Genomic DNA, 72,089 nt, shown 5'->3' on the forward strand with positions numbered 1-72,089 from the left:
TTAAAGATTTGGAATAGTGACGTTGTGTTGATTAAACGCCAAGGCACATAGCCTGAACGCAGATTTTGTAACGTCCAGCCAAGCTGTACAATAGAACGCAATTGTGACTGACCATGTTGTAATAACAGTAAGTCTTGCGATAATATATCGATTGCTGAAGACACAATGCTGTCCAATGAAAAAATTCTGGAGGACAGAGTCATTAACCCATTGTCCACTACAGAAAGTGATTTTTCCAAATTAATACGGTCAATTTCCCGTATTCTTTCTGCTGTTTCAATTTGAGTAACCTTCCAGGCCTCATTGTATGCTGCATATACAGAGGCTGCTATGAAACGCTTTTGACGCTGTTTGCGTGGTCCCATTATGAAATCACGCAAGTCAGCACCATCAGTAAGTAAAGTTAGGTGTTGCTTAATTTCAGGCAGTGTGGAAGTTTGTAGCCATTGAAGGCATAATTTGCCCACACTGTAGGTTGTTATTATCCCTGGGTGATGTCTTTGGGGATATCTAGGGTCTGGCCTGGTCATTTTGAAACCCTGTGTTTTATTCAGGAATCTATCTTGACAGTTATTTGTATCTGTGGGCCAGATCAACCATTGTTTCCAATCAGGATGTGTTCTGTTTTGGTTAAGTATATGGTTTATGTCTATTTCTTCATCTGTTTCAGAGTTATTGCTAAACATTGTTGGCTTTGGAATAGACAGGTTATTTAAATCTTTGATTTTGGCTAAGCCAAGACAGGTGGTTTGTTGAACGGTGTCATTTAAAAATATCATTTGTTCTGGGATCATGCAGGCTCTAAACAAAGCTTCTAAACCCTGTACTTGCCATTCTTTTGTGCCCCAAACACTTTTCAAATCAACATGTTTGTCCCAATAATCAAATCCAAAAGTATTCATTTTTTCAAAGAAAGAATCTGAATATATCAATTTTGTGTTGGTTATCATGGTTTTCATCCCTGTCTTGTTTGACAATTTGTAATAAAATGTTTCAGCATTAGTTATGTTAAAACCTGAAAAATATGAATATTTGCCATACACGGTTCTAGAGCTCCCTTTTGGAGGTGTAGCACAATGTTCCCATTGATTAAAATTTAAAACATTTCTAGGTTGTGCAGATTTATGCAAGAAATGGTTACCATAATGGTTATAGCAGTACATGCTGTCATAATTTGTAGAACCCTGCAAATAATCATGTTTTGTAAATTTAGCAGACATTACTAAGTCAGACATCATATTGTTTATACTTTCAAAGTCCCAATCATCAGCAAATGAGTTTGGTTTTGCAAAGTCACTCAAGGAGATCTTGATTTGGTGTGGATATTTCAGGATCTCGACCGGACCATAAATTTCATAGTCAGTGTTGTCCCAGGCTACCCCACCAGATATTGGAATTGCTGTGAAGTTGGCTGAAGAAAGTTCTGAAGAAAGTTCTCTTTTCTCGACGTGTGAAGATGTGTGTGGTTTGAGGACCAAGTTGATGTTCTGACTTGCTGTGTCCATTTTAGCATATTTTCCCTCAATGAAGCGTCCCAAGGTAAATACCATGATGAGCCAAAGTATGAGGATAAATGCACCAAAACCCACCCAAAATTCAATCCATGGAGAAACTAGATATGTTTCTTTCAGTTGTTTCAAAAGTTCCTTAGCTTTGTCTTTAAAGGATTTTGATGATGGCTGTGTCTTTTGTTCGCTGAAGCCGTCAGAGGAATCATCGAAGTTGATGAAGTAACCGGATGCAGTTCTGTCAATTGTTCCAATTGGCTCAGGATTTTTGTTTCTCGCATTTTCACTTGGTACTTCTGTATAGATTGGTGTGTCTCTGCTAAATGTCTTTATTTGGGTTTTCAGAGGTCTAAGTTCTATTGCATTGTTGCATAGTCCTTGTTGTTCTTCCGTAGGCGTTTCGAATGTGATGAGCCTCTTTGATAGGACCTCTGTACTGGTAGCAAACCTTGGTGTTCTGCTACTTATTGGGAGTCCACTTGGCCTACTGTTTGTTATCGGCCACATGTTGTGGTTTTACCAGGTCGATGGATACAACTCGGTTCTCCTTTTTTCCAGCAAGTGGCGGTAGTACAACTGATCTTGTCCCGTTGACAGACAATACAGGAACTGCTTTTCTGTAAGAAGGCCCAAATTCCTTCTTTACCGCGATCTTCTCCCTGACTAGATCCCCGACTTTTGGAATCCAGACAGGTCTTGCTGGGACAGGTGGTGATTCTTCAGTGGTCGTTGGCTGTTCTTTCAACTGTATGTTGCTCAGGTCTTTTCTTGTTTTGTTTAAGTCCTGCAAAATAGCCAAACGGTCTTTGACATCAAAGCTTTTTTCTGTTACCACTGAAGTCTGACTATCAAGGTCAGAGATCAACATCCTAGTTCCGAATAATAATTCGTACGGACTGAATCCCTTCAGAGAATTTCTTGGCAAGTTATTAAGACTACGTTGGACACTTATTAGATGTTTGACCCACCCAGCTCCCGAACCTAATATCCTTTCTATTATAGATTGCTTTCTGTCTTGGTTTTTTCTTTACACCATCCCATACCCTCAGGAAGGAAGTGAGAAGATTCCCGCTGGGCTGTGCTCATTTGGCCATTCTTTCCCCCCCCAGGCTGGATTGCCTGAGAAAAGGAAAAAAAATTGGTCGAACGTAGCATGCTCTTAGCGTATATGCCATTTAGACTCGCAAATCTTTTATAACAGTCCGGACGTCAGCCGAGTGTTGTGGATCTACATTATAAGTGGGAACTAGCCTGTATATGTTAATCGCAAGCCATTCTTTTTAGTGGTGATGTTATCTGCCTTGATACGACGAGGTATTAAACTGCTTCTCTCCCCACTGCGATCTCTGTTGCAGTTTGGGCAGTTTTTTACAAACATGGTGTAGTGCAGGCTCATGCCTGGCCACCAGTACCGTGATTGTAATTCTTCCAGAGAATCCTTTAATTTAAGGTGTCTGAGACCCTCGCCCATGTGTGCGTCTGCGATTAACAAGTTTCTCCTGTCCATGTTTGGAATCACTCTATCCCCCACTCCAGGGATTCGAGCAAAAGGAATGGAGTTTGCATCTATGATGTATGTGTAATTGAGTGGATAGTTGATCGGTAACGCCGAGCAGTCGCCTTTTGATGACGTTTTTACTGCCAGCAATGTTTCGCCGTCAATGTATTTTAATGTACGCTTTTTTCGATCTACGGGAGCCGGTTTACTGGCTGCCGCTGCGGCTGTTTCAGCCAATGAATTCCCTACAACGTGAACGCCATCACGCTGGTGACTCAGTGAGTGTGTCACGTGAGTCTTTGGTAGTTCTTTTTTCAAAAGAGCTACCTGTTCCCAGAGCAGTCTCTGCTTTATTGGTGCATCCGTGTCATCTTTGTAATCGTTCTGAATCCAGGTCTGCAAATCCTTGTTATATGCTTTGACGCAGAAATATGAATCTGACACTATAAGCGTCGGGAATTCGCGATCCGCATTATCTAGCGCCATTTTCAAAGCTAATATTTCAGTTTGTAGTTCTGAATTAGTTTCTACTGAGTGTGATTTTGTTAATAGAGGTCTTAGTTTACCTCCGTGCCACACTTCTTTTGTAATCTCACATGTGGGATTGTATGCATGTTCTCCCCAAACGGAGGGTTGAGCATGTCCGTCTGTATAGATTACACAGGCGTAATGTCGTAGAGGCAGAATGTCGATTGGCAGAGGATACGTTTTTTCATATTTTAGATTTTTTAATTCTTCTAGTTCTGGATCAAAGAAGTAATATACTTTGTCCGTTGTGATTGAATTTACCCATTGTAACCATTCTGGATCCAATGTTGTTGTTGGTAAATTACACGGTGTTGTTAATGCCTCAAAAGCTGATTCTGCTGTTCTGACTGTGATATGTCTACCGTCAGCTATGTCTTTTTCTCTAGCTATTGCGGTTTGAACTGCTTGAACAATTTTTCCTTTGTTGTTGAATCTCTGTTCAGCTTTTGTGTACAAATGTGATTTGAATGCAATTGGTACCTTATCTCCCTCATTAGAGGTTAGGTATGTGAATCCGTATCTCCCTGGGATGACTCGGATCACAAGGTTGCGTGTATTATCACGGGTTTCTAATTTTGTTTTAATTAGCATGTCTGTTTGTAAGGATCTCAAAATTTCTGTGTGTGCTTGAGTCCAACTGGATCTTTTAAAGTCTGGTTTAATTAGATCATAAAGGGGTTTGACCCTTTCTGCGTAATTTGCAATATATGTTCTTCCGAAATTTAGGAAGCCTAGAATTGACTGTAGGTTTTTTAGTGTTTTAGGAGCTTGGATTACGGCACATTTCTCTAGGAAATTGTCTGCCAGGCTTTTGCCTTCACTTGATAACTCATATCCTAAGAATAGGACCGTCAGATGGGCAATTCTGGACTTTTTGAAGTTGAATTTGTAACCCTCTGCAGCGAAACCAAGTATTATGGTGTTCACTCTTTTCAAGTGAGTTTCCAAGTCATCATCTGTTAAGTAAATGTCATCGACATAAGATAATGCTTCATCATCATATAGTTGTAGTAATTCTGTTACTCTCGCTGAGAATACCCCCGGGCTGTTCTTGTACCCCTGGGCTAACCGACAGAATTGTTTTTGAGTGCCATTTACTGAGAATGCAGTTAAATATCTGCTCTCTGGTGCTATGTTTTGACAAAAGAATCCGTTGGAGATGTCCAAGGTTGTTTTGTATTTTTTGCGCACTATGTTATTCATTAGTGCAGCACTGTGTGAGTTTTGCACTGCAAAAGTTTTGCAACATGTGTTAAGGTGTCGGTAATCCAAAACTAGACGGTACGAATTGTCTGGTTTGGAGACCGGAAATAAAGGATTGTTCATTTGTGAGGTGCAAGTTTCAATCACCCCTTGGTATTCTAGCTGATCTAGTATTTCATTTACTTGTTTTTTAGCTTCTTGCTTAATTGGGTACTGCCTTTGTGCAGTAGGTTGTGATTTTAACTGGACTTTGTGAGGAGGAGAATCCTCATCCCATCCTACATGATTTTTATATAAAGCAGGTGCTAAGGCCACTGCCCACTTTCTAGCAAGTGTATATTTTTTATGAATCGGTATTTGATTCGAGAAGGCAGGCATAATTACTTCTTCGCCATGAGGGCACTCCCTGACAAACTCTGGTGGCCAGTCTTTTTCAGCTAGAAGGATGTCATAGCCCTTGGATAGGTTATCCCAAAATAGTCCCCTTATTTTCCTAGTCTTATCTCCCTCTATACGTAATGTTATCTCGTATATTTTGTGGGGCTTGCTAACTCTGGTATCTGCAGTTTCCACTTGAAGGTATTCATTCGTGTCCACTGTCTCCAGATGATTCATAAGGACTTTGCGAGCTATGCTCACCTCTGCTGCGCTGTCTAGCATTGTCTGAGCCCATTCTCCGTTTTGCAGTTGTGTCCTCAGTATTCTTGGCATTGTTAACTACCTTGATACTGGCTACCTTCTTTTTTGGAAATTGTGATTTCTTTTTCAGTTGAGCAGGTTCCTTGTCTTTGGACTTGGCGTGCTCTTCTGATCGTCCTCTTCTTTCCGATTTCTGCGAGGAATTCTGAAAAGATTGAGAGGGACGTGTATCAATGTCTTGATATCTATCAGGTTTTTTAATATTATCCCTATTTCTAAGGTTATATCTATTCCCAGAGGGTTCACTCTGAGGTGACCTTTGTCTCGGGTTCGGAGATTTCTCTCTTCGCCTAGGAGACCTTCCTCTGGACTGGAATTTCTTTTCTTTAGGATTGGATTGTTTATTTCCATCCCAGTTCTTTTTTGGTGAATTATTATTAAAAAATATTTTTTCTGGACTTGTAGTCAGTTGCGGTTTTACTGGTATTCCACCTAGACTATCTCTGCCTAGTTCTTCATAGGATTTTTCTATGATTCTGGCAATTTCAGCTGGTTGGTCTGCTATATCTGTCTCTTTTAACCTCTGGCGGATCGCCACGTTTGCTGCTTCACCTTTTATGTTGGCTAGTAATATAGCCGAGACCTGCTTGAAGTCTTTCAGTAATTTCATACCAAGAGTTAAAGCAGGTTCTGGACCGTATTCATCTTGAATTTGTTTTAGCACATCTGGTATCACCGAAATGGATGGAACACCGTGCGTTTTTGTATAGATGGAAGCAAAGACTGTACCCCAAGTGTCACAGTCCTCAATGTGTGGTGCGATTCCCATTGGGAGACATATAGTCAGAATCCTGTGTTTTTCTAATGGGGTGGTGTCAGGAAACACCGCCTCTATTTGGGTAATTTTCTGTGCCAACCAGAATGGTATTTGTTCCCGTTTAGCTGGAACTTTACCTAGGCAGGATTGGATGTTCTGTGGTGTGATTTTATTTGTGTTCCCCTGGTGAGGGGTCAGCTGTGGAATTTTAATTGCTGGCTGAATTGTTGAAGTCCGCATTACATACTGAACTAATTGTCTATGAATTTTTAGTAGTTGTTTTAGCTGTATTAATAGCTCTGCTGCAGGCATTCTTTCGATGTCTGGATGTGGTGTGTATCCGGCTAGGACCGGCCACGTTGCTCCTGGTCTTCCTAAAGGACCGAGCCTTGTAATGTGATTGTTATGTATTAGGGCGCCATCAAATAAGAGCAAATGCTCTTGGAATTTGAGTGGTACTTCCACCTCCTCGAAAGGAGTGTACGTTTCAGGAGGTTCCTCTACTTTGTAATAGTGGAAGTACTTTGTTACAGCATTTGCTGCTGGAAAATGTATCCATGTATAGTATACCTCTGTCTGCCGATATTCGTGTGCCTCAATTACGAATATGACTGTGCCACCTCTAGGTGTCAGTCCATTTTCTATAAGTTTTAAGGTTATAGATCTCCTTTTAATGACCGGAATAAGTATTATATCCGCGTCTGCTGCTTGCATGGTAGCATCAGCATCTGCTATTTCAGTAGCTAATCTAATTGCCTCTCTTTCTCCATCGCTGTCTCCCATTTTACTGACAGGATGGTATTATTTTTGTTTGCAGATCAGGTTTCTTTATGGAAACAGAGATTAGATGCACAATATTTTGGAACTGTTTTATCCTTCAACGTTGACTAGACCAAGAACCATACATAGGAGTTCCCTCCTGCGAGGTTTTGGAGGATATAATAACCTTTCACCCACTCCAGACGTCTTTGGAGTATTTGGGAAAAGGGGTCTGAGTGAGAAAGCACGACTGAGTTACTCTAAATGTCTTACGTTAGTTTTATCGCCCTTTCCAAACGCGTTGGGCGCCATGTAGTGTAGCTCCTATTTTCCCAATAGGCTCTGCGCATTGGAATAGTGCCTACAGCAGTAAAGGCCTAGGCCAGACGTTAACTAGGTCTACTACTGTCGATACTAGACTTAATTTTTGGGTTTGCCAGCTAAGCTCAGAGTTCGCTAGAAACTTTCTCGAATGTTCAAGGAAGGATTAACTCCCCTGATTAGACAAGAAGGGATTTAGTTTCTGACAACCATAGAACATGACAACTTTGCTCTCCCCTAATCAAGAGTCAATCTCGAGAGTCGTGTGAGCACAAGGCAATTATTTTACTCAGTCAGTACGTGCATTCTTAGTCTCATCAGAATGTAGAGAAAAGGAAGAGACGGGCGTGTTCAATAAAAGATGTTATTTATTGATCAGTCTCTTTTCTCGTACAAGAGAAATGGATCGATATTATTGCAATACTTATAGTTAAGTAAAGTGCATACATTAGAAGCAATAGTATAAAATAATACTGTAAAAACATTGATATGGTTTCTGAGCCATATGATGTTTAAAATGATTAAAATATATTTACATACACATATACATTTGACTAAACGTACTCAACTGGTGTTTCTAAATACGCCTACCCCGTGTACCTGACCTAAGTCTAATGCGTGGGCGGGAATAGAAAGTTACAGTTTAGTTTAAGTTTGTTTTTGCCAAGTGAATAACTAAAGAATTCTCTAGGAGGGGTTATTCAGTTCTGTACCTGGAATTTAGGATGAATGAGGAATGGTATCTCTTTCTCTGCTCTCGATATTCCAGGCTGCCTGCGAGGGCTGCCCAGAAGCGCCGGTGCTGGGTCTCTCGGCTTGAGATAGCAGCGCGTCTCTCAGCGCGTCAGGAAGGCGGGGCTGCTGCCTGCGGGGTCTGCTTCTGCTCTCGGCTTCGGCAAGTATGGCTGCTCCGTCTTGTCACCACGCGTGTGTTTGCATAGGGCAAGGTCGGCAATATTTATACCTTACAGGTGCCGAGATTGACGTAAGGATGGACATAGGTACGTCAATAAAGATGTCATACGACTTGCTCGTTAGCACATTCTTTACTAAAGTTCTCTGTGAAATCAAAACAATGGCCGCACGGATTATCCAGGTTGTCATAGGTTTGATTTGTTATGAGAACGTCGTATGCCTTATCAGGGGCTGGAGGAATGTCGCTTGTCTAATTAGATCTCAAGCGTTATGACCTAATCAGATAACACGTTCCTGTGCCGTAGTGTGACTGCGTCAGATAACGGTATCTGCATCATGGGGGATTTCTTGCCTCATGGGCTGACTGTTAGTTAACTAGCTAGTAAGTTTAACCAGAATAGGGTCAGGAATAGGGGGATCGAATCAGAACCTATAGAAATACACGACAAACTCTCTCCTTAAACGGATTTACCCGCGGCTGATAACTCTCTCATTCAACAACATTACACGCGCCTGCTAACATCAACCAGGGCTGTAGCCGGGCTCAGGCGGTGGATCACTACACCAATTACACGCGCCTGCTAACATCAACCAGGGCTGCAGCTGGCCCTTCTCCGTCCCTATTCTAATGAAATAAAAAATGTTGTCTACCGCCAGATTTTAAAATAAATTTCCCTTCCCAAATACACACATTACACACATTCTATTTCATACCCGTACAACGTCGGGACGGGCTGCTAGTACATTGATACAATGCTCAAAGAAATCTATTTGAAATGGACCAGCAATGGATTTATCAACTGGGTACCTATAGAAATGGAATGAAGGGCAATCCCATAGAATCAAGTCACTAGATGATCATCCTGGGGTTGCAACAGAAGTCAAAACATCACGGATCTACGTAACCTTAGGTTCTGGCTCCAGACTAGCACACATATTATGGGGCAAATCACTAACTATTATCAAATAGGAAATGAGAAATCACAGGAGAATTAACTACCATTGGGATAAGCCATGTTGAACAGCTTATATAAATAGAGAGAGCCTGGAATGTCACCAGTAATCCTCCAGGCTAGTGGATATACCCATAAAAAAAAATTCATGTACAGTGAGATAATTAAAGGTTGGGACAAGCCCTCACATAAGATGTCCCTCATTGGACCACCCTCTTTTCGTAAAGTGTCGCACAGACCCAAGCATAAAGCATCTTCAAATCTGCCTTCACTCACTTAGACCCCCTGAAACGTGTCGCACCGACCGTAAAGTGTCACACATTCCCAAGCGTAAAGCATCCAAAAATCTGACTTCACTCAATCAGACCCCCTGAAGCGGTCGCACCCGACCGTAAAGTTTCGCAAATTGCCAAGCGTAAAGGATCTTTAAATCTGCCTCCACTCGCTCAGCCCCCTGAAATGTGTCCCATCCACCCGTAAAGTGTTGCAAACTATCAAAAATGGGTAGCATTTGAACAAAACGCAATGCAAAGTTAAAACCGTTATGCTTTGTAAGACAAATGCATGTTAACGCATGATGCAAAACCCAACTTACAGGAAACACACACAAAACAGAGAAAGGTCACACATTCGGATGTGAATTGAACTGCAAACGAGTCAAATTCACGACGCATCGCCTGAAAAGTGACGCAAAACGTGTTGCATCTAAGCGGGCAATGATGCAATAATTCTAGAATGTCCTAAACCAGGAAGTACACAGTTACTTTCACTTTCTCTTATTATCTCTAGGTGTTTGCTTGGTGGAGGAAGCTGGTGGAGATTGTGTAGCTTGAGAGTTTGTTGTGCCCCAAAAACAGGATACTACCACAGGACACAGCAGGTAAGTCTTTAATATTTATTCGCGGGAATCCCGAGCCACCTCTCCTCTCACGACAGATGAGAGGCACCAACTGACATTGTGAGAAACCCCACACACACAAGTACTATGGCAACACATAAAGGTTCTATAAAGAACAATGAACAAGCATATCTAAGTACAACATATTACTTCCTTTTGTTTATAAAAAACAAAACATAAAAGCGATCATATGAACAACTCCCCAGATGAGGAGCAACAGCCCAAAAAAACAAAGAAATAAAATTAAACTAACAAGTGTCAATAAAATAAACATAAGAATACAAGTATGGTATCTAAGGTAATACAAATCATGCATATAGAATATTAAAGAAAACTAGAGTAAATTATCGTAGCTTCCAAGGGACATGTCTAACACCACTAGACCTCCTTGGTGCTTCACTTGGCACAAAAGATTCAGAAGTAGGATCAGAAGGCACATCAATTGGGCCAGAAGGCACACCAACATTTTTCCTCGTACAGTTTGAGTTATTGACTGCTATATGAACTTTCACAACTTTCCCAGCATTCCACCAATGCCCACCACGTACCATAATAACACTACCACATACTTTCTCAACACAGACAGGATCACCAAAGAACATACCCACCTTTTTAAAAGAATTGGTGTTTCTGATACGAACCATATCACCAGGATGCAATTCAACAGGCTTAGCCGACATCTTTTCATTGTACCTGTTGGACATCTTCCTCTCTGCAGGTTCAACCCTGGTTTCCAAGGCAACTTAATCCAGCCAGCATGACACTTTGTCACAAACACTTCTTAAAAGCCAAACCAAGTATAAATCAGAAGTGGGTACTCTACCTCTGAGAAACACAAAAGGTGCTACCTTGGTGAGAGAATGTGGCATTGTACGGTAAAATCACAACATGGATCTGACTGCACCTTCTACATCGTATCCATTGTGTTTTGCTCATTTAATACAGTCCACAACGGGGGAGGAGCCAAGCTCGCGTCCGAGATGGCCGCGTTTTAGCTCGGCTCCGTTCACTCTCCTGTCTGCAACAACTATCCTGTACTTTATCCTGCCCCGGGAAGTATTCTATGATGTGCAGTGGAACGACGATAACTCACAGACACTTACCGTTTGCTCCGGTGGTTCCTGGGTGTCACGGATCCTGAGTTACGCCCCTGTCTGCTTCGGGGCCTCCGGAGCGGCCGGGCCTGGCACTCCTTGGCGGCGCCCGGGCTGGACGGGGCGCGGTGGCCGGCCCTTGGTGGTGGTGTGGAGTCGGTCGGAGGGGCCGATGTGCTAATAGACCGATTGCGGCCTCCCGGCCCTGGTCCGGCGGTCCTGCGGCCTGGTGTTGGGGCGCTGCCTTCCATGGACGGGGTTAACCGTACATCTGGCTCGTCTCCCCTTTGTTCTCCGGCCCGGCCATTTTGAGTTCCTCCGCCCGGACTCGGAGAACGGTGCCGGCGGCGTATGGGGAGCCGGCGCATCGCCTTCTTCTGGTGGCCCCCCTTCCTGCCCTGGTGGCACCTCCGCTGGTGGTTGCCGGTATCCTGTTTTGCCCCGCTGGTATCCGGGCGGGGGTCAGTGTTCGCAGCGGCCCCGCCGGGCTTCTAAGATGGCGGCCGGCCCCATGACTCTCGGCCTTGCTGGGACTGGCGATGCGGGTCCGCCGCACGGCACGTTTGCTGAATACCGTAAAGGTGAGCCTACGCTTGGCGACATCCTCGCCGCCCTGCGCTCCTGGGGGGCGCCCATGACCGCACCTATCGCTATCCTGGAGAGAGGTCCCTTGGCTGGGCCTGCCGAACCCCCCCCCGGTTTGTGCGGCTTCATCTCTGTTGTGTGCTGCTGGAACTTTCCTGGGGGTCGTGGACCTGGAGGCTGCTGTTGGTGTGGATATACGGAAGTCCGCTGCCCTTTTTTATCCTGTGCCTCCTTCTGCTCGGGAGGTCCGCCAGCCGGATCCCGTCTGGACCGACCTCGATGGGTCTCCTTTTCCTCTTTTGCCTCACATGGCCGAACGAAGATCCTGTGACTGCGCCGCTGGACCGGCTTTCTCCGTATTCTCATCGGAACTGTGCCTGCTTTGCCTGATGTGGTTACTGTACTTTCTGGATCATCAGGGTCGCGATCGCTATGACTTGAGTGTATTTTTGATTCGACTCCCTGTTATTCACCTCCGGTTCCATGTGCTCTGGTTCCTGGTGCGTTGGACGACTACAGTTTGCGAAAAACGAGGACAGGGTTGAGCTGATCTTGCCTCTGTGGACTGTTATTTTGTGGTATGGTTGGGTGATCCGTTTATAATTGTATGATTATGTTTGATACTTCTTTACGTTCCTGGAACTTATCCGTGTGTTTACTATCTTCCCGTGGGCTCTGAGTATTTTCGGGCGGGGGGGGTGGGAGCTGAAGGGGTTTTGATTATGTGGCTCCTCTCCCGCTGTTTTTCCCTGTTTTCCTTTCTCCCCCCTTTTTTATCTAAGTGATTCTTTCTTTCTTATATTTCTTCTATATTTCGGGTTCTAATTAGGGCGACAGGCACGCTGCTGGGGGGTAGGCCATAGCCTTCTGCAGGGGTGCAGGGTGGGCTGTGCGGGGTGGAGGGGGGGTCTGTTTTATGGTATCTTCCCATGTTCCTCTTTTTGGTTCTATGGCTCTTATGTATCCCCTAATTTCGTGGCGCGGTGTCGACACGTCGCCCCCCGGGGTGTCTGTGCTGACATGGCCCTTTTGGTATGTCTGCTGTCACGGTTTACTACGCATTCATTTCTCCTGTTGCCACTAGTTCCATGTGCCGAATTAGTATTGGGTGCTTTGTTAGCCGTGGGGGACGTGCACTGACGCTGCGCCCTCACTTTCCCCCTCCTTTTTTCCGATGTCCTCTTCCTCCCTTATTTTCCCTTTCCCCCCCCCATTTTTTCTTTTCCACCCCTGGGTTGTTGTAACGGAGGGCTTTTAGTTTTGACAGCTTACTTTTCGCTGTTGTATTATTATGTGCCCTGGTAGTGGTGGGAGGGCGTTGAGCAGCGATTGTGATTGTTATTGATGTGGGACTCACGTTCTGCCTTTGCCAAAATGTGACTGTTCTTTTGGTCTTTTCCTGTATTCGAGACTTCTGCTTGCTCACGGCTCACCACGGCCCTCTGGACTTTACAGATTGTCATTATCCTGCGACACCCTTTTTTCTATTATAAAATTAACCTACTCTTATCCTGTCCGTGATGGCGGCTCGAAGACTTGTTACCTTTGCCTTTCATATGAGCTATTTAGAAATCCTGTTGTCTCTCCTGTATTGCCTCGTATGTCTCTTTATTGTGGTGGCCGGCCCGGTGGGTTGTAGGCCCGTATCTGTGAGCGCCTTCTGTATAATAAAGGTTTAAAAAATAAATAAAAATACAGTCCACAACGACCCTATTTATTCACTCTACCAAACCATTGGTTTCAAGATGTCCAAATGAGCTTCTTAAATGTTTAACACCAGATTCGCTCAAAAATTCAGTCATTTCCTGATTCACAAACTGCACACCATTATCAGAAAAAAGTGCTTCTGGGAAACCGTCCCTCATAAAAATCTCTTTAACCCCTTCCATGCTCATGACGAGCTCAGCTCGTCATGAGGCACACTGGAGCTGTGCTAATGACGAGCTGACCTTGTCATGAACAATGTAAATCTGAAGCCTTCAGCACAGGAGGGAAAAAGTCATAGCAGCCAAGGTGTTAAGGAAAAGAATCGCACTGCTTGCCGTGGGAGAAGCACAATGCCCAACTTCAGGCCACTTGCAATGAAAGTCCATCAACACAAACGCAAAACATAAACGGTGAGGAAGAAAATTGAAAGGACTCATCAAATCAATTCCCATCTTAAGCTAACGCTTTTCTGGGAGAGGAATGGGCTGTAAAGGGGGAGTAACGACGTTAAAACCCTTCTCAGCACCGCAACGGACAGCACATTCTTTGACTCTCAACTGAATGTCGATGTCTTTGTTGACAGAGAGCCACTAGCAGTCTGACTCGCCTTTTTGTCATGGTTGCCCCTAAATGTCCATCGTGTGCACAGTCAACCAGCTTGGAACGTACATTGAGAGGAGGAATGCACCTACTATCCCTCATGATGACCCCATCTTCAATGGATAGTTTGTCAGCGACTTTCCTTTAAGGATGAATTTCAGGAGACACATCTCTCTCTAGGCCACCCTTTCACAATGTATTCTTTAGCTCTAACAAGAGTAGAGTCTTAACACAATGTCCCATATTATTCCATTTTGATCGGATGTATGACGTTACAACGCATACTTTTACATCGCATACCTTTACAATGCGGTATTTACAACGAATACCTTTACAACGCATAGTGCTTTTGGGCGCCGGATAGTGAATAGTTTAATTTACTATTCCAACTCCAATCCCCGTGGACACTAGGGAAGGTGTTGGACAGTAAATTAAACCTATTCCCTATCCTAGAGCGCCCCCCAGCGCAATGCGTTGTGATGGTTTGCGTTGTAAAAGTTGCGTCGTAAAGGCACTGCGTGGTAAAAGTTGCATTGTAAAGGATGTTTCCCATTTTGATCATGGTATAGATTCATGTGAGATCGGTTGGCCATGTGAACCATTCTGTGACAGTAGTGACATTCCATTGGGCTGGTTTGGGCCCAGTCTTCTTGGCCTTGGCCACTAGGACTGAGCAGATTCCCTGTGGGGCCATGAGCAGAGTTCCCCTTGAGATGGGTGCTTGCGGCAAGCACAGCCCTCTCAAGGACGGTTGTTTTCAACTTATGTTGGACCAATTTGGTAGTGTCTCTCTGTTCCTGCTCCAGAGTTTCCCTTCCTTTTCCCTTCTCTTCCACTAATAGTGTGGTATGTGGGCTTGTATTTACTGCCAAGGTTTGCTGTCTAGCCCTACTACGCTATTTAACTTGGTCTGGATCTCACTGGGTAGTCCTCTCTAGAGGTTGTAGAAGAATGCAACCAAAGGACCTGTGTCAGTCCAGGGCTATCCTGCCTCCTGACCCATTGTTCGCTCATTCTGTCTAGGAATTCAGTCATGTTCTCCTCAGGCTTAATTCTTTCTGCCATCAGCTCCCTTACGGCCATCCAGATCTGGTTTCTGAATTAATTAAATACAACCCTGTTATGCTCAGTGTTGGTGAGTGTGACTGCGGGGATGCAGATTTGGGAGATCACTTTGTTTGTCTGCTCCCAAATGAGGCTGCTGAGAAGACTTTTTACGTCGCCTAAGGCTAAATTTGTACCTGTCAGTGTTCTTTTCAAAACATGAGATCCATTTTTCTGCCCTGCCTATCAATGAGGGCAGTTTATTCCTGAGACCTTCTTTGTACATCTGTGCCCACGGCACATAGATAGTTCCTGTACCTTTCTGGAGCAGCAGACAAATCATGGTTCCTGGCAGCTCTGTTGGCTTGTGCTCGACGTAGTGCTCCCAGCAACTCAGACACTCCTGCATATAGGGGTAATTCCATTTCAGATCTCACCCTCTATGCCAGATGCAGTCTTCCTCAATAACCATATCCTCGGGTTCGAAGGATCCCTTCTCTGGCCAAGGATGGTCATACTGGTGCCCCTTCCTTTCTGTCCAGTAGGCCAGTAGATGACAGAAAGACCGTGCAAAGGCCAGCCCATTTCTCTGGATATTATCTCTCAAGAGGTTGGCCTGTCTGACCAGCGCACTCAGGGGGAGCGGCGGACGTCCTCGCTCTCCTCATGCACGCATAAAGGGGTCATGCTGCTCTTTCTACATCTCAACTGTGTTTTGGTCAGGCTTTTCTGGTCACTTGTTTCTTGGTCAGCCCCTCTTCTAAGTTGAACGTCCAGTGAGGTATGGGCCGCCGTTAAGGGCCTTCCTCCGAACTCATCCCTGGTCTTGTCTCTATATGGGGCCTAAAGCCGAGCTCCTGTTCCCTCTGGGAGAGGGGAAGTTGTCACTTCTCAGTGGTAGGCTTCCCAGGCAAGAGCTCTCTCTCTTCCCATCCTTAATTCTTACTTTTCCTCTACCTCCCACTTGGGTTGCCTCCCTCTCTTGGTGCTTCACTGCGGTTTTTCTGGGCAATCTTTTGGCCTCAACCTATCTCCCTGATGTTTCCTTCATGGCAAAGTCCTGCCTGGGTGAAGTGCAGCCAGCGTCTTGTCTCCCTCTTTGTAGTCAGATCCTATGGCCTGGCACTCCTTTCTTCCACTCCACTAATGGAATCACCTTCTAGGAGGGCCACAAAAGTCCCTCTGACCCTATGGTGACTGGTGGGGCACTCAGGAGCATGCGTTCCTTGTTCGGTCTGGACTGCCTGGGTCACAGCCGATGAGTGAGGGTGCATGGGCTGATGGGACCTGGGAACCTCTTCCCTGCCCAGTGGCTTGCTGGCCGGGTGGGTCCAGCAGCATCCTCAACCGGTGAATTTGTGTAACCCAGTGCAGAAGCAACTGAGATTGCCAGCATTAGTGGGAGCACATCTCTGCCGGCGTATGGTGGGTGAGGTGCAGATGCCTTAGTCACGGGTTCCAGGATCATTTTGTAGGCTGGGGCCACCTCAAAGATGGCCCATAATTATAGCAGGGCTTCCCATTCAGCCTTCTTATGTCCAGTGTATCTGGTTTGTATGTGAATGATCTTGTGTCCTATGGTGTTGGTGTCGAAAGTGCCCTCCTCAGGACAGGTAAAAGCGGGTGTTTTGGTGTGTATCTGCCACACACTGCAGGGTTTCTCTCATTGCCTAGCTTGTGTGTGGAACCTTGCTTTCATGTAGTCTCCATGAAGGATTGGTAAATTGGTCTATGTTGAAGGTTTCTTACTTTTGGTTATCTCAAGATTTGCTTTGAAATTAATTACCAATTCTACTCTTGTTTGGGGGAACTGTGTACATGGGGTGGTACTGAAAAACTGAACCTACTGGTTATGAGCTTAAAAAACAACCTTATGCATCAACAAAAATTAGTTAACATAGAACCACAGAAATAATGTAATGTAGCAATAACAACCTTTAACAAAAGTGCTCTTGTTAGTTCAGGGCAATGTGGATAGTTTTGCTGCCGAAAACTAGCAATCATGAACTTGTGAATTGAAAAAAGTTATTATTTCTTAAAAGCATAGACTTCATAATGAGACATAACATTAAAACATGCAGCCTGATTTGTAAATTGTCAACAGCACCACAACATCAATAAATGTATAGAAATGGGAAACATGCAATGGAGAATAAAAAGGTTGATGGAAAAAATAGTTATCTTGTCCAAAAACTGGGCCCACTCCTAGTGCTTATAGCCCAAGTAGAGGGGATGCTCTGTGCAGTACATGGAGCTTGGTGAGCCTGATTATCTGTCACCACATGCTCGGCAGATAAAAATTAGCAACAATTTAAAGGGGGAAACAGAAATAACCTGATAATTGTCAGCTCTTTGCGGCCAGACACAAGCTATCCCTGATTCACTCAGATCCAAAATATGTCCCTAACTGCCGAATTACACCACATATTACATCCAGGGGTTATGCGTATCACTGCCTAACGCCCAGTGATCCAAGCATAAAGAAAAAAGGGAACACCTCTCACTTCTTTCAGATGCTATCAGTGTTGGAATCAATAGCCCTAAGTGCTTTTATAACTAAAAAATCAAGTTTGAGATGTTGGCTCTATATCACACTCAGAGCCTTTTAGTACCAACTTGCATCCACGCCCAGCGGTCCAAGTTATCCCCTTCTGACACCCTGGAACTAAGTGTATCCTGTGAACCATGCCCACAGGTAGAAGCAATCCCTTACTAACACCCAGGGACGAGCAGTACCCTACACCCAGGGTAAAATATAAAAAATGTTAGCTACCTTTGCCTTCATATAGTGTGCTGACTAGGAGAAAAAACTAAAGTGAACTACACTCTTGTCCTAGTTTGCTACATGCCACTACTGGGACTAAGGATCGGATGTAGCACTCTTACCATAGGTTGGACCTCCGCACCATAGATTCAGCAGAACTTCTAATCAAATATGGCTTCTACTCACCGATCTTTTTGTGCAGATGAATCTGTTCAAGCCGGAGTCCTCCCTTCGACAGCCATCAGGCTGGATGAACCAATATCTCCTATCTGGCTCACTAGAACGTTGCTCGGATATGAATTTACCTTAAATAAAGGAAAAGACACGAGGTGTTTGGCAAAACAAAAACAAATTAGTTTAATTAAACGCTGCGACAAGAAGAGGCTGGACAGAATGTGTCTGCTGAAACTTTCGCTATGTAAAAAGTTTTGACCGTACATTTATACAGTTTATGGTGTACAAAAAAACACTTTTCTACATTCTTAAAAAGCATCTCAGTTGTAAATCAACAAACACAGGCATCGGATGGCTTTTGATCTTGGAGAGAGCTAATGTGGTCCAGTATGTATGTTTCCAGATGTCTATCTTGAAGAGCGAGTGATCACTATGTGTGGTGTGCCTGTTGTGTCCTGATTGGTTGAGTGTGCCTATCTACATGTGGTTTCTGGCTCTGTGAAATTTCTGGGAAATGCAAGTCTTTGGCCAAATAGGTTTCATTGGGGCCAATTATCTTGGACTTGTTTGTGGTGCAACTATCTATCTGTGGGATCGATCAGCATTTTTCCTGAGTGAGTGTTTGTCTTTGGTTTATGGGGGACCCCACCTGTGACCTGTTACTCGATAGGTGTGTACTAGGGTCGCAGGACCTGCCTGACCACATGTCTCTGACTCGGGGTTGATGGAGAGGTCACCTTTGGAACTCCTAAAAGTAATATGTCAGACACTGATATAGTTTTTATCAACGTTATCATCGTTGTGCATACAATTATAATTTTTACCTTGATATTGTTTATCCTGGTATTAGCAAGGTTATGTGTGCTCTGGTCTGAATGTTCATTGACATTGCTCTTATTCACAACAATAATATTGTATGAGCATGGATCACAGAATACATTGGTATAATTATTACTGATGTCGGCGTTGCTGTACAGGTACAAGTTACAGTGTAAATTAACACTGCATTGACTGGAATTGTGCGGGTACAATCGGTGGCATACGTTCCTATTGCATTTACTAATATTGCTTCTGTCGGGCCTGCACATATCGTGGCATTCATTGACATTGTATTCACCCATTCTGACAAGGTGCTGGAGTAGGCTGACCTATTGCCCCATGCTATATGTTGTAGAGGGCAGAAGCAAAATATGAATGATACACCAACAGGATAATGCATGAAGAGAGATGGCTGACATCCCCTTTAAGAAAGTATATTACACATATAAGCTCAGTAAAATCATATTGTCTTGACAAACTCCAGACCTTGAATTTCTCTATTGAGGTCAGCCAAATTAGTGACATTTTTATTCCTCTTCATAGGTACCCGCCCCTTCTTTTGAGTGTGTCCCTGCAACTAAAGTGGACCAGACTTTGCCAAAAGCATCTACTTATGTGTTTGGCTCTTCCATTCCAATCTGATGAGAATGAAAGTTGTCAGGTGTCACTGTTTTGCTATTTTCTTTTTTTGCAATACTGTAATTTGTCTATTTGCATAATGCAATTTTAGGGTTCAATTATATTTTGTTTGTAACCAACGTTACCAGGCAAATATCCTGGTATTATAACATTACAAATGAAAATACAAACGATTGCGGCTCTCCAAGCTTCCATAAACATTATAAATGATGAAAATCCTAGGCAAGACCTTTGGAAACACATGGTTCGACACTTTTGTGAAATCAGATCTGCATTAACTGTATGTCGAAGTAGTTGTACTTTTGTGGCTGCCTCACACAATGGTAGAAAATAACACCCACCACAGCTCACATGACCTTGGATAAAAAGTCCTATAATGTCTTAAAATATTCCTATTTATAAGAGGAATGAAAATGAGGCAAAGCAATTTTGCGGAAATGTTTTTATGTAATTGTTTTCTGATTATGTTGCACTCGACGGCAATTCAAACACTTGGACGCTGTAATATGCTTCTAACACTATATCTGTCAAGTCCTGATTACAGGGCAGTGCTGAGATCCGAATCAGCGTCTGATGGCAGGTCTGTTATCAGATCGAGACTGCAGCTTGATTACAGGTTTACAGGCTCGAATCCGCGCACTGTGACCCGACAGCAGTCGCATTGTCTTCAGCCCTTTGATTCCCGTCACAGCATATTGAGTTTAGAGTAAGATGCCAGGAGGCCTCTCTGAACTCCTGATTGGATGCAAAAAGAGGGGAACTGCTGGCTTCATGAACAACACTGAAATGGATGTGGCAGTACAGAACGTCGGGGTGCAGTGATGTACTGAACGGAAAAAATCACATGCACTCTTGCTTGGCATCTGAAGAATTAAGGGGCATATTACCAAGGGTGGCGATAGGCAATTATCGCCGATTTAGAGGCCGTTTTCGGCTGCTAATATATATGCTATATATATATATATATATATATATATATTACCTACTGGCGGTCGCCAGTAGGTATATATAGTTAGGATTTTTTCTCTATGGGATTTTTGAAAATTCTATGTCTAATAACTTTGGCGTTTGTGGACGGAATTGGCTGAAATTTTCAGGAAAATGGCACATTTTGTTTCTGAGCAGCCCTTGAAAATTTGGGGGGGGTTCGTCAAGGGGGGGGCGAGAAAAAAGGGGGTCCCAAAACGTGTTTTTAACATTGAGTTTTCCATAGGGCGGTTGGCCTCACTTTTAGCCCGAACGGCTGAATGGATTTGCACGAAACTTGGCAAAATTGTAGGGACTGGTAGCCCGATGTGCCTTTGCTAGGTCTCAATATATGTGCTCCAGTGGATTTTGAGAAATTAACGTTCAAAAAAAGATATATATCTGTAACAGCGGACCGGGCAGCGCTCCGGTTCGCGGACTTTTCGCGTTACGGAGCTTTGTGAAGCGAAGCTGATTGGTTCTCCGGCGTCTGTGAACATTCCAAACAGTCCGTAGCGGCCGCCATCTTGTCTCTCGGTAGGATCGAGAGACAAGAGGAGGCCAAAGCGAAGGGGCAAATGACCATAAGGGGGCATAGTAGATCCTCGCTGACCCCCTAGGTTTGATGTGGAGGTTTTAAAAGGGCCCCGCGCGGCAAAAAAAAAAAATAATAATAATAATCGAACGGCTGAATGGATTTGCACGAAACTTGGTAAAATATTAGGGACTGGTAGCCTGATGTGCCTTTGCTAGGTCTCAATATATGTGCTCCAGTGGATTTTGAGAAATTAACGTTCAAAAAAAGATATATATCTGTAACAGCGCTCCGCTTCGCGTAACGGAGGTTTGCGAAGCTGATTGGTTCTCCGGCGTCTGTAAACATTGCAAACAGTCCGTAGCGGCCGCCATCTTGTCTCTCGGTAGGATCGAGAGACAAGAGGAGGCCAAAGCGAAGGGGCAAATGACCATAAGGGGGCATAGTAGATCCTTCTTGACCTCTTAGGTTTGATGTGGAGGTTTTAAAAGGGCCCCGCGGGGCAAAAAAATAATAATAATAATAATCGAACGGCTGAATGGATTTGCACGAAACTTGCAAAATTGTAGGGACTGGTAGCTCGATGTGCCTTTGCTAGGTCTCAATATATGTGCTTCAGTGGATTTTGAGAAATTAACGTTCAAAAACAAGATATATATCTGTAACAGCGCTCCGCTTCGCGGAGATAAAATTATATCTGTATTACCTAGCTGTTGCTAACACCAGTTAGCGACGGCTAGTAGGAGATAGCGACCATCTTGGGCCCCACTTTGCATGTGAGTGATATTTATCACTAATGACATGCAAAGTGGGTATGCCAAGATGTTAGCGACTGGAAACAGTCGCTAACATCGCTATCTCCTATTATCAACTTTTGGAAATATTCGCGATAAGCGCGAATATCTCCAAAAGCTAGCACCTGCCCTGAGCAGTTCTTAGCCATGTTATCCAATGGGAGGTGGATAACATGGCTAAGAGCATTAGCTCGGTAATGCATGAATATCGCTGAGTTTTCAGCGATATTAATGCATTGCGGTCGTTTTTTATCGTATTTGCGATAAACCTTGATAATAGCAAGGTTTATCTGCGATAATTTCTGACGATGCTTAGCGGTAAAAAAATCGTTGCTAAGCATCGTTAGGGATAAATATCGCTTAACTTTGGTAATATGCCCCAACGTCTGTTAACGTTCGATTCGAAGGAAATCAGGAAGTGTTGAAAAACATTGTCTGCGCCATCTTGCCTTTTTTCAAATGCCACACTCTTGTCGTGCACGGCAGTCATTTTAGATGCCTTGACCAGACCCACTCTGTGCACGCTGTCGATCCTTAGCATGGCTCCCCACCCTCGCAAGCATCTCCCCCAGGCAGTGGTCACCCCCGCTCTCTGTCTTATGCATGGGTAATAAACCACCCCCCATCTGCGCTGCTCTTCCCTGAGAATCACACCCTGTGCCCGCCCGACACCTCCCTTTCGCCCTATTCACTACCGCACCCTCTGACACTCCTTTTCCTCTGTGTCCGATTGTCCAGGCCGGTCCTAGGGTATCAGCTAGCCCTGCAGATGTAGTTTATGGCCCCAGCTGTAAAGAATCACCCCTCTTCAAAGGAGTTATAGTAGATCAAGGCCCACACTCGATGAGATCCGTCACAGCAGACGCGTTCCTATTATCTGAAAACCATCCTGTATTGTGATTGGGGAGGGGACCGAGCCTGAAGCGGAAGATTCCAGGGATGACTCTTTGTACATCAAAGTTTTTACAATTATGTGTCACATTAAAAATATATAGCACTCCAACAAAGTAGTAAGATTATAAAACTTTAATAACTTATAAATATATACAAGAAAACAAAAACAGTAATAACATATAAAAAATTTTAGGGAAAAACAACGAAGTAGCGGTCGGCTGTGCGAATAGTCCCAACGCAGCACAACGTCCAGATTTCTGGCGTGGGGCGTCGCGGGGGGTGGGTCATCAGTAGCAAACTGTTGTGCGAATAGTTCCAAGGCAGCAGAACGATGGCACCAAGGTGATTTCCAGTAAGTTGCCGCACTGGTTTTGGTATCCTACAATGCTGCTCCGAATAACGGCGTGGGGCGCCCTGGGGGAGGCGGTGTGAACGGGCCTCTCCAGGTGGAGTCTCGTCTGTTGTAGTGGGGCGCCCCTTTACCGTTTCAGTTGCCATTCCGTCCGCTTTTGGTCCACTGTGTCAAAAGCCGCAATTCAGCTGAGTTGCGCCCACTCTTGCGGTGCAGCGATAGGCGGCTGTCACAGGACTCTCAAAATGGCGGCAGGCTGTTTCCTTTTTGGGCCTGGTCCACTGAAATGGCCCTAGGACACCTTGGAAATCGGACGCTTGTCTGCTAGGTCTTGGACCCCATTCTCGAAAGCGTCCCCTCCGCCTTGAGGATTCATCAAAAGTTTTGGGGGCCCCCGACTCCTGTAGGCTTCTGGTGGGGAGCGGCTGCCATGATTGCTCGCGGAATGACCACGACGGAGCTACGAGATGGTGGTGCTCTCATGCTGACGCCAGCTTCAGTCTGAAACATCCAGAAACAAGGTGGGGCTTTCATCGTTTGGGAAAAAAAAAAAGTTTTCATCCAATGAAAAGTGTTGTTTTTAGGTCATATGATCAAGCCTTCCATCATTAGGAAACCAAAAGTAAAATGAACCAATGAAAAGTTTTATAAACAAGTCACATGACCTGTTATGCGGCATAGGGTATAAAATGCGGAGAAAATACGTTGGCACGTGAGGCGGCGTCAGTAGCGGACCGATGTGCGAATAGGCCGAAGGAAACACAACGCGCCAAGATCCGGATGGCACCGAGGTGGTGTCCAGCAAGTTGCAGCACTGGTGTGGCCATCCTACAATGCTGAAAGTCGGCGTGGGGCGCCCCGTTGGCCTGTGAGTTTGCGTCAGTAGCGGACCGATGTGCGAATAGGCCGAAGGCAGCACAACGCGCCAAGATCCGGATGGCACCGAGGTGGTGTCTAGTAAGTTGCCGCACTGGTGTGGCCATCCTACAATGTTGAAAGTCGGCGTGGGGCGCCCCGTTGGCCTGTGAGATGGCGTCAGTAGCGGACCGATGTGCGAATGGGGCCAAAGGCAGCGCAACAATATTTTCTGACTAGAAGACACCACAAGGCGCTGAGATGCCAAGATTCGGATGGCACCGAGGTGGTGTCTAGAAAGTTGTGGTACTGGTGTGGCCATCCTACAATGGTAAAAGTCGGCGTGGGGCGCCCTGTTGGCCTGTGAGATGGTGTCAGTTGCGGACCGATGTGCGAATGGGGCCAAAGGCAGCGTAACAATATTTTCTGTATGGAAGATACCACTAGGCGTTGAGATGCCAAGATCCAGATGGCACCGAGGTGATGTCTAGCAAGTTGCTGTACTGGTGTGGTCATCCTACAATGCTGAAACTCGGCGTGGGGCGCCCCATTAGCCTGTGAGATGGCGTCAGTAGCGGACCGATGTGTGAATAGGCCGGAACCAGCACAAGGCGCCAAGATCCGGATGTCACCGTGGTGGTTTCATAGTTGAGAGGCACTTCATCTGCAGTGGGGCGCCGAGATCCGGATGGCACCGAGGTGATGTCTAGCAAGTTGCTGTACTGGTGTGGTCATCCTACAATGCTGAAACTCGGCGTGGGGCGCCCCATTAGCCTGTGAGATGGCGTCAGTAGCGGACCGATGTGTGAATGGGGCAAAGGTAGCGCAAGAATATTTTCTGAAGAGGAGACACCACAAGGCGCTGAGATTCGGTTACCACCGAGGTGATGTCTAGCAAGTTGCCACACTGGTGTGGCCATCCTACAATACTGCTCCGAATAACGGCGTGGGGTGCCCGAAGGGGGGGGGGAGGCGGCGTGAACGGGCCTTCCTAGGTGGAGGCTCGTCTGCTGTAGTGGGGCGCCCCTTTACCGTTTCAGTTGCCATTCAGCTGAGTTTCGGCTGCTCTTGATGCTACAGCGACAGGCGGCTGCAACAGGACTCTCAAAATGGCGGCCTGTTCTTTGGATTTGGGCCTGGTCCACTAAAATGGCCCTGGGACACCTTAGAACTCGGACGCTCGATTTTTTTTCCTTTCCTGTACATGCAAAAAAAGGTAAATGCCCGGTACGTTACACGCTTCATCTGCCACGATGAACTCTCCAGAGGAACCGAAAAAAAATATAGTTATGGTAACTATACCATGCATCGTCATATGGAGAGGTGGCACCAATTAATTATAGTGCTGCATAAAAGAGAGATTTGGAGGAGAACCCCATACCTGCTAGTACATTCATCAAAGAAGTGGCACTGACAGCATCAGAGGCAAGGGAAACGGTCCCAAATATTTAGAAGAACTTTGGAAAGATTAAAATGACATGTTTAGATTGTGGCAAATTAATTTCATGTGGACAGATGAGTGTTACTCTAATAAATACAGCATATGAACATCATCATAGTCGATGGTTGCTAGAGACATTTTGACTATATCCTGGACCTGCCCGTCCTCGCCCAAAATGGCGCCGGAATAAATGGGACTCGTAACTCCTTGTTGTGTACTGGTTGCAGAACCTTGAAATCACGAGATACGTATGCAGTTTTGAAGCACATGGCGGGCGGGGACGAGAATTGATTGAATATTTCGACATCCCTATTGATATTAAGTTCTGATGTGTTATTGATTACTGTACTATTGAAAGTTCGAATTAACGTCACCCATGGTACTTGCCCGCAAATGTATATCTAGATAATTTTATTGTAACTGGCCCTGTCGTATTTTAATTATAAAATGTACGTCCACCGATTCCGTAACTGTTAGACACCTTAGTTCTTGCAACCTAATGGCCCGCCCGTTACGTTCCTCTACAGTGTAAATGTCTACTCATCATATACGATTACAGTTTGCTCCGTGGCCGGCCCACGTGGTTATAGGCTCGTATTTGTATAATGAAATTTTCACAATAAAGGTTTTTAAAAGAAAACATGGTAGTAGTATATACATTGGTAAAGTTTTTAATAATAGTCACTGTTTTAGAATCATTAAAAGGCAAGTGAAATAAAGCAGACCAATTACATGAAGGGTAAAAGGTATAATTCGAAGGAACGCAGTAAAGATAAATGGTCAAGGGCTGTTGTGTTTTCTACTCCTGCAACATAAAGTGATCGATAAGAATCTCATATTCAGGCGTATCGGCGACTAAGACAGCAGGTCGACCCTCTTTTGCTCAACGGCTCCATCATGGGACGAAGAAACGCTCTTTTTCTCGAAAAAAGAATATATTTTACTTGCAGGACAGTTGTAAATTTTCCGGGAAAGTACATTAGCCTGGAACATTATAACATATATTTAAGAAAAAATAATGTTCGGAAGTAATAAAAAGCGTAATTTTTAGGTCATATGACCAAGCCTTTCATCATTAGAATAAGAAAAGTAAAATGAACCAATGAAAAGTTTTATTAACAAGTCACATGACTTGTTATGCTTACGTTAAGCGCTGCGCGCCCCGGATGACTTCCGGATGGGCTAACGCGGCGCGTCATATGACGCATTACGCGACAACGCAGGTCCAGAATATAGTCAAAATGTCTCCACCAACCAGCGGTCGGAACACAACCCCTTTCAGCAGGCTAAATAGTTCTGTTAAATGACAACAGAAGGGACAGGCAACAAGAACCATCAGTCAAAGAGGGGAGGGCTAGTTCTTCTCTACCGGGTTACATTGGGGCGCTACCGGAACTGATCGAATTGGTAGTCTACAGTGTTTCTGGATGTTTCAGACTGAAGCTGGGGTTAGCATGAGAGCAGCACCATTTCGTAGCTCCGTCGTGGCCATTCCGCAACCAATCATGGCAGCCGCTCTTTATCGTTATTTTGGGCGGGGTGGGTGGCGGAGCCGAGCTGTTTTGCAGCCATCATTGTGTGGAGTTCAGTTCATCTCACTAGTTTTGTATTTGTCATGAGGGGTTGTTCCTAATGTTTCTATTTTAGCGAGGTCAAAAGAGATCCCATTAGTGGCCTACTGATTTTGCTCGATTCCTTTTCTTTTTTTTTTACACGATTTTTCGTTATCTGCAAAGACTAAACAGAGTATTGCGACTCTGTGTTTGTTTGTAAATAGAGAATGAACCAAAGAGAACCAATTCTAAAACAGTAAATACTTGGATAACAATCAATCAAATGGAGAGAGAAGCAGGCACGACGTATTACAACGGGGGCAAAGGCCTGCGTTAACTAGCCTTCACTATGTGCAAAGAGAGAGTACTCCTAATAGAAATGAGGGGGTGGGGGGCACCATTCAAAGCAGATCAGTGTGCATAAACACGAAAATGTTTTCACTTACCACGTACTTGACATTCGACAGCTTATGATATTTGCTATTAAAAAACCATTGAAATTCACTGAAAAAACCATAGGTTATAGACCATATATAGTTAGGAATTAGCATTTACAAAACCTTGAAAATTCACTGAAAAACCATAGGTTATAGACCATATATAGTTAGGAATTAGCATTTAAAAAACCTTATTTTACTCACACAAAACCATTGAAATTCCATATATAGTTAGTTGCACTAACTATATATCGCGCACCCGCAATCCACTGCTGATCATGTCACATATTACATCATTCATGACATGGTCAGTGACATCACTGATGACATCACTGATGACATCTCAAATGACATCACTGATGACATCTCGTTTGACATCAATGACCACATCACTGATGATATCATTCATGTGACAATACAATGCATCTCCTCACATTTTAATATAACCTCTGTTTCACCCAGTGTTAAATACAGAGTATAATTTTTGAAACCATTGACACACCAATACTAGTTACTACATACGTACTCACTGATTCCTACGTCTACACACACATTCACTCATACAATCATTCATACATACAATCACTAATCTTTACAACACTATCATATGCACTCATACACCTATACAGACACTCACACTCTGCCACTCATCCATGGAGTTACTCACACACCTAGTCAGTCCTGTAAAGAATCAATCACACTTCCATTTTCTTGTCTATACAGTTAAACATAGAGCACCTAACATTTTCAAACATATACTAACACATACTTACTTTCTTATACAATCATTGATACAAGTACACATTGATCTGCACAGAGTCACACACCTCCCAGCCAGCCACACACACACTCAGTCTCCCATACAAATACTTGGACAATCAATCAATAACCCATATAGTTAATCATATAGCTACTGATCAACACATGCAGCAGTTTACAGAACAACAGACATAATGATGCACAAATTAAGACAGTTTAGTCACTAACCCATGCACTCAGTGAGACACATTTAATCACTCACTCATACATACAGTCATGCACCTACTAAATCCTTCGTCCAGACACTTATACATCTACTCATTCTTCAATATGTAAAACATATTTAAACTTTACAGAAACACACAGTCACTGGATGATGTCATCAGTGATCTCATCAGTGATGTCATTTGAGATGTCATCAGTGATGTCATCAGTGATGTCACTGACCATGTCATGAATGATGTAATATGTGACATGATCAGCAGTGGATTGCGGGTGCGCGATATATAGTTAGTGCAACTAACTATATATGGAATTTCAATGGTTTTGTGTGAGTAAAATAAGGTTTTTTAAATGCTAATTCCTAACTATATATGGTCTATAACCTATGGTTTTTTCAGTGAATATATATATATATATATATATATATATATTACCTACTGGCGGTCGCCAGTAGGTATATATAGTTAGGATTTTTTCTCTATGGGTTTTTTGAAAATTCTATGTCTAATAACTTTGGCGTTTGTGGACGGAATTGGCTGAAATTTTCAGGAAAATGGCACATTTTGTTTCTGAGCAGCCCCTGGAAATTTGGGGGGGGTTCGTCCAGGGGGGGCCGAGAAAAAAGGGGGTCCCAAAACGTGTTTTTAACATTGAGTTTTCCATAGGGCGGTTGGCCTCACTTTTAGGCCGAACGGCTGAATGGATTTCCACGAAACTTGGCAAAATTGTAGGGACCGGTAGCCCGATGTGCCTTTGCTAGGTCTCAATATATGTGCTTCAGTGGATTTTGAGAAATTAACGTTCAAAAAAAGATATATATCTGTAACAGCGGACCAGGCAGCGCTCCGGTTCGCGGACTTTACGCGTTACGGAGCTTTGTGAAGCGAAGCTGATTGGTTCTCCGGCGTCTGTAAACATTCCAAACAGTCCGTAGCGGCCGCCATCTTGTCTCTCGGTAGGATCGAGAGACAAGAGGAGGCCAAAGCGAAGGGGCAAATGACCATAAGGGGGCATAGTAGATCCTCCCTGACCCTCTAGGTTTGATGTGAAGGTTTTAAAAGGGCCCCGCGGGGCAAAAAAAAAATAATAATAATAATCGAACGGCTGAATGGATTTGCACGAAACTTGGCAAAATTGTAGGGACTGGTAGCCCGATGTGCCTTTGCTAGGTCTCAATATATGTGCTTCAGTGGATTTTGAGAAATGAACGTTCAAAAAAAGATATATATCTGTAACAGCGCTCCGCTTCGCGTACTTTTCGCGTTACGGAGCTTTGCGAAGCTGATTGGTTCTCCGGCGTCTGTAAACATTGCAAACAGTCCGTAGCGGCCGCCATCTTGTCTCTCGGTAGGATCGAGAGACAAGAGGAGGCCAAAGCGAAGGGGCAAATGACCATAAGGGGGCATAGTAGATCCTCCTTGACCTCTTAGGTTTGATGTGGAGGTTTTAAAAGGGCCCCGCGGGGCAAAAAAAATAATAATAATAATAATCGAACGGCTGAATGGATTTGCACGAAACTTGGCAAAATTGTAGGGACTGGTAGCTCGATGTGCCTTTGCTAGGTCTCAATATATGTGCTTCAGTGGATTTTGAGAAATTAACGTTCAAAAAAAGATATATATCTGTAACAGCGCTCCGCTTCGCGGAGATAAAATTATCTCTGTATTACCTAGCTGTTGCTAACACCAGTTAGCGACCGCTAGTAGGAGATAGCGACCATCTTGGGCCCCACTTTGCATGTGAGTGATATTTATCACTAATGACATGCAAAGTGGGCATGCCAAGATGTTAGCGACTGGAAACAGTTGCTAACATCGCTATCTCCTATTACCAACTTTTGGAAATATTCGCGATAAGCGCGAATATCTCCAAAAGCTACCACCGGCCCTGAGCAGTTCTTAGCCATGTTATCCAATGGGAGGTGGATAACATGGCTAAGAGCATTAGCTCGGTAATGCATGAATATCGCTGAGTTTTCAGCGATATTAATGCATTGCGGTCGTTTTTTATCGTATTTGCGATAAACCTTGATAATAGCAAGGTTTATCTGCGATAATTTCTGACGATGCTTAGCGGTAAAAAATTCGTTGCTAAGCATCGTTAGGGATAAATATCGCTTAACTTTGGTAATATGCCCCAACGTCTGTTAACGTTCGATTCGAAGGAAATCAGGAAGTGTTGAAAAACATTGTCTGCGCCATCTTGCCTTTTTTCAAATGCCACACTTTTGTCGTGCACGGCAGTCATTTTGAGATGCCTTGACCAGACCCACTCTCTGCACGCTGTCGATCCTTAGCATGGCTCCCCACCCTCGCAAGCATCTCCCCCAGGCAGTGGTCACCCCCGCTCTCTGTCTTATGCATGGGTAATAAACCTCCCCCCATCTGCGCTGCTCTTCCCTGAGAATCACACCCTGTGCCCGCCCGACACCTCCCTTTCGCCCTATTCACTACCGCACCCTCTGACACTTCTTTTCCTTTGTGTCCGATTGTCCAGGCCGGTCCTAGGCTATCAGCTAGCCCTGCAGATGTAGTTTATTGCCCCAGCTGTAAAGAATCACCCCTCTTCAAAGGAGTTATAGTAGATCAAGGCCCACACTCGATGAGATCCGTCACAGCAGACGCGTTCCTATTATCTGAAAACCATCCTGTATTGTGATTGGGGAGGGGACCGAGCCTGAACCGGAAGATTCCAGGGATGACTCTTTGTACATCAAAGTTTTTACAATTATGTGTCACATTAAAAATATATAGCACTCCAACAAAGTAGTAAGATTATAAAACTTTAATAACTTATAAATATATACAACAAAACAAAAACAGTAATAACATATAAACATTTTTAGGGAAAAACAACGAAGTAGCGGTCGGCTGTGCGAATAGTCCCAACGCAGCACAACGTCCAGATTTCTGGACGGCACCCAGGTGATGTTGCCTGGGTGCCGCACTGATTTCGGCATCCGGCGTGGGGCGTCGCGGGGGGTGGGTCATCAGTAGCAAACTGTTGTGCGAATAGTTCCAAGGCAGCAGAACGATGGCACCAAGGTGATGTCCAGTAAGTTGCCGCACTGGTTTTGGTATCCTACAATGCTGCTCCGAATAACGGCGTGGGGCGCCCCGGGGGGGGGGGGGAGGCGGCGTGAACGGGCCTCTCCAGGTGGAGTCTCGTCTGTTGTAGTGGGGCGCCCCTTTACCGTTTCAGTTGCCATTCCGTCCGCTTTTGGTCCACTGTGTCAAAAGCCGCAATTCAGCTGAGTTGCGCCCACTCTTGTGGTGCAGCGATAGGCGGCTGTCACAGGACTCTCAAAATGGCGGCAGGCTGTTTCCTTTTTGGGCCTGGTCCACTGAAATGGCCCTGGGACACCTTGGAAATCGGACGCTTGTCTGCTAGGTCTTGGACCCCATTCTCGAAAGCGTCCCCTCCGCCTTGAGGATTCATCAAAAGTTTTGGGGGCCCCCGACTCCTGCAGGCTTCTGGTGGGGAGCGGCTGCCATGATTGCTCGCGGAATGACCACGACGGAGCCACGAGATGGTGGTGCTTTCATGGTGACTCCAGCTTCAGTCTGAAACATCCAGAAACAAGGTGGGGCTTTCATCGTTTGGGAAAAAAAAAAGTTTTCATCCAATGAAAAGTGTTATTTTTAGGTCATATGATCAGGCCTTCCATCATTAGGAAACCAAAAGTAAAATGAACGAATGAAAAGTTTTATAAACAAGTCACATGACCTGTTATGCGGCATAGTGTATAAAATGCGGAGAAAATACGTTGGCACGTGAGGCGGCGTCAGTAGCGGACCGATGTGCGAATAGGCCGAAGGCAACACAACGCGCCAAGATCCGGATGGCACCGAGGTGGTGTCCAGCAAGTTGCAGCACTGGTGTGGCCATCCTACAATGCTGAAAGTCGGCGTGGGGCGCCCCTTTGGCCTGTGAGTTCGCGTCAGTAGCGGACTGATGTGCGAATAGGCCGAAGGCAGCACAACGCGCCAAGATCCGGATGGCACCGAGGTGGTGTCTAGTAAGTTGCCGCACTGGTGTGGCCATCCTACAATGTTGAAAGTCGGCGTGGGGCGCCCCGTTGGCCTGTGAGATGGCGTCAGTAGCGGACCGATGTGCGAATGGGGCCAAAGGCAGCGCAACAATATTTTCTGAATAGAAGACACCACAAGGCGCTGAGATGCCAAGATCCGGATGGCACCGAGGTGGTGTCTAGCAAGTTGTGGCACTGGTGTGGCCATCCTACAATGGTAAAAGTCGGCGTGGGGCGCCCTGTTGGCCTGTGAGATGGTGTCAGTAGCGGACCGATGTGCGAATGGGGCCAAAGGCAGCGCAACAATATTTTCTGACTAGAAGACACCACAAGGCGCTGAGATGCCAAGATCCGGATGGCACCGAGGTGATGTCTAGCAAGTTGCTGTACTGGTGTGGCCATCCTACAATGCTGAAACTCGGCGTGGGGCGCCCCATTAGCCTGTGAGATGGCGTCAGTAGCGGACCGATGTGCGAATGGGGCCAAAGGCAGCGCAACAATATTTTCTGAAGAGAAGACACCACAAGGCGCTGAGATTCGGTTACCACCGAGGTGATGTCTAGCAAGTTGCCGCACTGGTGTGGCCATCCTACAATACTGCTCCGAATAACGGCGTGGGGTGCCCGAAGGGGGGGGGGAGGCGGCGTGAACGGGCCTTCCTAGGTGGAGGCTCGTCTGCTGTAGTGGGGCGCCCCTTTACCGTTTCAGTTGCCATTCAGCTGAGTTTCGGCTGCTCTTGATGCTACAGCGACAGGCGGCTGCAACAGGACTCTCAAAATTGCGGCCTGTTCTTTGGATTTGGGCCTGGTCCACTAAAATGGCCCTGGGACACCTTAGAACTCGGACGCTCGATTTTTTTTTCCTTTCCTGTACATGCAAAAAAAGGTAAATGCCCGGTACGTTACACGCTTCATCTGCCACGATGTACTCTCCAGAGGAACCGAAAAAAAATATAGTTATGGTAACTATACCATGCATCGTCATATGGAGAGGTGGCACCAATTAATTATAGTGCTGCATAAAAGAGAGATTTGGAGGAGAACCCCCGACCTGCCAGTACATTCATCAAAGAAGTGGCACTGACAGCATCAGAGGCAAGGGAAACGGTCCCAAATATTTAGAAGAACTTTGGAAAGATTAAAATGACATGTTTAGATTGTGGCAAATTAATTTCATGTGGACAGATGAGTGTTACTCTAATAAATACAGCATATGAACATCATCATAGTCGATGGTTGCTAGAGACATTTTGACTATATCCTGGACCTGCCCGTCCTCGCCCAAAATGGCGCCGGAATAAATGGGACTCGTAACTCCTTGTTGTGTACTGGTTGCAGAACCTTGAAATCACGAGATACGTATGCAGTTTTGAAGCACATGGCGGGCGGGGACGAGAATTGATTGAATATTTCGACATCCCTATTGATATTAAGTTCTGATGTGTTATTGATTACTTTACTATTGAAAGTTCGAATTAACGTCACCCATGGTACTTGCCCGCAAATGTATATCTAGATAATTTTATTGTAACTGGCCCTGTCGTATTTTAATTATAAAATGTACGTCCACCAATTCCGCAACTGTTAGACACCTTAGTTCTTGCAACCTAATGGCCCGCCCGTTACGTTCCTCTACAGTGTAAATGTCTACTCATCATATACGATTACAGTTTGCTCCGTGGCCGGCCCACGTGGTTATAGGCTCGTATTTGTATAATGAAATTTTCACAATAAAGGTTTTTAAAAGAAAACATGGTAGTAGTATATACATTGGTAAAGTTTTTAATAATAGTCACTGTTTTAGAATCATTAAAAGGCAAGTGAAATAAAGCAGACCAATTACATGAAGGGTAAAAGGTATAATACGCAGGAACGCAGTAAAGATAAATGGTCAAGGGCTGTTGTGTTTTCTACTCCTGCAACATAAAGTGATCGATAAGAATCTCATATTCAGGCGTATCGGCGACTAAGACAGCAGGTCAACCCTCTTTTGCTCAACGGCTCCGTCATGGGACGAAGAAACGCTCTTTTTCTCGAAAAAAGAATATATTTTACTTGCAGGACAGTTGTCAATTTTCCGGGAAAGTACATTAGCCTGGAACATTATAACATATATTTAAGAAAAAATAATGTTCGGAAGTAATAAAAAGCGTAATTTTTAGGTCATATGACCAAGCCTTTCATCATTAGAATAAGAAAAGTAAAATGAACCAATGAAAAGTTTTATTAACAAGTCACATGACTTGTTATGCTTACGTTACGCGCTGCGCGTTGCGCCCCGGAGGACTTCCGGATGCGCTAACGCGGCGCATCATATGACGCATTACGCGACAACGCAGGTCCAGAATATAGTCAAAATGTCTCCACCAACCAGCGGTCGGAACAAAACCCCTTTCAGCAGGCTAAATAGTTCTGTTAAATGACAACAGAAGGGACAGGCAACAAGAACCATCAGTCAAAGAGGGGAGGGCTAGTTCTTCTCTACCGGGTTACATTGGGGCGCTACCGGAACTGATCGAATTGGTAGTCTACAGTGTTTCTGGATGTTTCAGACTGAAGCTGGGGTTAGCATGAGAGCACCACCATTTCGTAGCTCCGTCGTGGCCATTCCGCAACCAATCATGGCAGCCGCTCTTTATCGTTATTTTGGGCGGGGTGGGTGGCGGAGCCGAGCTGTTTTGCAGCCATCATTGTGTGGAGTTCAGTTCATCTCACTAGTTTCGTATTTGTCATGAGGGGTTGTTCCTAATGTTTCTATTTTAGCGAGGTCAAAAAGAGATCCCATTAGTGGCCTACTGATTTTGCTCGATTCCTTTTGTTTTTTTACACGATTTTTCGTTATCTGCAAAGACTAAACAGAGTATTGCGACTCTGTGTTTGTTTGTAAATAGAGAATGAACCAAAGAGAACCAATTCTAAAACAGTAAATGCTTGGATAACAATCAATCAAATGGAGAGAGAAGCAGGCACGACGTATTACAACGGGGGCAAAGGCCTGCGTTAACTACCTTTCACTATCTGCAAAGAGAGAGTACTCCTAATAGAAATGAGGGGGGGGGCAGCATTCAAAGCAGATCAGTGTGCATAAACACGAAAATGTTTTTACTTACCACGTACTTGACATTCGACAGCTTATGATATTTGCTATTAAAAAACCATTGAAATTCACTGAAAAAACCATAGGTTATAGACCATATATAGTTAGGAATTAGCATTTACAAAACCTTGAAAATTCACTGAAAAAACCATAGGTTATAGACCATATATAGTTAGGAATTAGCATTTACGAAACCTTGAAAATTCACTGAAAAAACCATAGGTTATAGACCATATATCGTTAGGAATTAGCATTTACAAAACCTTATTTTACTCACACAAAACCATTGAAATTCCATATATAGTTAGTTGCACTAACTATATATCGCGCACCCGCAATCCACTGCTGATGATGTCACATATTACATCATTCATGACATGGTCAGTGACATCACTGATGACATCACTGATGACATCTCAAATGACATCACTGATGACATCACTGATGACATCTCATTTGACATCAATGACCACATCACTGATGATATCATTCATGTGACAATACAATGCATCTCCTCACATTTTAATATAACCTCTGTTTCACCCAGTGTTAAATACAGAGTATAATTTTTGAAACCATTGACACACCAATACTAGTTACTACATACGCACTCACTGATTCCTACGTCTACACACACCTTCACTCATTCACCCATACAATCATTCATACATACAATCACTAATCTTTACAACACTATCATATGCACTCATACACCTATACAGACACTCACACTCTGCCACTCATCCATGGAGTTACTCACTCACCTAGTCAGTCATGTAAAGAATCAATGACACTTCCATTTTCTTGTCTATACAGTTAAACATAGAGCACCTTACATTTTCAAACATATACTAACACATACTTACCTTCTTATACAATCATTGATACAAGTACACATTGATCTGCACAGAGTCACACACCTCCCAGCCAGCCACACACACACTCAGTCTCCCATACAAATACTTGGGCAATCAATCAATAACCCATATAGTTACTCATACAGCTACTGATCAACACATGCAGCAGTTTACAGAACAACAGACATAATGATGCACAAATTAAGACAGTTTAGTCACTAACCCATGCACTCAGTGAGACACATTTAATCACTCACTCATACAGTTAGTCATGCACCTACTAAATCCTTCGTCCAGACACTTACACATCCACTCAATCTTCAATATGTAAGACATATTTAAACTTTACAGAAACAAAAAATCACTGGATGTTGTTATTAGTCATGTCATCAGTGATGTCATTTGAGATGTCATCAGTGATGTCGTCAGTGATGTCACTGACCATGTCATGAATGATGTAATATGTGACATCATCAGCAGTGGATTGCGGGTGCGCGATATATAGTTAGTGCAACTAACTATATATGGAATTTCAATGGTTTTGTGTGAGTAAAATAAGGTTTTGTAAATGCTAATTCCTAACGATATATGGTCTATAACCTATGTTTTTTTCAGTGAATTTTCAAGGTTTTGTAAATGCTAATTCCTAACTATATATGGTCTATAACCTATGGTTTTTTCAGTGAATTTTCAAGGTTTTGTAAATGCTAATTCCTAACTATATATGGTCAATAACCTATGGTTTTTTCAGTGAATATATATATATATATATATTCACTGAAAAAACCATAGGTTATAGACCATATATAGTTAGGAATTAGCATTTACAAAACCTTGAAAATTCACTGAAAAAACCAAATGCTAATTCCTAACTATATATGGTCTATAACCTATGGTTTTTTCAGTGAATATATATATATTACCTACTGGCGGTCGCCAGTAGGTATATATAGTTAGGATTTTTTCTCTATGGGTTTTTTGAAAATTCTATGTCTAATAACTTTGGCGTTTGTGGACGGAATTGGCTGAAATTTTCAGGAAAATGGCACATTTTGTTTCTGAGCAGCCCTTGAAAATTTGGGGGGGGTTCGTCCAGTGGGGGCCGAGAAAAAAAGGGGGTCCCAAAACGTGTTTTTAACATTGAGTTTTCCATAGGGCGGTTGGCCTCACTTTTAGCCCGAACGGCTGAATGGATTTGCACGAAACTTGGCAAAATTGTAGGGACTGGTAGCCCGATGTGCCTTTTGTAGGTCTCAATATATGTGCTCCAGTGGATTTTGAGAAATTAACGTTTAAAAAAAGATATATATCTGTAACAGCGGACCAGTTAGCGCACTGGTTCGCGGACTTTTCGCGCAACGGAGCTTTGTGAAGCGAAGCTGATTGGTTCTCTGGCGTCTGTCAACATTCCAAAAAGTCCGTAGCGGCCGCCATCTTGTCTCTCGGTAGGATCGAGAGACAAGAGGAGGCCAAAGCGAAGGGGCAAATGACCATAAGGGGGAATAGTAGATCCTCGCTGACCCCCTAGGTTTGATGTGGAGGTTTTAAAAGGGCCCCGCGGGGCAAAAAAAAAAAATTATAATAATAATCTTACGGCTGAATGGATTTGCACGAAACTTGGCAAAATTGTAGGGACTGGTAGCCCGATGTGCCTTTGCTAGGTCTCAATATATGTGCTTCAGTGGATTTTGAGAAATTAACGTTCAAAAAAAGATATATATCTGTAACAGCGGACCGCTTCGCGTACTTTTCGCGTTACGGAGCTTTGCGAAGCGAAGCTGATTGGCTCTCCGGTGTCTGTAAACATTCCAAACAGTCCGTAGCGGCCGCCATCTTGTCTCTCGGTAGGATCGAGAGACAAGAGGAGGCCAAAGCGAAGGGGCAAATGACCATAAGGGGGCATAGTAGATCCTCGCTGACCCCCTAGGTTTGATGTGGAGGTTTTAAAAGGGCCCCGCGGGGCAAAAAAAATAAATAATAATAATAATCAAACGGCTGAATGGATTTGCACGAAACTTGGTAAAATATTAGGGACTGGTAGCCCGATGTGCCTTTGCTAGGTCTCAATATATGTGCTTCAGTGCATTTTGAGAAATTAACGTTCAAAAACAAGATATATATCTGTAACAGCGCTCCGCTTCGCGGAGATAAAATTATATCTGTATTACGTAGCTGTTGCTAACACCAGTTAGCGACGGCTAGTAGGAGATAGCGACCATCTTGGGCCCCACTTTGCATGTGAGTGATATTTATCACTAATGACATGCAAAGTGGGCATGCCAAGATGTTAGCGACTGGAAACAGTCGCTAACATCGCTATCTCCTATTATCAACTTTTGGAAATATTCGAGATAAGCGCGAATATCTCCAAAAAGTAACAGCTGCCCTGAGCAGTTCTTAGCCATGTTATCCAATGGGAGGTGGATAACATGGCTAAGAGCATTAGCTCGGTAATGCATGAATATCGCGGAGTTTTCAGCGATATTAATGCATTGCGCTCGTTTTTTATCGTATTTGCGATAAACCTTGATAATAGCAAGGTTTATCTGCGATAATTTCTGACGGTAAAAAAATCTTTGCAATGCATCGTTAGGGATAAATATCGCTTAACTTTGGTAATATGCCCCAACGTCTGTTAACGTTCGATTCGAAGGAAATCAGGAATTGTTGAAAAACATTGTGTGCGCCATCTTGTCTTTTTTCAAATGCCACACTTTTGTCGTGCACGGCAGCCATTTTAGATGCCTTGACCAGATCCACTCTGTGCACGCTGTCGATCCTTAGCATGGCTCCCCACCCTCGCAAGCATCTCCCCCAGGCAGTGGTCACCCCCGCTCTCTGTTTTATGCATGGGTAATAAACCTCCCCCCATCTGCGCTGTTCTTCCCTGAGAATCACACCCTGTGCCCGCCCGACACCTCCCTTTCGCCCTATTCACTACCGCACCCTCTGACACTCCTTTTCCTCTGTGTCCGATTGTCCAGGCCGGTCCTAGGCTATCAGCTAGCCCTGCAGATGTAGTTTATAGCCACAGCTGTAAAGAATCACCCGTCTTCAAAGGAGTTATAGTAGATCAAGGCCCACACTCGATGAGATCCGTCACAGCAGAAGCGTTGCTATTATCTGAAAACCATCCTGTATTGTGATTGGGGAGGGGACCGAGCGTGAAGCGGAAGATTCCAGGGATGACTCTTTGTACATCAAAGTTTTTACAATTATGTGTCACATTAAAAATATATAGCACTCCGACAAAGTAGTAAGATTATAAAACTTTAATAATTTATAAATATATACAAGAAAACAAAAATAGTAATAACATATAAACATTTTTAGAGAAAAACAACGAAGTAGCGGTCGGCTGTGCGAATAGTCCCAACGCAGCACAACGTCCAGATTTCCGGCGTGGGGCGTCGCGGGGGGTGGGTGATCAGTAGCAAACTGTTGTGCGAATAGTTCCAAGGCAGCAGAACGCGCCGAAATCTAGATGACACAAAAGTGATGTCTAGTAAGTTGCCACCCAGCAAATAACGGCGTGGGGCGTCGCGGGGGGTGGGTCATCAGTAGCAAACTGTTGTGCGAATAGTTCCAAGGCAGCAGAACGATGGCACCAAGGTGATGTCCAGTAAGTTGCCGCACTGGTTTTGGTATCCTACAATGCTGCTCCGAATAACGGCGTGGAGCGCCCCGGGGGAGGCGGCGTGAACGGGCCTCTCCAGGTGGAGTCTCGTCTGTTGTAGTGGGGCGCCCCTTTACCGTTTCAGTTGCCATTCCGTCCGCTTTTGGTCCACTGTGTCAAAATCCGCCATTCAGCTGAGTTGCGCCCACTCTTGCGGTGCAGCGATAGGCGGCTGTCACAGGACTCTCAAAATGGCGGCAGGCTGTTTCCTTTTTGGGCCTGGTCCACTGAAATGGCCCTGGGACACCTTGGAAATCGGACGCTTGTCTGCTAGGTCTTGGACCCCATTCTCGAAAGCGTCCCCTCCGCCTTGAGAATTCATCAAAAGTTTTGGGGGCCCCGACTCCTGCAGGCTTCTGGTGGGGAGCGGCTGCCATGATTGCTCGCGGAATGACCACGACGGAGCTACGAGATGGTGGTGCTCTCATGGTGACGCCAGCTTCAGTCTGAAACATCCAGAAACAAGGTGGGGCTTTCATCGTTTGGGGGAAAAAAAAAGTTTTCATCCAATGAAAAGTGTTGTTTTTAGGTCATATGATCAAGCCTTCCATCATTAGGAAACCAAAAGTAAAATGAACCAATGAAAAGTTTTATAAACAAGTCACATGACCTGTTATGCGGCATAGGGTATAAAATGCGGAGAAAATACGTTGGCACGTGAGGCGGCGTCAGTAGCGGACCGATGTGCGAATAGGCCGAAGGCAACACAACGCGCCAAGATCCGGATGGCATCGAGGTGGTGTCATAGTTGAGAGTTCTGAGCAGCGGTTGTAACACTGTCTGAAGCTTATTTGCAGCTGCTGCAGCTTCACTACGCGCCAAGATCCGGATGGCACCGAGGTGGTGTGTAGGAAGTTGCCGCACTGGTGTGGCCATCCTACAATGCTGAAAGTCGGCGTGGGGCGCCCCGTTGGCCTGTGAGTTTGCGTCAGTAGCGGACCGATGTGCGAATAGGCCGAAGGCAGCACAACGCGCCAAGATCCGGATGGCACCGAGGTGGTGTCTAGTAAGTTGTCGCACTTCTGTGGCCATCCTACAATGTTGAAAGTCGGCGTGGGGCGCCCCGTTGGCCTGTGAGATGGTGTCAGTAGCGGACTGATGTGTGAATGGGGCCAAAGGCAGCGCAACAATATTTTCTACTATATTTCCGGTGTAGAAGAGACCACAAGGCGCTGAGATGCCAAGATCCGGATGGCACCGAGGTGGTGTGTAGCAAGTTGCCGCACTGGTGTGGCCATCCTACAATGCTGAAAGTCGGCGTGGGGCGCCCCGTTGGCCTGTGAGATGGCGTCAGTAGCGGACCGATGTGCGAATAGGCCGAAGGCAGCACAACAATATTTTCTGACTGACACCACAAGGCGCTGAGATGCCAAGATCCGGATGGCACCGAGGTGATGTCTAAGTTGCGGACTGATGTGCGAATGGGGCCAAAGGCAGCGTAACAATATTTTTTGTATGGAAGATACCACTAGGCGTTGAGATGCCAAGATTCGGATGGCACTGAGGTGATGTCTAGCAAGTTGGTGTGGTCATCCTACAATGCTGAAACTCGGCGTGGGTCACCCCATTAGCCTGTGAGATGGCGTCAGTAGCGTACCGATGTGCGAATAGGCCGAAGGCAGCACAACGCGCCAAGATCCGGATGTCACCGTGGTGGTTTCATAGTTGAGAGGCACTTCATCTGCAGTGGGGCGCCGAGATCCGGATGGCACCGAGGTGATGTCTAGCAAGTTGCTGTACTGGTGTGGTCATCCTACAATGCTGAAACTCGGCGTGGGTCGCCCCATTAGCCTGTGAGATGGCGTCAGTAGCGGACCGATGTGCGAATAGGCCGAAGGCAGCACAACGCGCCAAGATCCGGATGTCACCGTGGTGGTTTCATAGTTGAGAGGCACTTCATCTGCAGTGGGGCGCCGAGATCCGGATGGCACCGAGGTGATGTCTAGCAAGTTGCTGTACTGGTGTGGTCATCCTACAATGCTGAAACTCGGCGTGGGTCGCCCCATTAGCCTGTGAGATGGCGTCAGTAGCGGACCGATGTGCGAATAGGCCGAAGGCAGCACAACGCGCCAAGATCCGGATGTCACCGTGGTGGTTTCATAGTTGAGAGGCACTTCATCTGCAGTGGGGCGCCGAGATCCGGATGGCACCGAGGTGATGTCTAGCAAGTTGCTGTACTTGTGTGGTCATCCTACAATGCTGAAACTCGGCGTGGGTCGCCCCATTAGCCTGTGAGATAGCTGTTCTTTGGATTTGGGCCTGGCTCGTCTGCTGTAGTGGGGCGCCCCTTTACCGTTTCAGTTGCCATTCAGCTGAGTTTCGGCTGCTCTTGATGCTACAGCGACAGGCGGCTGCAACAGGACTCTCAAAATGGCGGCCTGTTCTTTGGATTTGGGCCTGGTCCACTAAAATGGCCCTGGGACACCTTAGAACTCGGACGCTCGATTTTTTTTTCCTTTCCTGTACATGCAAAAAAAGGTAAATGCCCGGTACGTTACACGCTTCATCTGCCACGATGAACTCTCCAGAGGAACCGAAAAAAAATATAGTTGTGGTAACTATACCATGCATCGTCATATGGAGAGGTGGCACCAATTAATTATAGTGCTGCATAAAAGAGAGATTTGGAGGAGAACCCCTGACCTGCTAGTACATTCATCAAAGAAGTGGCACTGAGAGCTTCAGAGGCAAGGGAAACGGTCCCAAATATTTAGAAGAACTTTGGAAAGATTAAAATGACATGTTTAGATTGTGGCAAATTAATTTCATGTGGACAGATGAGTGTTACTCTAATAAATACAGCATATGAACATCATCATAGTCGATGGTTGGTAGAGACATTTTGACTATATCCTGGACCTGCCCGTCCTCGCCCAAAATGGCGCCAGAATAAATGGGACTCGTAACTCCTTGTTGTGTACTGGTTGCAGAACCTTGAAATCACGAGATACGTATGCAGTTTTGAAGCAAATGGCGGGCGGGGACGAGAATTGATTGAATATTTCGACATCCCTATTGATATTAAGTTCTGATGTGTTATTGATTACTGTACTGTTGAAAGTTCGAATTAACGTCACCCATGGTACTTGCCCGCAAATGTATATCTAGATAATTTTATTGTAACTGGCCCTGTCGTATTTTAATTATAAAATGTACGTCCACCGATTCCGTAACTGTTAGACACCTTAGTTCTTGCAACGTAATGGCCCGCCCGTTACGTTCCTCTACAGTGTAAATGTCTATTCATCATATACGATTACAGTTTGCTCCGTGGCCGGCCCACGTGGTTATAGGCTCGTATTTGTATAATGAAATTTTCACAATAAAGGTTTTTAAAAGAAAACATGGTAGTAGTATATACATTGGTAAAGTTTTTAATAATAGTCACTGTTTTAGAATCATTAAAAGGCAAGTGAAATAAAGCAGACCAATTACATGAAGGGTAAAAGGTATAATACAAAGGAACGCAGTAAAGATAAATGGTCAAGGGCTGTTGTGTTTTCTATTCCTGCAACATAAAGTGATCGATAAGAATCTCATATTCAGGCGTATCGGCGACTAAGACAGCAGGTCGACCCTCTTTTGCTCAACGGCTCCGTCATGGGACGAAGAAACGCTCTTTTTCTCGAAAAAAGAATATATTTTACTTGCAGGACAGTTGTAAAATTTCCGGGAAAGTACATTAGCCTGGAACATTATAACATATATTTAAGAAAAAATAATGTTCGGAAGTAATGAAAAGCGTAATTTTTAGGTCATATGACCAAGCCTTTCATCATTACAATAAGAAAAGTAAAATGAACCAATGAAAAGTTTTATTAACAAGTCACATGACTTGTTATGCTTACGTTACGCGCTGCGCGCCCCGGATGACTTCCGGATGCGCTAACGCGGCGCGTCATATGACGCATTACGCGACAACGCAGGTACAGAATATAGTCAAAATGTCTCCACCAACCAGCGGTCGGAACACAACCCCTTTCAGCAGGCTAAATAGTTCTGTTAAATGACAACAGAAGGGACAGGCAACAAGAACCATCAGTCAAAGAGGGGAGGGCTAGTTCTTCTCTACCGGGTTACATTGGGGCGCTACCGGAACTGATCGAATTGGTAGTCTACAGTGTTTCTGGATGTTTCAGACTGAAGCTGGGGTTAGCATGAGAGCAGCACCATTTCGTAGCTCCGTCGTGGTCATTCCGCAACCAATCATGGCAGCCGTTCTTTATCGTTATTTTGGGCGGGGTGGGTGGCGGAGCCGAGCTGTTTTGCAGCCATCATTGTGTGGAGTTCAGTTCATCTCACTAGTTTTGTATTTGTCATGAGGGGTTGTTCCTAATGTTTCTATTTTAGCGAGGTCAAAAAGAGATCCCATTAGTGGCCTACTGATTTTGCTCGATTCCTTTTCTTTTTTTTTACACGATTTTTCGTTATCTGCAAAGACTAAACAGAGTATTGCGACTCTGTGTTTGTTTGTAAATAGAGAATGAACCAAAGAGAACTAATTCTAAAACAGTAAATACTTGGATAACAATGAATCAAATGGAGAGAGAAGCAGGCACGACGGATTACAATGGGGGCAAAGACCTGCGTTAACTACCTTTCACTATCTGCAAAGAGAGAGTACTCCTAATAGAAATGAGGGGGGGGGGCACCATTCAAAGCAGATCAGTGTGCATAAACACGAAAATGTTTTCACTTACCACGTACTTGACATTCGACAGCTTATGATATTTGCTATTAAAAAACCATTGAAATTCACTGAAAAAACCATAGGTTATAGACCATATATAGTTAGGAATTAGCATTTACAAAACCTTGAAAATTCACTGAAAAAACCATAGGTTATAGACCATATATAGTTAGGAATTAGCATTTAAAAAACCTTATTTTACTCACACAAAACCATTGAAATTCCATATATAGTTAGTTGCACTAACTATATATCGCGCACCTGCAATCCACTGCTGATGATCTCACATATTACATCATTCATGACATGGTCAGTGACATCACTGATGACATCACTGATGACATCTCAAATGACATCACTGATGACATCACTGATGACATCTCATTTGACATCAATGACCACATCACTGATGATATCATTCATGTGACAATACAATGCATCTCCTCACATTTTAATATAACCTCTGTTTCACCCAGTGTTAAATACAGAATACTGTGTGCATCAGTGTATTGGTGAGTGAATGGATATCTCAGTGCTACATGTCAAAGTAAGTACATATGTAAAACACAGTACATGTGAGACTTGACATATATAAATAACTGTCCATAAGAATCAGTGAATGTGTGAGTGACTGTATGCATCATTGTGAACTTGTATCCAGGATTGTATAAGAGAGTAAATATGTTTTAGTATATGTTTGAATAAGTAAGGTGTGTATAACTGTATAGTTGAGAAAATGGAGGTGTGATTGATTGTTTGCATGACTGACTAGGTGTGTGTGTAACTTCATGGATGAGTGACAATCTGTGAGTCTGTGTTTACACTGAGTGTATCTAAGGTTATATTAGAGTCTGAAGAGGTTCATCATATTATCACATGAATGATGTCATCAGTGATGTGATCAGTAATGTCAAATGAGATGTCATCAGTGATGTCATCAGTGATGTCATTTGAGATGTCATCAGTGATGTCATCAGCGATGTCATTTGAGATGTCATCAGTGATGTCATCAGTGATGTCACTGACCATGTCATGAATGATGTAATATGTGACATGATCAGCAGTGGATTGCGGGTGCGCGATATATAGTTAGTACAACTAACTATATATGGAATTTCAATGGTTTTGTGTGAGTAAAATAAGGTTTTTTAAATGCTAATTCTATAACCTATGGTTTTTTGCAGTGAATTTTCAAGGTTTTGTAAATGCTAATTCCTAACTATATATGGTCTATAACCTATGTTTTTTTCAGTGAATTTCATTGGTTTTTTAAAAGCTAATATCTATAGCTGTAAAATGTATTCTTCTTTAAATCCAAAAATATATTTTATATGTTTATTAATAATTTTTTTTTAAATATTTTTTTTGTTTCGCTCCCGGTCCGCGAACCGGAAAGCTTTCCGTTAGCTCAAATTGATGCCGCGACCCGGTCCGCGAACCGGTAAACGTTCCGTTTGCGCAACTGCCGCGTTAGAAATCAACATCGTGACGCGTCGCGGAAGCGTGACGTATCGCGTTGTCGCGTAATGCGTCTTAGGACGTACCGCGTTAGCGCACCCGGAAGTGCTCCGGGGCGCGAACCGAGGCGCGAAACGCAGCTCCCCGGAAGCGATCCGCGGCGCGTCGCGAAAGCGCGTCGTATCGCGTTGCCGCGTAATGCGTCTTATGACGTACCGCGTTAGCGCACCCGGAAGTGCTCCGGGGTGCGGACCGAGGCGCGAAGCGCAGCGACCCGGAAGCTATCCGGGGCGCGTTCCGCAGCGCGTAACAAAAGCGTGAGAGGTCATGTGACTTGTTAATAACACTTTTCATTGGTTCATTTCACTTTTGGTTTCATAATCATGTAAGGCTAGGTCAGGTGACCTAAAAATAACACTTTTCATTGGTTGAGAACTATTGTTTTTCCCAAATGATGAAAACCCCTCCTTCTTTCCTCACTCTGACTTTCATCATTGTGAGAGGAAGACCTTTATTAATACTTGAGAAATGACTTCAGTACTTGCTTCAGCTGGTGCACCCCCACAACCACCTCCACCTCCTCATGGGAAGAGAGGACCACCTCCCCAGGTCATCACCAACACAGAGGAGGAAGAGGAAGAACTAGAGGAAGAGGAGAGAGAAGAACCACAGTTCTTGGAAGAGGTGCCCCGTGTTTCCCATAGGAAAGCCAGTTTCATCTGGCAGTTTTATTCAATCCCTCCAGGGCAAAAGAAAAGTGAATGCGAGGTATGTCACCTGCCTCATCTGCAAAGACAAATTATCAAGAGGGACTGATAAAAAGTATAGCTATGGGAACTATACCATGCATAGGCACATGACCAGGAAGCATCCACTTAATTACAGCCGGGCGGAAATACGGGATATGGAACAAAACCCAACAGCAACTCCTGTGGCCAGGTCAACATCGTCAATATCATTGACACCAGCAGAGGCACGGGAAACTGTGCCAAACATCCAAGAGAATTTTGGGCACATGAAACATACTTGTATGCACTGTGGTGCGTTGATATCATGTGGTAACATGAGTATTAATGCCATCAACCTGGCTTATGACAATCATAATTGCCCTAACCGCCCCCAGTAATTTTTTTTTTGCTCCTGTTGAGCCCTTTTCAATGCCTGTTTTTTGTTGTTTCCCCCCCCCAAAAAAACAAAAAAAATATAAAATTGTTCAAAAAATACAAAAAAAACAAAAAATGTTCAAAAAATAAAAAAAATATAAAACAACAAAAACATTTAAAAAAAAGTTCTTTTCAGAACTACCTCCCCTTTCAAAAAAAATTGCTAGAATGTTTAGCACTCTGGCAAGCTCTATTTCTTTTGGTTCGCTTCCCGGTTAGCTTCCCGGTACACGGACCAGGAGCTAACGAAAAAAAAAAAAAAAAAAAGAGTAAGTATAAGGAAAGTAAACAGAGAGTGATGTTAAAAGAAAGACAGCTATAGGGAGTAAACCAGAGATACTGTTTAATAGATCTATTTACCGAAGAAAAGACGGAAGAGGGTATAATTGTGAAAAACAAAATAGATAAGGAAGTGAAAGAAAAAAAAGAGAGTAGAACAATAACAAAGAAGAGTTTCTTGGAGAATGTGAGTGAATGTTCAAAATAAGATTAAAACATGGGGAATAACAGAGAGAAAAAATAGAAAACAGAAAACAAAAAATAACAGAAAAAGATTAATTGAAACAGCAAAGAAATGTAAATAACATAGAGCCATATCATCAACATAGGCAATAAAAGTTTTGCAGCTTTTATCGGCAGAAATGTGTCGCTAAAGCCGCTTTTGCGGCAGAAAACTGCCGCTAAAACCGCTTTTGCACCAGTTTTCTGCCAATAAAAACAGCAATAATTTTATTGGCTGTGTTCATAATATGCCCCTTAGTGTGCTTCAACTACACAGAGAAAGCATTATGAACAAGTAGTGATAGAGTGATCAGTCAAAGACACTAAGAGTAATAGAGACGGAGTGAGTGAACAAGAGTGAGGAACTATGAGAAGAGAGGGACTGAGAAAAAGAGTGGAAGGAGTTGAGTAAGTAGGTAATAGAGAAAGGAATGAGGAAAGTAGCAAAGGCAGGAAACTGAGGGTTAAAGAAATGAAGCTGTGGAACTAATAGTAGGTGAATGTGATAGAAATGTAACGAAAAGAATACAAAACATTTACCTTATAATTGTCGTTAAATTACTCACTTTTTGTTTTTATACTTTCAATCTGTGAAAGAGAGAACAAACATTTGAAAAATATTAAAACATGTATTTAAAAATTACAAAAGACAAGGGAAAAGATTGAAGGACAAACAGTTTTTCAACAACTTTGACACTTACAGAAGCTTCTGCTTCTCCAGGCCCCCTACACAGTCCTAAAGATATACATTTTAAACTAACAGTATCTTGATGCAGATGAAGTGAGGCCTATCTTACAACATGGTGCATCTTTTGCACTGCTGTTGTCTCAGAAAAGTGTCGCAAGACACTAAAATTTTAAATGATTGCTTCAGGATGCCAATAAGATGTGTCCTATCCAGAGGTTTGTTTGAGGTGAGGCCTACTCAGAGTTGCAGATGAAATTTAGAGTTGTTGAAGAGTACAGAGGAGATACTACATTTGCAGGCCTACCAATGAAGTGAGTCATGTCCACTGCACTCTTGAACAAAGGCCAAACCTCCTCTGTTTCCCTGGACAGACCTAAACTTGATCTGCACAATGTGATTCGTAATGATAGGAAACACAGGTGATGTAATTGAAATACGTGCAATTTCTTTTGCTCATTTCACAATCACATCACTTGTGTTTCCTTTGCTTAGGTATCTCATTGTGCAGATGTAGTCCAGCATATGAAAGAGTACGCAGAAGTGCAGCACTGCATGCAACAACTTTGACACTTACAGAAGCCTCACCTTCTCCATGCCTCCTACACAGTTCTACATATACATCATAAATGCAAACAGTACAGAATTAATTATACATGTTAAATGGTTTATTTTTGCTGTTCTCAGAATGTATCAAATTTCACTAAAAACAGTGACTTGAAGGTATTCATCATATAACAGCGTCAAAATGATTGTGTTTAAAAAACCCATACAACATAACAAATCAGAATTCAGAACTCCTTAAAGTTAACTTACTTTCCATGACGTCAAAGGATGTCAGATGAACAGCTTACACTCTGTTGTGCTGTTATTACTTTCAGCCCGCCACTTTCTGAAAGAAAACCTCCATCGTTTTGAAAAACATGTTACATACAATAAATGACTTCTCGCTCTCTACCACAAGTTTCCACAAGGCCAAATCTTGTCAGAGCCATTTATAACTCTTGGATTTCTTGTAAGCCAATCCCGTCATTTGGCATTTCCGCAACTTTCAGAATTAAAATGTTGATGATCATTTTCACAATCCTGGACTAGTAATATCTTCCCCTTCTTGCTCAGTCATGTTCTACATTTCCTATGACACTGATACTGCTTACTATGAAGCAGACTTACACTACCTCTATGACTACTACAATTATTTAATTCTCTACATCACTTTTAATCACAAAGCAATGTAAAACAGTAGACAGCATTGCAGACTTACATTCCCTCTACTCTATGTTTTGATTGGCTGCTTCAATTAGCTTATAAAAAGAAATAGTTTTTCTGAACTCATTCAAAGTGCACTTATTTCTCCATGACGTCCAGTCTTATGGTTAGAAGTTATGTCTCTGAACTACACTTATCCTCAAGGCCAAATCGTGTAGGAGCCATTAGAACTTCTTGAAATTCCACAGAGCACATCCCGAGATTCTTTCCCTAAAATTTTGGTTTTAAAAACACCAGGTAAGAGTTTTTAAGGTCATACGGCAATTTTTTTGGGAAAATTAAAACAGAATCATTGCAGAATGACCAGCCATTTCTAGACTTTAAATAAGCTGTGTAATGTCCTGATGTTATTGAAGGACCGTCATGATATATAATTGCTGCAGTTACAAAAGTCCTTCCTGATATTGACAACTGCGAAGCTACAAAATTTTTAATTAAAGTTGTCAATTTTGTTCCATCAGGCCTACATCGTTGGAACATTAAAATTACATACTGGCCATATGTTCGTATAAATAATGTGGACATCATTTCAGATTTACATTGGCTACACTCCATGTTGTGATCAGCTGCTTTTACTAGCTTATTAAAGGAGACTGATTTACTGTCTGGCAAAGTTAAATATATAAATCTTTCTGAGTCTACACTAGTAGTACTTGATACCATACAGTTCTCGCAGTCATGCTGCCATTGATAAGAAAGGCCAAACAGATGATCTACATCTACACCTTCAGCATGCAATACATCAAGCATATACATTAAAAACTCCTGACAATCTTGCTGAATATTTTGAGAGAATTGTGTTTGGCCTGAACATCTGTCTAACAGATTTCGAATTTCAGACACACTTTCTATGTTTGTTCTATCAGTGCTACATTTCTCTAACACAGAATTTAACAAACTGCAAAATCTTTGATCAGAATTGACCACAATCTCTTCTTTTACATTTTCTAGAGAAAACAAAACATTAACCACTACATTAGCATAGCAGTTGACACCAGAACTGTTTTCAAATTGAAAACCAACAACATCTTCAACAGAATCCTTTTTATTTCTGCTTATAATTTCAGGTTCATCGACTTTTCGTCTTTTTGCTACAACCTCCCCAGTATTGGTCACATTTCTTCGTTTCCGGCCTACCACACGTTTCTCAAACAAAGGATATTGAGGCAAATGTGGCGCATACTCTCTTCTTAACCTATTGTATTCCTTAACACAATCTAGATCCGCACAAATGCTTGTGACATCACACTCAATCAAGTACAATCCCGATAAAGCTCTAACTCGTGACAATGCCACATATGCCATACCCTCCTTGAACACAGAACTGCCAATATTCACCAATGCACTGTCTACACATAAACCTTGCGATTTATGGATTGTCACCGCATATGCCAAGCAAACAGGAAACTGCTTACGGCGAACATATAAGTCTTTTACAAGCAAAAATCTAGCAGAACAACGACCAATTAGTTGTACTTCCTCAATGCCATCAAATTTAATTTTTTAAAATTCAATTCCATCTCTATTTCTGTATTTTACAAAATCAACAACATTACCCATTGATCCATTTACCAGACCTCTTTCAACATGTAAATTCAATCTTAAAATTATACGGCAGTTCAAGCACACATTCAGAGTCTTTTCAAAACCTGCAGTTTTAGATATACTCTTCTCTAATGAATCCAATTTTGTTTTCAGATTCTCAGACAAAATAATTGTTGATCCCATATGCTCTACTCTGTCAATAGCTTCCAGTTTCACAATCTCTTGCTTTTCTAAATGCAACATTTTGTTGTTGAATTTGGCACATTCTGCAAGAGTTGGCATCAAACATATTCCAGATTTCTTCTCAGTAATTTTCTGAAAAATATTCTCAGGCACAACGTCTTGTTCTGGATATAAATTTGACAGTAATCGTGCATGTAAAGCTTCTTTCCCATTCTCGGTCACTTTTCCAATTCTAACATCTTGTAGAATAGTCTTGTAAACTTCATCCTTCGCCTGACGCATATTTTCATGCAGTTCAGCATAATTGAAGTTTAACCATATATTGACGTTGCCAATGCTGCCTAGGCACTTCCTGGTATCTTCATGCGTGAGCATTTTGAACACAGGTTGCCCTTTCACTGGTGTCAGCTGCAGAAGATCTCCGAAAACAATGATGTGTTTGCCACCAAATAACACATCATACTCTGTTTTAAGAACTTCTTGCATTCTCAAATGCACAAAGGCAAGCATGACATTGGAAACCATGCTTACTTCGTCAATGATAAGAAGTTTCATTTTCCTCAAGACTCTTGAAACTTCAAAACAAGCATCTCCAGATAACTTGTGATATTGTAATTTGTTGTCATGCTGCACTGGCAGCATCAGTAAACGATGTAAAGTAATCCCTTTAATGTTATGTGCTGCCAGTCCAGTTGGAGCGGTGACAACACAAGACAGCGATGACTCTGTCCTTTCCTGCAAATAACATGAAATTGCTTTAATAAGGAAACTTTTTCCAGTTCCCGCTTCTCCACTCACGTACAGTCGGACAGGCTTGAACGACGTACATGAGCACTCTTTCTTGTCATGACTTAATCCATGATCAATTTGCATGGTAACTTCGTCATATATTTTCCTCTGCTCAACGTTGAGTTGTCTTTCCAACTCTTCTAAGTTAACCGCATCCTCCTGAGCATGTGCCATGGCTCTTTCCACTTCATTCATAGCAGTGGCAGCTTCATTTTCGATAACAGGTCCTCCTAGTGGATCCTGACTCAATGAAGCAGAACTCTGACTGTCCTGAGAACTGTCTCTGGCAATCTCGGCTGCAATCATTGCTTCCTGCTCAATTTCCGCATTCAACATTTCTACATATTTGGGAAAAGCAGGACATTCTATGGTCTCCTTGGCGGCATTGAAAGAGTCTTCGTAACAGAGAAAATCTCCAATCAGTTCCTCTTCTGCACGCCAAGGTTTGAAAAGTTGCAAAAGTGCTAAATAGAAAAACTCCTTTTTTTCAGGAGATTCGCCACTCAATTTTCGATGGTTTACCAAGTGGCATTTTCTTTGCTTGACCAGACATCCCTCACTTCCTATTACAGCATACACTCCTTTCTCAGTATCTTCTTTGATGTTCCTCTTGAATATGTAATTTTGAAGAACCTCATACAGACAAACATTCTCGAGGTGAATGCTTCGATTTGGATAATATGTATCCAACATGTTGGTCTTCAAAATGTCGGTACTGTTTGGCTCCTTTTCCGCCAAATACTCAATTTCCCGCACAGGTTTGAGAACTCGATTACGCGTTGCAGCAAGACCAAGACTCGCCCAAACGATACTCCTGGACTTGGCATAGAGACTTGCTGAAGACAACCGGTCAGAACATTCGTACGCTCCGATTTCTCGATGCGACAACATCTTCAGACTGAAACTGTACAACTTCTTGCTGAGGCTCTTTTCATGGGAAATGTCCTCCCACATATCCTTCAATTCTGTCTTCTCTTTTTTGGTGATGTAAGACGTCACATACCGAGCCACAGCCATACAGTTATCAGCCACAAACTGTATATCCATGTTAGCATTCCACATGGACAAAATCACCGGGTTGTAGTCGTTGATGTACTTGGACTCTTCGTTCCTCTTCAAATTGTATGTGTTTTTAGGTGATTTCTTCATCACATTATGTCGCAGCGAAGACATCAAACTGTTTACTCTTCCTTTAGAAATCACCGGTCGTGGAAAGCCGAAACGACATTTGGTGTAGAACTTGTCCTTGTTTCGGAATTTACGACGACAGTACTTTCCACATCGATGGCTTTGGAAACGCAGAACTTTTTCTCTTAGGCTTTTCTTCTCCTTTGCGTTTGGAACAGCACACGTAGAATACTGTTGTATAAAACTCATCACTGAGTCTTCTGGATCCGTTCCAAATTTAGGTGCATCCTTGATCCACAGCAACATATGTATATGAGGAGCACCTCTTGCTTGGTACTCCTTTCTCCAGAAGAAATCCAACACCTCTCCAAGAGGTGGATTCTTCTTATTCATGATGAAAGACATCATAGCTTCAAATCTATGATTGAAGTACCTACATACATTGACTAGATCCAAAGAGCACAGTTCTCCGGGTGTCTTGAATTCGATGTTTTCTACGTTAGCATTTGCCTCTCGTAGAAATTCAAGTAAGTCTTCCCAGCCATACTCGGCACAGCTCAGAGTGAGGAACCATGTGGGAGTACCTAAGTTCCTCAGCATACATTTTAAATCACCATGACGACGGTACCAGTACTCATTAGTACCACGCTGACACGCCTTGAGATTAATCAGGTGAGAATCCAAAATACTGTCTTGGACATTGACTTTATCCATAAAGTCACTTGCAGAGATGTTTTGCATGTGTATACCACTTTTCAAGATGTGGTTCACTGCATATGACAGTCCAGACAGATCGCTTTCAAACAGGAGATGAAACAAATAAGGAATGCATTGTCGAAACCTAGCATCTCCTGCATACAATCGCAAAGTCCGGTATTCAGAAGCAGGAATTTGATGAGGTCGCTCATCATATCTTCCTCCCTGACCTGTTGGAAAAAGCTGTGGGAAACACCGAGCTTCCAAACTTTCCTCCCAAACACTAATGGGACTCCCTTTGGCTTGTTTCATTTGAAACAACTCAATAGCATTCCCCATGACTTCCTTGGAATGCAAAGGATGAACACTATAATGTTCATATATTTCTTCACTAGTAGAGGGTTCTACTTTCTCAATTTGACCAGCACACAAATCGCTATCCTCTTCCTCACTTACTTCCTCTTCTGCAACATATACATTCTTATAGTATTTATTATTTTTTTTCAAATACAATGTTGCCTTTTTAACTTTCCTAACATCTACTAAATCTTGCCATATTTTCTTATTCTTTGTCGGAACCCCATTAACTAAGATAACCAGAGGTTCCTCTTCCACTTTTTCTACTCCAATTGTGTTAATGTTTTTCTTCAAATCTAGAGGCAAATAAACAACTCTTCCCTTTAATCCTCTCTGTAAATCTGATGGAGGCAATTTCCCTGTCTTTGGCTCCATTCTTACAATAGCCTGAAAGGGATGGATACTTTGAATCAAAATAGATTCATAAGTATTTAAATCCTTCAATTCAGAAGGAATCTCAACCAATTCCAGATTATTATGAACTGCTCTAGCAGGCATCTGGTTTTGATTTAATTTGCAACAACAATAAGTACACACACGTTGATCCAATCCCAAATCAAAACAATTTTCTACCATCAAGTATGTGGTGAAATCCTTCCATTCACTAATATTTTCCCTTTCAATTTTTGCATATAAATCCACTAACTTAGTCTGATTCTTATAATAAGTGCGTCGACAACACACACAAGTGAAATTTGGCCTCTCACTTGATTTGACCTGAAACGTCGCAATTTCCCTCTGGAAATTATCTGTACTGGAAACCTGTACACTATCTTCCACATTACCCGCTTCTTCTTGGTCAATTTCAACATTCTCCTCTTTACTTCCAAAGTAACAAAACTCAATTTCTTCACATATATTCTTCACATCTATTTCAGAACCATGCAAAAGAGCAGCACATAATTGTTTAAGCATAATTGCTGGACTCTTAGCATAATACAACATTCTAACTAATTTCCTCACTTTATTATGATGCACTGCTAGCATCCTGAAATGATGAAAAACACTCTGGCATACTCTCCTGGAAAGACAAGCCAGTAAATGACCATGCAAACCTGTCACTTCTCTCACTCTGCAAGGATCTAATTCTTGCAACAACCTTATTTTCTGCTTCAAACTTTTCTTATTAAATGACCGTACAAAATCACAAAGCAAATTGATGGAATCCTGTCGCACACTGCAAATACTACTACACTTCCAGGTGTACACAGGACCCTTAGCACGTCTTCCTAAAACCTCATTACCTAACACCTCTTCTGCCTCTGTTGTCACAAGTTTTTCTTTTTCAACTGGACAACCATCTTTCACTTCATAAGCACGACCACTGGTGTCAACTGCATGCACCAAATCATTATCCTGGAAATAACTCTCCTCATTAAAAAATGCCTCACAGCTTGAACTATGCATCCATTCTCCAGAAAAAACTTCACAAAAATTACTACGATTAACTATTCTCTTCCATCTGCTATTTCTTTTGAAATCATAAATTGCCTTGTTTAGCTTCCTAATTCTATTGATTATCAAAATAAATAACTTACGTTTAATTTCAAATGCCTGATCAATAACTTTCTCAACTATTTTTTTTCTCTTATAAAAAACCACTTTCTGTTGACCTTTCTTAATATTTTTTAACAAATTGCCAATTATCCTGTTGCGGAACATTCGTTTACGAATGTCCCTAAACTGTTGTTTCCTTCTACTATCATGCACAGAGTTATCTCTTGCTCTAGCAGTAACATTTTTGATTGGCCTTTCCTTTCCATTTGAATTGCTTCTCTTTTTCTGGACTGAAACATTTTCTGTAGTAATATTTTTTTTACTACAAATATTTCTTATGAATGTTTTTGTACTCTTACCCGGTGCTTTCTTGGTGACTTGACAAATCTTTTTGTTAGAGGACTGCTGCTTTTTTTCAATCACCTGCTGTCTTTGACGTTTTGCAGCCTTTCTCAGTCTTTCTTTCGTTGGCATGGTGAAATGTTGAAATGATCTGCAGTTGAATCTGTGGTAAAATATATTAAAAAATGTTATTAACCACTATTACCCAACAGTACATCAATAACAGTAATCAAAAACTTAAAACACTACTTTACATTTTTACATATAAGATTTTTTAGTGCATGGCAATTTTAGAATACAGATATAGCAGAAAAGAAATGGAATTTATATTCATGTTACCTGTGCTATTTTATATGTGAATCTGATCTAATTTTATGAGCATATTTTAATATTTTATTGAAGACACTACACATAACCTGTTTTTGAAGGTGTCTTTATTTTTAAATTAAACGGTTTACATTTTTACTTTTTATTTATTATAAATTTTAAAAATAAATGTTTATAGTTCCATAGGATCAAGCAGGTCAGCTTCCCACCCTATGTCATATAATTCGGACAAATCTGCATCCTCATCACGTTCTTCTTCATCCTCAGGATTTAAATCATCCAAGGGATCAACATCCACTGATGTTTCAATTACAAGTTCAATGATGAAGTCAAAATCAACTGATTGCTGATTGTCGCTCATGTTGATGTTGTCTTTATCTTTAAAGAAAGATAACAACAATGAGATGTTGCAGAGTAAGAGACAAATCTCAGAGATTATAATAGTAAAATTGTTTAACAAGAGTAACATTTTGCAGCTATTATTTAGCCATGTCCAGCGATGCTGAGCAGGTGAAGCCTATGTCTAATTTTTCAGTGAACAGGACTCATCTCTTCTTAACCTTGGATAAGCCTCACCGACTCTGTGTCCCCTGCAAATACTTAAATGTAAAGGGGCAGATTTATGTTAAATGGCACATCCCCAGGCATGCACCAGTTAACGTGCACCGCTGCTCTGCCACCCATGGTGTGCCGCATTTACAATCAGATAGGAGAAAGCTGCGTCAAAACCCTGCGCCTGCTTTAAGCAGGCATAGGTCTTGACGCAACATTGTGGAGATGGGGCACCCCTGAGCCTTGCTGGAGCTGCATCGCACTTGCGATACAACTCCAGCAATGCGCCACCTTTACAGCACAGATACGTCACGCATCTGTGCCATTTTTGCCCCATGCTGCGCCGCATTGTAAATGAATAATAATAATAATAATATGAAACTTATAATGCGCTCGGCTTACCCGGGGGCATCCCGGCGCAACAGACCAAAAGGAGAGACTCAGCTAATCACTACCGAGGAAACAAGTGGGTCTTAAGCAGCTTCCTAAATGGTAGGATCTGGGGTTCTGAGCGAATCTTAAGGGGCAGAGAGTTCCAAAGAGAGGCCACCTGCACAGAGAAACGCCTACCCCCAGACCGGGCTCTTCTTACTCTCGCTGACTGCAAAAGGTGTTTTTGATCAGAGCGCAACAGACGTGGGGGTTTGTAAGGACGGGCCATATTGGCAAGAATGGGAGGACCTTTACCATATAAGATTTTGTGAGCAGTACAAAGCGCTTTAAATTTCACCCGCTCCTTCACGGGGAGCCAGTGGAGCGCTTTAAGGGCCGGAGCAGCAGACTGCCTTCTGGGAACATCCATAAGGATTCTCGCAGCTGCATTTTGCACCTGTTGGAGGGTTTTAAAGGTAGCTTCAGGGGCACCGAGAAACAACGCATTCCCATAATCAAGCCTAGATAGAATTAGGCCGCGTATCAACAGCTTCCTTGCTGGACCGGGAAGCAAAGGTAACACCTTTCGGGCTGATCTCAGCAGACCAAAGCAAACCCCTGCGGTCTTCTTAGCATGAGTCCTGAAGGACAGATCATCTTCCAACCATATTCCCAAGGATTTGATCTCCTTCTTGGGGGATGGTGGGTCACCAAGAGACCGGGGCCAACAGCTCGCAATGATGAAGGGACTGGAATTGCCCAGGAGCATCAGCTCGGTTTTACCTCCATTAAGCTTTAGAGCGGAGATGGACATCCAGCGATAAACATTGGCGAGACAGTCATGTAATTCCTCAGGGTGTGCCGCCAACTGTGTGAGGCCCACCACCAGCTGAGTATCATCAGCATAGCTGATGATCTTCACCCCTGAAGGGGCGACCACTATTTCAAGTGGAGTCATATATATATTAAATAAGGTAGGGCTCAGCGATGAGCCCTGCGGGATTCCACATTGAAGAGGGATTAGGGCAGATTGCTCTGACCCTTCCCAGACTTGGTAGAAACGGTCCGCAAGGAAAGAACCCAACCATTTCAAAGCCGTCCCCGAGACACCTGCCTCTGACAGCCGTTGGAGGAGCACCTGATGACTCACGGTGTCAAAGGCAGCACTCAAGTCCAGGAGGATCACTGCCACTGACCCTCCTGTATCTAGAGTGCTCCTTGCCTCCTCCACTACTGCCAGCAAGGCAGTGTCTGTTCCATGGCCGGGGCGGAAACCAGTCTGGGAGTCTCCTAGCAGGTGGTTAGATTCAAGATGGTGAGAGAGCTGACGGTTGACCAGCTTCTCAGCAATTTTTGAAAAACCTGGAAGAAGTGAAATTGGCCTGAAGTTGGTCAAATCTGAAGGATCCAATCCTGGTTTTTTCAATAAGGCTTTCACCACAGCCTTTTTCCATCTCTGTGGCACTATGCCCTGAGCAAGTGAAAGGTTTATGAGATCGGTCAAAGGAGTAGACAGGATGTTAACCACGAGCTTAAGGTGTTTTATCGGGACTGGGTCACTCGGAGAGCCACTCTTCATCTCCAACAGGACCTTTGTAACCTCCTCTTCCGAGAAGGGGCCAAAAGATGTTAGCCCAGTCGGGCGATTTACAGAACTAATAACTGGTTCCTGAGTTAGAGGGATAGTGGGTAAGGAGGATAATATTTTCTCTATTTTAGAGTGAAAGAATCTGGCCAGATCCTCACATTGTTCTTTAGGATTATCGTGTAGCACTGGAGGGATCGGGGCTTTCAGAAGTTCTTTAAAGATTTTGAACGATTCTCCTGAAGAATTACTTGCCCTCGCGATCCTATCGCTAAAGAAAATCTTTTTAGCGTCCTTCAGTGCACTTTTATATTTCCTCAACTCTCTCTTGTAGTTGGCCCGACTTTCCTCCGTCTGCTCTCTCCTCCAAGCACGTTCAAGCCTTTTACAAGAGGTTCTGATACACCTAAGTTCAGGGGTATACCAGGGGGCAGAGCCAATTTTTCTCTCCCTGACAAGCCTCCTTTTATTCGGGATCAGCAAGTCCAGAGAGTTAGTTAGCCATTCGCCCAAGAGCTGATCAGCGATGTTGGGGTCATCCACAGGGTAGGGACAAGTTCTAGCTAGCTCTTCCGCCCACCTGTCTACCGGAAGCTTCGACCAGAGTCGCTCCACAGTATGTTGCCTAGGTGTAGGATCTCTCCGGTTCCCCAGCCGCCAGCTAAACGGGATGAAATGGTGATCGGTCCAAGGGAGAGCCAACATCTGGAGGGCCTGCAGGTTCGCCGAATTTGCGAAGACCGCATCCAGCTGATGACCTCTATTATGAGTGGCTCCCATATTAACAAGATGTAGGTCAAGCGCACCAAGCGAGCTTATAAGACCCCTTGCCACCACATCATTGGGGTCATCAAAATGAAAATTGAAGTCCCCAAGAGTGAGAAAGTTGGACGAGGCCGCAGCCAGTGGAATAACAGCTTCCATAAAGGAATCCACGAAATTCCCTAGCGTAGCGGGAGGCCGATACACAAAGAGGCCAGAGATAGAGACAGTCGAAGAAATGCAAAGGGTGAAGTGACAGCTTTCAGCGTTGTTGATGTCGCAGTCTGCTGCTTTGCATACAAATGTGTCTCTATAAACAATGGCCACTCCACCCCCTCTCCCATCCGGTCTATCAAGGTGAAACATAAGGTATCCCGGGGGAAGAGCGTTGACAATGTCGGGGTCGGAGCTTGTGTTCAGCCACGTTTCCGTAAGGAATAAGACATCCAAACTATGGTCCAAAAGAAGGAGGTGGATTTCCGTGGAATGACAAGGAAGTGATCTGCAATTAAGCAGAGCCATAGTAAAAGAGTCAGGGTCCTTGACAGTGTTATGTGGGCGACAGCCAAGACAAGGTTTAAATACAGCACCCTCAGCCCAATAGTAGCAACAACTGGGATGTCTAGGCATGCGTAAAGCGAGTAATGAGTCCCGTGAATACCTATGGGAAGAGATCCGTGTGTTAGGAGAGTTGAGCAGAGTGGTGTGCCCTGGGCCCGTCTGGGCCCGGACGGGCACAGACGGGCTTGACTCTGGCGAAACTCCGGCGACAGCCCGGCGATGACGCTGCGTGATGACGCTGCGCGTCAGCATGGCTGCCTTTATGTTCGCCGAGCGCGTGCACACTAGAGCGCTAACCGCGCCGCCTGCAATGTCCCCCCTCCCAATATGGCCACCAATCGAGACAGTGGACAGGGACCCGCTAAAACGCGGTGAGTATTCCAGAAATTATAGTGGGAGTAAGGTGGCAGCAGTGTGGGTCTGCGAGTGGCCCTAATTAAAAACGAGGGAAAACGAAGAAATAAGAATCAAAATAAATGGAAAAAACGGGAGTTTTAAAAACGCATTAAATCCTACAGCCAACAGCAAGAACAGAGCTCTCCTAGCGCTTGCAGTCTTAGGTGTTAAGGGCGCTCACCTGTCACTTGCCTGCCTTTATGCTCGCCGAGCGCGTGCACACTAGAGCGCTAACCGCGCCGCCTGCAATGTCCCCCCTCCCAATATGGCCACCAATCGAGACAGTGGACAGGGACCCGCTAAAACGCGGTGAGTATTCCAGAAATTATAGTGGGAGTAAGGTGGCAGCAGTGTGGGTCTGCGAGTGGCCCTAATTAAAAACGAGGGAAAACGAAGAAATAAGAATCAAAATAAATGGAAAAAACGGGAGTTTTAAAAACGCATTAAATCCTACAGCCAACAGCAAGAACAGAGCTCTCCTAGCGCTTGCAGTCTTAGGTGTTAAGGGCGCTCACCTGTCACTTGCCTGCCTTTATGCTCGCCGAGCGCGTGCACACTAGAGCGCTAACCGCGCCGCCTGCAATGTCCCCCCTCCCAATATGGCCACCAATCGAGACAGTGGACAGGGACCCCCTAAAACGCGGTGAGTATTCCAGAAATTATAGTGGGAGTAAGGTGGCAGCAGTGTGGGTCTGCGAGTGGCCCTAATTAAAAACGAGGGAAAACGAAGAAATAAGAATCAAAATAAATGGAAAAAACGGGAGTTTTAAAAACGCATTAAATCCTACAGCCAACAGCAAGAACAGAGCTCTCCTAGCGCTTGCAGTCTTAGGTGTTAAGGGAGTACACCATGGGTGGCGGAACAGCGGCGCAGGATGACTGGCACATCCCTGGTGATGCGCCAGTCATCATAAATCTATCCCTAAGCTTCTTATCTTGTTACAGATGAACCGCCATATGTATCATCAAACTATTTTGCATTTCCTAAATAGCAAATTTTAAGGGATAAATAGCGATTCTTTACCATTCCTAATTTGCGATGAGCAAATTGCTAATTGCAAATTACCCATTCATTTCCATGGGCCAGGAGGCCCATAGGAATGAAGGTGCAATTTGCGATTAGCAATTAGCTCATCACAAATTAGGAATTTTTCCAAAGGTGCAGGGGTGTCTCAAGAACACCCTGCTGCACCCCTGAAAAAGAAATTTGGGGGCATATGGCGCACATACATGCCCTAAGGGCCTGTATGGGCGTCATATGGCACCTTTTGTTTTTTGGAAAAAAAGCTTTTTGAAAAGAATTCGCAAATTACCACAAACTAGAAGTTGGTGGTAGTTTGCAAATCCTTAATGGCATTTTTTGCATATTTTTTGTTTGATACATTCATTTAAGGAATCGCAAAATTTGCAAATCCTTCAGTGCAATCGCAAAATAAGGAATAGCAAATTTTGCTATTCCTTATTTTGCATCAAACTTGTTTGATACATACCATTTGTCTAATTAGCATTCGCAAAGGCCGAAATTCGCAGAATTTTGACCTTTGCGAATGCTAATTAGCTTGATACATATGGCCCCAAGTGAGGCCTGTCTTGCAACATGGTGCATCTTTTGCATCACTGCTGCATCGGTTTCATGTGGCACGTTTTTTTTACACCATGACACATCTGCCTAAATGCATCAATTTGTAATTTTGTCGCCTCATAGCAAATCTTTTGCACCGCCGCTGCATCATAAAAGTGACGCACAGTGGCGCAAAAGAGGCATACACCTATCATAAATCTGTCCCTAGCATTTTAAATGATTAATTCATGATGACGATAAGGTGTGGCCTATCCAGAGGTTTGTTTAAGGTGAGGCCTACTCAGGATTGCAGATTAAAGTTACGCTTGATGAAGAATACAGAGGAGATAATACATGTAAAGCTCTACCAATGAAGTAAGTGATGTCCACTTCATTGCGCCAGTCATCATAAATGTAGCCCTAAGCTTCTTATCTTGTTAGAGATGAACCGCCATATGTATCATCAAACTATTTTGCATTTCCTAAATAGCGAATTTTAAGGAATAAATAGCGATTCTTTACCATTCCTAATTTGCGATGAGCAAATTGCTAATTGCAAATTACCCATTCATTTCCATGGGCCAGGAGGCCCATAGGAATGAAGGTGCAATTTGCGATTAGCAATTAGCTCATCGCAAATTAGGAATTTTTCCAAAGGTGCAGGGGTGTCTCAAGAACACCCTGCTGCACCCCTTAAAAAGAAATTTGGGGGCATATGGCGCACATAAATTTTAACAACATTCCTTTACCTCAAAAACGATTTTCAAGTCATAATTTGAAAACACTGCCCACAGGGAAATGACTTAAAATGTCCTTAAGACACATGAAAGTGTTTTTTGAAAGCCTTTGCAACTTTTTTGGGTCACTTTTAACATGGCTATGTAACTCAAACAGTCAAAATCTAAATTTACCATGCACAAGTGTGACCATATTTACAAGGAATGTGCCCCACGGAGAAAGGTCTTTTAATGTAATATGGGAAAAATGACATCAGAGACACTGAAATGCCTTATAAAGAAGCATACACCATTATATCCTTGTCATAAATTTACAAACCATTCCTTTTCCCCAAAAACGATTTTCAAATCATAATTTGAAAACACTGCACATGAGGAAATGACTTAAAATGTCCTTAAGACACATGAAAGCGTTTTTTGATTGCCTTTCCAGCATGGTTGGGTCACTTTTAACATGGCTATGTAACACCCTGTCAGTACTAATACTTCACATTTTCTCCAATTACATTTTCTCAAAGAAACAAAATCTATTTGTAAAACACTTGAGACAAAGCAACATTTGAAAAACACAACTTTCTTCATAATTTTCTCCTTAAAGCACACTATTCTCTATCTAAATTAAAGAAATATTTTCTCACCTTAGCAAATACTTTGAGTTTGAAAACAGTCTCAGAAACACACCAATTTGTCTTCAGCAGAGCAAAAGGTATGCACTCCAGAGTCTGCAGCTATCAAAAGCACAGAAATGCTGTAATTCTTCACACATATCTCTCATGTCACCCAATCAAAACTCTTCCCTCACTTTTTTTCAAATGAAGTTTTGATTGGGTGACATGAGAGATATTTTGCATGGCAACCACCTCTTGGAAGACCTTTGGTGTTTGCAAGTTCACACAACAATGTTTCAATTGAACTCTGAACTCTCAGTGCACCTGCATATCCAGTGCAATCTTTCATTTAATGATTTTTTATTGACCATTCAAAATACATCTTTCAAAGAACTCATCCATGCACCCTAACTTTCTGTTTTCAGCAATCAAAATCCACCAATCACTGTTACTGCTTCATTAACACAGAAACTCCCCAGTTTTTTTCATTTTAAACTCACATTTTTTCAACTGCCATTTCATTGCCACACTTCATCTGACTGCAGCAGAACCTTCTCTCACCATGTTTTCTGTCTGGATTGTTGGACATAGTTATATCCACTGGGCTCACAGGTATGCTAAGAACAGAAATTTACCTAACCTCAATTTACAAGATGTGGAAATTAAGTGGTTTGGCCACAGAGGATTAAAATGTCACCAATTGATACCATTGGTGAAAACCTTTATGCATTTGCCAAAACCTGACCTGTTAATTGTGCACTGTGGAGGTAATGATTTGGGCACTTTGACTGGGGTAGGTCTGGAAATGCTTTTAAAGGACACCTTTGAGCAATTGATGGCACTTTTTCCTCAAACTGCCTTGGTATATTCAAATATATGCCAAAGACAAAAATGGAGGTGGTCAAACCAATTTTGTCCACAAATTGAGAAGTCGAGGAAGCATGTAAACAAATCTGTTTCAGCTTACATGAGAGACCATGGAATGGGCTCCATGTACAACAATAACTTGCGTTACTACATGCAAGATATCTACAGAGGAGATGGACTTCACTTCTCAGATGAGGGCAACAGAATTTTCATTCTGAATTTAAGACTGTGCATTGGTACCTACTTATAAGTACCTAAATGTACCATAAACCCAAAAGCTCTTCTCAGAGCTACCCTACATCTGATCACTCACAATTATTATTTTACTGTAACATTTTTCACTAATTTTCAACAAAGTACGCTCCCTGGGGCGCTACCCGGTACGCAAACCGGGAGCTAACCTCGCGAAATTTTAAAAAAAATGTTTTTTTTCGCACATATAAGCCTCCTCAGCCACCCTCAGAAAACCTAGGGGGTCAAGATAAGTCTACCGTGCCCCCTTCTACCCATTCTGAACATTATTTGCCCTCCATCTTGTATCTTAATTCGACCGAAACACAAAATGGTGGACTCCCGTAACGCTTAAGGTTCGCGAACCGGGGCGCTCAACAGTTCGCGTACCGGGTCGCTCCCTGGGAAGCGCACCATCAAAAAAGGTGGGAAAGTAGTTTACAGAAAAGCGACTGGAGACAATTTCACCAAATATAGATTAGCTCATACTACATACCAATCCCTACCATTTTCACAAATTTGATTGAAATTCCATTTAACCATTTAGCCTGTAGACCTCTCTGAATACCCTGAGGTAAATTACTTCACAAAACACATCTGAAGTGTTGGAATTGACAACCAATTAAAATGTTACTTTCATTTTCTACTTTTTTTACCTGACATTTGATTGGTTATGTACCTGAATATATATAAAGGAAGAGAGAGAAACACAGCCATTTTGACTACTACTTCCTGAACTACATTGCAAGATCATTTTCACTCACAACTTAAACTTGTTTTTAGAAGGTGAGATATTATTTTATAAATTTGAAAACATTTTCAGATAGTTATATACTATCCCTCTGTAAGAGTTAGACATTGAGAAAGGCTTCTTTATTATAATTATGGATTGATTTAGGTTTCTGTGGTATAATTATGAATTTACTTAGACTTCTTCACAGGCACTTTTTAATAGTACTACTTCACGCCTGAAACCATACAGTGCCCATAGATTACTTCTCTGTTATAAACTCACAAGTACCTGTCTGAACTTAAACCCAACAGTGCCCTATCTCTACTGATATATTTATTTTTTATGCAAATTACAGCAATAAAATGGAAGGTGAGCAGAATGTTTCCTTCGAAATTGTTCTGGAGAGCAACAATGAACAAGTTATTGAACCCATTGATGACTTAGAATTCATGGATGAGTCACGGGACTATGAATTAGTTCAATGTGTAGAATCTGTGGATCATTTACTCCATTATGATGACGGTCAAATGTGGGAACTTATGTTCACTCAACAAGAGGACATATCGGACAGTCAAATGCTAGACGTTCTATTAAATTTTGAAAAACAATTTGAAAAATAAAATTGTATGTAATATTAAAAAATTGTTTGAGTCTTTAATCATTTTTATATGTAATTCATAAACTAGTTAAATGTTAGAAATGTTATTAAATTTTGAAACACAATCACAATAATAAATAATTGCTTAAAAATTAAAAAATTAAAAAATAATCAACAAAACCAACAATCAATTAACATACAATATTTGAAAAGTCTATCATTCATTTTTCCTTATAGTACGCTGCCCAGAACGCTTCCCGGTTCGCGAACCGGGCGCTACCCACGCAAAAAAAAAAAAAAAAATTTTTTTTTTTTTTGCCCCGCGGGGCCCTTTTAAAGCCTCCACATTAAACCTAGGGGGTCAGGGAGGATCTACTATGCCCCCTTATAGTCATTTCCCCCTTTGTTTTGGCCTCCTCTTGTCTCTCAATCCTACCGAGAGACAAGATGGCGGCCGCTCCGGACTGTTTAGAATGTTGACAGACACCGGAGAGCCAATCAGCTTCGCTACGCGAAGTTCCGGTACGCGTAAAGTCCGCGAACCGGAGCGCTGCCCGGTCCGCTGTTACAGATATATATCTTTTTTTGAACATTAATTTCTCAAAATCCACTGAAGCACATATATTGAGACCTAGCAAAGGCACACCGGGCTACCAGTCCCTACAATATTGGCAAGTTTCGTGCAAATCCATTGAGCCGTTCGGGCTAAAAGTGAGGCCAGGTTGCGCTCCGTTTCGCGTACTTTTCGCGTTACAGAGCTTTGCGAAGCGAAGCTGATTGGCTCTCCGGTGTCTGCAAACATTCCAAACAGTCCGTAGCGGCCGCCATCTTGTCTCTCGGTAGGATCGAGAGACAAGAGGAGGCCAAAGCGAAGGGGCAAATGACCATAAGGGGGCATAGTAGATCCTCCCTGACCCCCTAGGTTTGATGTGGAGGCTTTAAAAGGGCCCCGTGGGGCAAAAAAAACAAAAAAAAAACACGTTTTTTTTCGTGGGGTGCGCCCGGTTCGCGAACCGGGAAGCGGTCTGGGGAGCGTACTACAAGGAAACAAGAATGATTGACTTTTAGCTTATTGTATGTTTATAGACTTTTTTTGATTTTTTTTTTTTCTGCCGAGTGACGTCTCGGCCTATCTCCACGGGATGCAGTCCCTACCATCTCGGCGTTTAAGCCCAGGGGGACCGGTAGTGTGGGAAAGATAACGTCTGTTAACGTTCGATTCGAAGGAAATCAGGAAGTGTTGAAAAACATTGTCTGCGCCATCTTGCCTTTTTTCAAATGCCACACTTTTGTCGTGCACGGCGGCCATTTTAGATGCCTTGACCAGACCCACTCTCTGCACGCTGTGGATCCTTAGCATGGCTCCCCACCCTCGCAAGCATCTCCCCCAGGCACTGGTCACCCCCGCTCTCTGTCTTATGTATGGGCAATAAACCTCCCCCCATCTGCGCTGCTCTTCCTTGAGAATCACACCCTGTGCCCGCCCGACACCTCCCTTTCGCCCTATTCACTACCGCACCCTCTGACACTCCTCTTCCTATGTGTCCGATTGTCCAGGCCGGTCCCAGGCTATCACCTAGCCCTGCAGATGTAGTTTATGGCTCCAGCTGTAAAGAATCACCCCTCTTCAAAGGAGTTACAGTAGATCAAGGCCCCCACCCGATGAGATCCGTCACACCACACGCGTTCCTACTATCTGAAAACCATCCTGTATTGTGATTGGGGAGGGGACCCAGCCTGAAGCGGAAGATTCCAGGGATGCCTCTTTGTACATCAAAGTTTTTACAATTATGTGTCACATTAAAAATATATAGCACTCCAACAAAGTAGTAGGATTATAAAACTTTAATAACTTATAAATATATACAACGCAACAAAAACAGTAAATACATTTAAACATTTTTTAGAAAAAAGAAGCAACAATGGTCAGTAGCTGTGTTTTGTGCGAATAGTCCCAAGGCAGCACAACGTGCTGAGTTCTGGACGGCACCCAGGTGATGTTACCTGGGTGCCGCACTGGTTTTGGGTATCCTGCAATGCAGCTCCGAAAAACGGCGTGGGGGGTCCCGGGGGGTGCGGGGGGAGGCCTCGTCAGTAGCGGTCTGTTGTGCGAATAGTCCCAAGGCAGCAGAACGCGCTGAGATGTGGATGGCACCCAGGTGATGTCCAGTAAGTTGTGTGCGAAAAACTCCTAGGCAGTCAAGGACTTTCAATAAAATAAACAAGTAGAGAAACCCAAGTCAAGGACAATTGAAAGGCTGTAGGGGTGATCTAAATTCATCAAATTTTAATAAAAGCACATATATATTTAATGGAAACAATAACACATACACAGTTCAATAATAAAAATAACTAAATGACACAATACTACAAAATCACAACCAAGGAATTACATTAAAAACAATTACAAAATCCATTTATAAAAGGAACACCAATCCTGAAGGTGTCCAGCCGAAATAGCAATACAGTACTCGACGCGCGTTTCGGCGACTTAACGCCTTCTTCAGGAGCCACAAGGCATTCTGAAATAATAATACAGAGACATAACATAAGACACGGTACATATTTCATTCTTACATGTATCAGTAATAGAATCCACAGTTGCATATTTCGATTAACTTAAAAAGACCATTACATCATAACAGCTAATACAATTGCCTTGGGACGAAGGTGATCTCAAATGAACTATGTTTATTTTCTGTTCACTGATTGATGCATATCGGCTAATAGTGCGAGAGTACAACACACGCATTGTTAATTGGGTAAAAAAATAAAGGACACATTTTTGCCTAACACATGTTCGATAGGATCATGCAATCAATTGTAATGATAATACATTGAAAACTTACTTCATGCAGACCAGGGATTTGCTCGGTCAATGCTCAAACGTAAAATTATATGAGAGCCAATTGAATCTAAATGGAGAGAGAAAATAAAAAGGGGGGGGGTTTGTTGTGATCCCAGTATTCCCAATGGTAGGAAAAAAGTGAATGGATTAAGCACAAGTGATGGCATCGATATAGGCGGCCAAAAGCATTTATTGGATTTTAATCATATAATTACAGTAGCCACAGATCGATCTACTAAATAAAAAGGGATCTGCATCTATAGGGAATACAAGGACCGAAAGACGGTAATTTACACTGCATGTTAATACCTGTTGTGAATATGCGAAGATTGCAATCCTAGATGAGGTATGCTGTCAGGTAAAAGTTCGTATAAAAATGTCCGAATAGAACAACGAATCTGTGAAAGGTGAAGAAAGTCCATTTTATTCTCTATCCTACAGACCTGTCGGGATTAATAGGACACACAAAAAATAAAGGGGAGGGGTACAAGGTAGTTCAATATACCTACAAAGTGATATCTTTGTGCCTGGATATTTCTTAATAGGGTGCTGCCGAAGGCGATAGTCACGACGTGCAGCCCAAGGCGATAAAAAACCTAGAAGCAGGTATATATACATTACTGGATGTCTATCACAGTGTCACAATTAAGCACTACTTAGAAAAAAGGTCCCCAAACCCAAGAATCAATTAGTCTGTGTGACCAAACATTCAACGTTAGACAATACCGTTAAACATATTGTGAACAAAAACTGGCATATTTTGAATTCTAACCCTACTTCACATTTTAAATTTGAAAAACCATTGTTTGCCTACAAACGCAACAAAAATTTAAAAGATCTGATTGTGCATTCGCGGTTTACATCCAATGTTTCCACCCCTGAGTTTGTTCAAAGGTCAATTGGAAATAATTTTCCAGTGAGAGGCACGGTCAAATGCTCTTCCTGCAAATCTTGTTCCAGCATTTTACAAGGTGATTCTTTTGAGCACAATGGATGTCATTTTGAGGCCAGAGACATGTGGAATTGCAAGACAGCCAATTGCATTTATTTTATCATATGCCCCTGCCAACTCGGTTATGTTGGCGAAACATCAAGACCGATTCAGGTAAGACTGACCGAACATCGTTCAGCGATTCGAACGCATAAAACCACAGCACCCTTGGTCAAACACTTCCAAGAAAAAAATCATACCCCCAATGACTTCAAATGGTGCATCATTGAAAAAATCAGACTTGCAGAAAACTTGGGTGGCAATAAAGCACGTAAGAAACGTGAAGTTTTTTGGATTTTCTCACTGGGCACCTTCAAAAAGGGATTGAACTCTGAAATCCCGTGGGAGAATGCCATCATTTGACTTAGGTGTAGTATGAAATTATGTGATTTCATTCTAGCCCTTACATTACTGATTTAATTGTAAGCATTGGTTTCTACCGTAAATATTGTCCACATCATTATGATACAGTATTGGCCTATGACCGTGGCGACTTCCTATTGAGACCCCTTTTATACTAACAATATTGGGTCACTGTACCTATTGAGTAACCAATCGGTATACTCTTTGTTTATTATTTTTCTTAGTAATTGTGTTGCATAGTCTCTATGACATTTACTCTAGGGGCTCACCCTTATTATAAGTAACAGTAACGAAATTGTATATTCAAGCATATGATTCATCCCCCTTTACATTTTTAGTAATGGTTCAATTGAGTCTTTTCTTCCTTTTCCTTCATTTTGCCCACAGTGAAGTCAGCGCCTTCCCCTTAGGAGCCCTTTCTACACTAGGGACTCCCTACACTTTAACCCTCGAAAAAATGAAATTATCGGATCGATTCACATACGATCCCTCACATTTACTGGGACTCACGATATCCCATACAGGCTTCTTCTTAACATGCAAACCGTGAACTGAACGCATTTTCCGTTTTTGTTTTAACTCGAGCACGGTTAAACATCTATAGGGTGGACGGAGTCTTTCATTTATGTCTGTCATCTTTTTGCTGTAAGCCCCGCCTACCAAGCAGCCCTCCAGGTGAGGCACGATATTTAAACAAACTGCCATCCGAGTGTCGGTTGATCATTACCCGACACCCGGACAACCGCACTATTCGATTCACGGAGTGCGCATACATTGGGCACATCCTGCCGCCGCCAGGTGAGAACCGCTCTCTATTTCGCCGCCGTTACTCGAGAGAGTTTGCTTATAGCCTTGCACAGCCTTGCACAGCCGAGGCCACTTTAGATAGTACACAATAACAGCTAATGGTACACTAATGGTGCACATATTGATAGTTTATTTGTATTTTGCAGGTCCGACATTCTGCAACGGATCCTGACATCTGAAAATCTCACTCTGTTTGTGTATCCTTTCTAACTGGATCTAACCCCACACCTGTACAGCCGCATTAATTGCGTTATTGAGTGGGCAGTTACTGGGCATATCCTGCCTGTGTTAGGTGAGAATTGCCCGTCATTTTGTCGTCTCCATTTTAGAGACGTCTCTTGTAGTCTTGCACCAGTCGAGACGATGTTAGCCAGTACACCCTATTAGCGAAGGGTGCATATATTTATAGTTCAATTATTATCTTTTGCAGGTCCAACATCCCGTCGCCGATCCTGACCATTTTTAACTGATTTTAATCTAACTGGAACAGCACAATTTCACTGTTGAGGTACTGACTATTGACATTTTCTAGAAACATCGTCTTTATAAATATTTCATCAACAGAGAGACACTGTGCATGTTTTCACACTCTGTACGCTTGCACCTAGGCGACCTCTGCTTCTCATTCTTTAAGTTTAAGTTTTATGTGTCTCAGATTCGTTTGTTATTAGTTATTGATTGTCTTTTATCTTTTACATTATCCTAATTCTTGCATTATCAGACGCACTGAATCTTTGCTATTTTACAATTGAACTATGCTTAATTGTGACACTGTGATAGACATCCAGTAATGTATCTATACCTGCTTCCAGGTTTTTTATCGCCTTGGGCTGCACGTCGTGACTATCGCCTTCGGCAGCACCCTATTAAGAAATATCCAGGCACAAAGATATCACTTTGTAGGTATATTGAACTACCTTGTACCCCTCCCTTTTATTTTTTGTGTGTCCTATTA

Source organism: Lissotriton helveticus, chromosome 4_1, assembly GCF_964261635.1.
Source record: "Lissotriton helveticus chromosome 4_1, aLisHel1.1, whole genome shotgun sequence".
NCBI classification, from domain to species: Eukaryota; Metazoa; Chordata; class Amphibia; order Caudata; family Salamandridae; genus Lissotriton; species Lissotriton helveticus.